Source organism: Pristiophorus japonicus, chromosome 11 (assembly GCF_044704955.1).
Source record: "Pristiophorus japonicus isolate sPriJap1 chromosome 11, sPriJap1.hap1, whole genome shotgun sequence".
NCBI classification, from domain to species: Eukaryota; Metazoa; Chordata; class Chondrichthyes; family Pristiophoridae; genus Pristiophorus; species Pristiophorus japonicus.
The window spans coordinates 70364619-70436707 of record NC_091987.1 but is presented as its reverse complement, the minus strand read 5'-3'; the positions used below and the strand labels follow the sequence as shown (position 1 = coordinate 70436707).

Genomic DNA, 72089 nt, shown 5'->3' with positions numbered 1-72089 from the left:
CCCATTTCATGTCAATACTTGATATGTTTGGTGCTGACATCTGTGGGCTTTTGTAAAATCTAAACAACTTCAGAATGTGCATGAAGGTATACTCAGGCAAAATTGAAGTGAACTGATCTGTAACTGGGGGAAAAAAAAGCCTCTTGTGTACTCAGTTTCTACCTAAGCAATTGAAGTGAACTTTCTGCAAAATTGAGGTCAACAGTTATCTAGCACTCCAAATTCAATCCAGTAAAGCAAACCTCCATATACCACTCTTCCTCACTGGGAATTCTTGTTTATGCTGCAGGTGAGACACCCAGCAGTACTGGAATTATTTTGCCTTTGTTGAAAAGCATACTCCAAAGGCACTTATTTGGCTTTGAGAAACTTATTAATGCATTGGGTAAATTCAACACAAGGCTTCAATCAGAAGATCTTCGACACGAGTTATTTTTAGGCAATCCCATTGTTGATGCTGTTATAAAGGTTGTTTCACTAGTAGGAAATTTCATGTTAATGCAGCCCAAAATAATTGATCAGTTGTACAATGGTCTTTCGTGGGTGACTGCCACTGGGATTTTACATCTTGTTGTGGATCATCTTTCCAGTTTGGATTCCTAATTGAAATTGCTTCTATTATATTGCCTTTGCTGAGAGTCTTTCAAGATGATTACTATTGGTTCCATTTAATGGTGACTGGCTTTCAAATCTCTGATTTTAAAGATTGTTGAACTTCAGTTGCAGCTACTGAACAGAAGGGATGACTCTCCATTTAAACACAATGCAGAATTATTTTTGATCACATAATGCCAGTTTAAACCTTTAATACAAAGCATACTTAGCTTAGAAAGGGGAAATTTAGATTGTCTTCAAATATTTTTCTTTTAAGTTGAGTGGCCATAATATGTAATCAAAATATGTTACAGTTATTCTAGTTAAAATGTTTAATGTAATTTTCATGTGTTTAAATAGATGCTCCTTGACAGGTTTGGCTGGTGGGATGAAAGGCCTCTGCCACATTTTATGGGTACTAACTGGCAGGAACTTGCTGCACAAAAATTAATTAGGCACTTGTATTGGTATTCAATTGCTTACTTAAAATCAGAAGAGATGGCTGTTGTGCAAATGTCATACGAGGAGGTTTCTTGAAATTAGGGTTAGGGCACATTGTTTATTTAACTCAACCATGTTTTTATTTGGTTTGGTAGGAGTGTTCCAAAACTAAAAAATAATAGATGGGTTGAACACAAAAAACACTTTGTAAAGAATTTTTTCCCCTTTTTTTTTCCAGTCTTCAGGACGGCTCAATTTATCATCTCCATGTTGTAAATTTTCTTTGTTTACACTATAGCTGCAAATGTGTGTATATAAAGTCAGTGCACCACAATCAATTAAGTACATTTTACTACACCTGATTTTGTTTTTTTATATTGAATATTTTAACTTTAACATTTATTGTAATATAATTTCCATTAGATTCTTATTTTTGGCATGTACATTTTATGAACTTGCTTAAACCTTCAAATAGACAATTGTGGGGCTGAGCAATTTTAATGAAGTAGAGGGTCCTGGTTTGGGGGATGAATTATGTATTTACTGCTTAAGCTTATGACTCATTGCTTTCACCCAAGAGCGAGTGACATATATAAATATTGCTAAGATTTCAAAACCCATGCCAATAGAATATATAGTAGTTTTGCATGTTGGCCATTGTTAGCTTTTCCATCGAGTGAGCTTCCTCTTATCTCTGGCCAAGAGCTAATGAAATGGATCATTGGCTTTGATGTCGAAGAGCACTTGTATTTGAATCTGTAATTGTTGGAGTTGTGATGCCAACATCTCTACAACTATACTTGGCACTTGGCCAAAACCTTGTATCTGCTTGAGAAGTACAAATGTGTCTCAAAATGTGAGCGAGATTCTTGTAAAGTGTTTTTCAAAAATTAAATCCTAGCAGTTCAGGGGATTTAAAGAGGTTCCTTAATCCATTTATTTTAGTTTTCACCATTTTAAAAGGAACCGGGTCTTTCCCAGTAAAAACTTAGGATGCAGACTTTTCTCGGAGTGGAAAAGTCAAGAAAATGGATATTCTTTGTCCCTTTTTACCAGTCTCTCAATGCACAACCTCAGAAAAATGTACTAAACTCAAAATGAATATGTATATAAACAAAATTCTCCCTTGCATCTTTTAGTTCTACATCAGTAGCCAATTTTCACACTAATAGTTCATTGTTGTCTACGTTTGCCCATATTTACAATTTTTTATTTTTGACTCCATTATGGGGTTGTGTCACAGTCAAAATATATCTGAGGATAACACAAGTAGCGTTCTGCCTTACACACCAATGTGAACCAAAACTTTCAGTAATAGGAACCTTGATTTCCAATTGATTGACAAAAGCTTCAAACATCAAAAACGTTGCTATAGAATCACAGATTCTTTGCGGGCGGGGCGGGGTGTTGAGAGGAAACTCCACTGGAAATTGTGTCGTGGGGGGTAATGTCAAATTTTACAATTGCTCAAAGCATAGACTGACATTACTCATTACTGATGTCCTTTCACTCACTGAAAGACTTTAAATGCTATGCAAATTATTTTGAGTGGCAATGCCATCAGCAGTGTAATATGCATTTTGTATAAAAGGCAGAGAATTGTGTGTTTAAACTGCAATCTTCTGTCACAAGTTAAATATAGTTGTAAGTATCTTAAAACATAACTAGCAGCAAAATTGTAAGAATGTTCACTATTATGCAAAATAAGTGCTGCTTAAATTTTAAACTCATCCATTAGGATTCAGCTAGGAAAAACTCCTTTACTGGTCTTAATTTGACCTTTTTGATTTTGATTATTGCTTCGATTTTTCCTCCTATTATACTTGGAAAAATCTTGGTCCCTTCTCCAGCTTTTTTTGGGGGGGGTAGGGAAAGAGAGGGAGGACTATCATGTACGGCAATATAGAAAAGAGCTGTTTCGACTGCTTACACCTAGTGCCAAAAAACTTTGAATCTTCTATCACGATGATGAGCAGCTAACAATAGTGCTGTCTAGTTGTTTATTTTACATAAGCAAAGGTCAATTGCAGTACTGAGAGATTCCTCTTGAACACACAACATTCTCACTTGTATCTTTTACTTAAATGCCATGCTTGTAGCTCATCCTCACACTAATCCAGCTCATGGCTGCCCACATTTGGTCATGTATACAATGTGTTGATTCTGTTGTAATTTGTGTTAAAACTGATTTCACTTTATTTGCATAGTCTTTATTTGGGTACCAATGAGTTTATCCTGAAATCTGTAAGACTGCCCTATTTGTGGCAGGGAAATTTTATTTTGTGTTAATAAAAAGTTACCAATCAAGTGAAACCCTTGCGTACCTTTTTATTTAATCGTTTTAGTTTAGACGTGCTCAATTGCTTAACTTTAGTTACACAATTATACTAAATTGAGTTTGAATACTCTTGCATTTAAAAAAAAAATGCATTCGGATATCTGAATGCAGATTTTTCAGAGCTACAATGCTAAGCTGAATTCAATGTGGATGTTTGGTGAATCAGTAGGAATTCAGTTTTTTTTTTTTACAAGCCCTATCTAGCTGGTAAGTGATGGGGCCGTATGGACCAGTATAAAACATGCATGCTATTTTTCTGGCCAAAATACAATTCAGCCAACCTGCTTTCAGGTCTCTGAACTGGCGCTGTCTAACTGGCTTGGAGAAAATCAGAGTATCACCTGTGTAACTTGCTCTGCTTTTTGTGTTTCTTTTCCCTGCCTCTCAATCTTTAAAGAAAATGTATATTCTCATACTTGCTATCCTTTTTAAGCACTGGTCACTCTTAAATCAGACCAGATTTGCACTTAAACCTACAAGCAAAGCACAATGGAACGATAAGCAAAATACCTCTTCAGTTTGGGTAGACACAAGTTTTTAGACTGCATTTAGTTCCTAGCACAGGTCTTAAATGTTTTGAGGAAGAGCTAAGGAAGTTGCACGATTTATCTTTTTTTAAAAAGACTGAGGTGACTTAAAGCAAGTATTCAAAATTATGAAGAGGATTGATGAAGCTGATCTAGACATTTTCAGAGAATTAAACAGCATAATTTTCAGAAAATTTGGAGGGAAGGAATTCAGACAGCTTTTACAGAGAATAAAACACAGGGAATAGGTTGCTTGGGAAACCTTTTTTTTTCATTCGTTCCTGGGATGTGGGTGTCACTGGCAAGGCCAGTATTTATTGCCCATCCCTAATTACCCTTGAGAAGGAGGTGGTGAGCCACTTTGAACCGCTGCAGTCTACGTGGTGAAGGTCCTCCCATAGTGCTGTTCGGGAGGGAGTTTCAGGATTTTGACCCAGTGACTATGAATGAATGGCAACATATTTCCAAGTCGGGATGGTGTGTAACTGAGGGGAACTTGCAGGTGAAGTGGCAAGTGCAACTTGCACCTGCTGTCCTTGTCCTTTTTTAGGTAGTAGAGGTCGTGGGTTTGGGAGGTGCTGTCGAAGAAGCTTTGGCAAGCTGCTGCAGTGCATCTTGTAGATGGTACACACAGCAGCCATGGTGCGCTGGTGGTGGAGTGAATGAATGTTTAAGGTGGACAATCAAGCAGGCTGCTTTGTCCTGGAAGGTGTTGAGCTTCTTGTGTTGTTGGAGCTGCACTCAACCAGGCAAGTAGAGATATTCCATCACACTACTGACTTGTGCCTTGTAGATGGCAGAAAGGCTTTGGGGAGTCAGGAGGTGAGATGCTTGCCACAGAATATCCAGCCTCTGACCTCCTGTAGCCACAGTATTTATGTGGCTGATCCAGTTAAGTTTCTGGTCAATGGTGATTCTCCAGGATGTTGATGCTGGTGGATTTGGCGATGGTAATGCCGTTGAATGTCAAGGGGCAGTGGTTAGATTCTCACTTGTTGGAACTAGTCATTGTCTAGCAGTTGTGTGGCATGGATGTTACTTGCCACTTATCAGCCCAAGCCTGAATGCCGTCCAGATCTTGCTGCATGCAAGCATGGACTGTTTCATTATCTGAGGAGTTGCGAATAGAACTGAACACTACAATCATCAGCGAACATATCCACGTCTGACCTTATGATGGAGGGAAGGTCATTGATGAAGCAGCTGAAAATGGTTGGGCCTCGGACACTGTCCTGAGGAGCTCCTGCAGCGATGTCCTGGGGCTGAGATGATTGACCTCCAACAAACACAACCATCTTCCTTTGGTCTAGATATGACTCCAGCCAGTGGAGAGATTTCCCTCCCCTGATTCCCATTGACTTCAATTTTACTAGGGTTCCTTGATGTCGAGGGTGGTTATTCTCACCTTGTCTCTGGAATTCAGCTCTTTTGTCTATGTTTGGACCAAGGTTTTAATGAGGTCTGGAGCCGAGTGGTCCTGGCGGAACCCAAACTGAGCATTGGTAAGTAAATACTGCTTGATAGTACTGTCGTCAACACCTTCCATCACTTTGATGATTCAGAGCAGACTGATGGGGCAGTAATTGGTCAGATTGCATTTGTCCTGCTTTTTATGGGCAGGACATACCTGGGTAGATGCCAGTGTTTTAGCTGTACTGGAACAGCTTGACTAGAGGGCGGCTAATTCTGGAGCACATGTCTTCATGGTAGCCAGGATGTTGTCGAGGCCCATAGCCTTTGCTGTGCGCTCAGCCGTTTCTTGATATGAGGAGTGAATCGAATTGCCTGAAGACTGGCTTCTGTGATGATAGGGGGCTCAGGAGGAGGCCAACATGAAGTGAAGATGGTTGTAAATGCTTCAGCCTTGTCTTTTGCACTCGTGTGCTGGACTCCGCCTTCATGGAGCATGGGGATATTCATGGATCCTCCTCCTCTCGTTAGTTGTTTAATTGTCCACCACCATTTGCGACTGGATGCGACAAGACAGCAGAACTTTGATCTTATCCGTTGATTGTGGGATTGCTTAGCTTTGTCTAACATGCTGCTTCCACTGTTTAGCATGCATCTAGTCCTATGTTGCAGCTTCCCCAGGTTGGCACCTAATTTTTAGGTTTGCCTGGTGCTGCTCCTCATTGAACCAGGGTTGGTCACCTGGCTTGATGGTAATAGTAGAGTGAGTGATATGCCGGGCCATGAGGTCACAGATTGTGGTGGCATACAATTCTGCTGCTGCTGAGGGCCCACAGTACCTCATGGGTGCCCAGTTTTGAACTGCAAAATCTGTTCTGAATCGATCCCATTTAGCATGGTGGTAGTGCCACAACACAATGTGGGATGTGCTCAGTGTGATGATGGGACTTCGCCTCCACAATGTACGGTGGTCGTTGCTACCAATGCTGTTATGGACAGATGCATCTGAGACGGGTAGATTGGCGAGGACAAGGTCAAGTATGTTTTTCTCTCCTGCCACAGGCCCAGTCTGGCAGCTATGTCCTTCAGGATTCGGCCAGCTCAGTCAGTAGTGGTGCTACCATGCCACTCTTGGTGATGGACATTGAAGTCTCCCACCCAGAGTACATTCTGTGTCCTTGTTAGCCTTAGCGCTCCTTCCAAGTGGTTTTCAATATGGAGGAGTACTGATTCATCAGCTGAGGGAGGATGATGGGTGGTAATCAGCAGGAGGATTCCTTGGCCATGCCTGACCTGAAGCCATAAGACTTCATGGTGTCCAGATTCAATGTTGAAGATTCCCAAGGCCACTCCCTCCCGACTGTATGCCACAGTGCCACCATCTCTGGTGGGTCTGTCCTGCCAGCGCGACAGGACATACCCAGGGATGGTGATAGAGAAATCTGGGACATTGAGAGGCTATGATTTTGTGAGAATGATTGTCACGCTGTTGATTGTCTAACTTTCCCACTTTTGGCACAAGTCCCCAGATGTTAGTGAGGAGGATTTTGCAGGGTTGACTGGGCTGGATGTGCCATTATCGTGTCTGAAGCAAGTGCCTAGGTCGATGCAGGGTGGTCCGGCCGGTTTTATTCTTACTGTTTTTCATAGTGCTTCGTTACAATTGAGTGGCTTGTTGGGCCATTTCAGCAGGCAGTTAAGAGTCAACCACATTGCTGTGGGTCTGGAGTCACATATAGGCCAGACCAGGTAAGGATGGCAAATTTCCTTCGCTAAAGGTCATTAGTGAACCAGATTTGTTTAAATGACGACCTGATAGTTTTATGGTCACCTTTACTTATTACTAGCTTTTTATTCCAGATTTATTTAATTAACTGAATTTAAATTCCCCAGCTGCTGTGGTGGGATTTGAACTCCTGTCTCTGGATCATTAGTCCTGGCCTCTGGATTACTTGTCCAGTAACATAACCACTATGCTTCAATTTGAAACCTACTTGATGTGAAAATATAAATGGGTTTAAGAGGCAGCTGGATAGTTCTGGAGAAAGATGGGATTGAGGGATGTGCTGGAAACAGGAAGCTGATGTTGAGATCAATCAGTGATGGGCTTGTTCAGCTAAATAGCCTTTTCCTGTTCCTAAAATTTTCCTGTATAAATCCATGATCTATTACTCACCAGTTCAGTTTTGTTCCAGATAGTATTAACCCATCTTGTCATTCAATTGGGTGATGCAATGTTAAGGTCCCCATTTAAACTTCTTAGCTATTTACTCGATTCCAATCACATCATTGAATCATGACGCCGAATTAATCCCAATTGTTTTTCGAACTCCGCCCTCTTCCAGCACTCCATTCCCCTGACGAGGGTATGCACTGGCTGATCACAGGCATGATGGGCTAAATGGCCTCCTCCTGTGCTGCATGAATTTGAGCCTTGGTTGAAAAAAATGAATCTGTGCAATCATGGAATACAGACATATGTAGTATGAATACATGTGAATGCAAGTTTATTAGTTTTCCACAAGAATTGTATTATAAACCAATCAGACCCATGCATGTTCATGGTCCAGTAATCACCCAATAAATACCTTCATCAGCAAGAAGTTAGCAAAATTTTGGGATTGATTTGGTGGCAAGTTGACTCATGGTGATGAGAGAATCAATTAAATTTGGGTCTAACTTCTGGGTTGCGTCCAAGGAGGAAGCTCCAGGTCAAGAATTTGACAGGATTTGCAAGATGCTTGATCTATCTGCACTGGTGAAAGTTGTTGCTTCTGATTAAGACTCGTGAAACTGCTGCAGTTCCCTGTATTTATATTATTCAAATTTGAATGTGTATTTACACTGTAGTTGCAGTCCAAGGCTGGTTCTTGCTAGGCAGAGCTCTGTTGACATTGCTTGGCTTCTACCAGCCAGGGACTCTTACTGTCTTTTTTAGAGAAAATTCTACATATGCTTGGAGATGCACATTGGCAGAGCTGTCTCAATAAGCTTAGAAATGTAAATGTTTAGAAACAGGGAGGACAGAATCTCCACTCAACTTTTTAAATGAGAGTTGGGTTGTTTTATAGTGCCCAGGGTTTGAGAATTTTCCAAACCACATATGGCACCACCATTACACTCTATCTGGTGGCAACACTTCAAAGAAGTGTGAGGTTATCCCTGTGTCCCATAATGCTTGCTCTGCTTCAATGGAATTGGGGCCCCAGCTCTGGATTTCCATGGCCAGGTTAGAGTCAGTGCAAAGTCGAAATGGTTCATACCTGTGTTACACTTGGAGTGTAAATGTGCCCTAATGTACGATTGGTATAAGGGACTATTTCTTCAAGAAATAGATGTTGTTTTACATATTTGAGCTGAATGGAAAATAGAAATTGTTACGTATTATAGCAAGATAATGACTTGGAAATAATCTAGCAAAGTATAGAAGTCATTATTTAAAAAGGCATTGTCTGATAAGTGTTGAAGCTGTCAGCTTGGACAGTAGGACATTTCATTCAGTAATAGATGTAATATTAACTGGTGTAATATGTACAGTTCCTGGTTTTGTAGCACTTTTTTCCAGAGGGTCCAATTATCTGAATAGTACAGTGTGTCAGAGCAGTATTTTTGAGTAGCAATTATTCTTATTTCATATACTTTTTCTTGGGATGTGGGTGATGCCGGCATGGCTACATTTATTGCCCATCCCTAGTTGCCCTGAGGGCATTAAGAGTCAACCAGGTAGTGTTGGACTAGAGTCACACTTAAGCCAGATCAGGTAGGGGTGGCAAGTTCCTTTCCCTGAAGGACATTTGTGAACCAGTTGTGTTTTTACTACAATCCATGTATTAATCAGGTACAAAAAATAATCCAAATGGCTATTGGGATGTTGGCCTTTACAACCAAAGGTTTAGAATATAAAGGAGAGGACATTTTGCTAAAACTATACAAAACCCTGATTAGACCACATCTGGTATATAATTCTGGGCACCAAACCTTAGAAAGCATATATTGGCCTTGGAAGGACTGCAGTGCAGATTCACTAGAATGTTACCAGGGCTCCAAGGGTTAGGTTATGAGGAGAGATTACATAAACTAGATTTGCATTTCCTGGAATATAGAATGTTAAGGGGTAATTTGATTGTGTTTTTTTAGGATTTTGAAAAGAATTAGTAGGGTAGAATTTTTTTTCCACTGGTGGTGGAGTTAAATCGGAGCCAGGCCATTCAGGAGAGAAGTTATGAACACTCCCACAAAAAGCAGTAGATGCTACTTAATGACTAATTTTAAATCTGAGATTTTTGCTAGACAAGGTATATAAGGATATGGAGCTAAGGAAGGTGGATGGAGTGAAGATGCAGATTAGCCATGATCTCATTGAATGGTAGAATAGGCTCGAGGGTCTGAATGGCCCAATCCTTTGTTCCTAATCTGGAAGTTTTCATGGTTATTTTATCTGGTGCCAGCCTGCAAACCACCAAATGTAATTAATTCAATTTCCGTGTGAATGTTAATGTTTGTAAGTGCTGTATCCTGTGTGCATTACATAATCTCTGGTACAATGTTGTTTCTGTTAAAAAAAATAATTTTCATTCAGAGTCAGTTTTTAATCTTTCAGTATAGCCCACTTTCAAAACATCCATTCCTTTTCAGGAAAATAAGCCAAGTTTGAATAAGTACCACCCTTTACAGAGTTTTGGCAACACTGTATTATAAAGTCACACGAGGCATATACTGTAGACAAGGTCACTCATGACCTGCACCTTTATTCCCAGGACCAAGGAGTGCTGAGCCTGCGTGGAACCTCCCTTTTAAGTACCTGGCTGACCAGGTGAGGAGTGTCTCCCACAAGTTCACCCCCTGTGGTCAAGGTGTGTATTTCACAATTGTATAAAGTGTACAGTTACATATTGGTTACAGTTATGTGAAGGTTACAAACATGACAAGGTCAAATGTTTCAAAATTGATTTACTGATGCCGAAAGAAATGTCCACTCTAATGCAGAGTTTAAAGAGTGAAGAATGGAAGGAAATGATAAAGAACTGAAGAAAATGCGACACAACTAACTTGAACGGGACAACTTTTACAATATGATAATGGGAAACGGAGGAAACCATCGGCTCCAACATAGAAAGGGGCAGAGTGAGGAAACTGATTTTCAAAACTGAATGAATGACAGACACAATCTCTTAGTTATAATTTCCCCTTTCCAGTTCCTATAGGTATGTTGTTTCCAAAAGCCTGTTTGAAGTAACTTGAACTGGAAGTGATAATTCAGATGAAATGCTGGTGTCAGAGTGAGGGGATGGGCAGATGAGGAAGCTTGGGTGTTAAATAGAATATTAAATGAGTGATTGGACTGAATCATTGTTGCTGCCGTGACATTTCGTGCAGGATCTCCTCCGACCCACTTCCTGCTCCCTCCACCTGATTCCCACTAAACTGCTGACCATCAACTTCATTTTCTGGCTCCCATGTTGGCTGATATTGTTAATAGTTCTCTCTCCTACTGTCCCCCTCGCCTTCAAATCTGCTGTCATCACCCTTTCAAAAAAAACAACCCTTGCACTCTCAGTCCTTGCAAACTGCTGCCTCATCTCCAACATCCCTTTTTTTTCCTCCAAAATCCTTGAACGAATTGTCACCTCCCAAATCCGTGCCCATCTTTCCCAGAACTCCATGTTTGAATCTCTTCAATCAGGTTTCTGCCCTGCCACAGTACTGAAAAAGCTCTTATCAAAGTCATAAATGACATCCTATGTGACTGTGATAAAGGTAAACTATCCCTCCCCGTCCTTCTTGACCTGTCTGCAATCTTTGACACGGTTGACTGCACCATCCTCCTCCAACACCTCTCCGCTGTCATCGAGCTGGGTGTGACAGCACTCACTTGGTTCCATTCTTATCTATCTAATCGTAGCCAGATAATCACCTGCAATGCTCCTGCATTGTTACCTCTAGGATCAAGCATTGGCCCCCCTTCTATTTCTCATGTACATGCAGCCCCTTGGCGACATCGTCAAAAAACACAGTCAGTTTCCACATGTATACTGATGACTCCCAGCTCTACCTCACCACCACTTCTATCGACCCCTCCACTGTTTTTAAATTGTCAGACTGCTTGTCTGACATGCAATACTGGATGAGCAGAAATTTCCTTCATTTAAATATTGGGAAGACCAAAGTCATTGTCTTCGGTCCCTGCTACAAACTCTGTTCTATATGCCTCTCCAGCAATTATTTGCGGCTGAAACAGATTGTTCGCAACCTTAGTGTCATATTTGACCCTGAAATTAGCTTCCGACTACATATCTGCACTATCATTAAGAGTGCCTATTTCCACCTCCTGAACATCGCTCGACTCCCACCCTGCCTCAGCTCATCTGTTGCTGAAACCTTCATCCATGCCTTTGTTACCTCTAGACTTGACTATTCCAATGCATTCCTTGCTGGTCTCCCATGTTCTACTCTCCGTAAACTTGAGGTCATCTAAAACTCTGCTTAACTGTCCTAACTCGCACCAAGTCCCGTTCACCCATCACCCCTGTGCTCGCTGACCTAGATTGGTTCCCAGTTAAGCAACACCATGATTTTTAAACTCTCAATCTTGTTTTCAAATCCCACCATGGCCTTGCCCTCCCTGTCTGTAATCTCCTCCAGCCCTACAACTCCTGCCCCCCCTCCCCCCCAGATATCTGCGCTCCTCTAATTCTGGCCTCTTGAGTATTCCTAGATTTTAATCACTTAACTATTGGTGACCGTGCTGAAATTGCCTGCCTAAACCTCTCTGCCTCTCTTTTCTTCTTTAAGAAGCTCCTTAAAAAGCAACCTCTCATCTGCCCTAATATCTCCTTATGTGGCCCGGTGTCAAATTTTGTTTTATAACGCGCCTGTGAAGCCCTTGGGACGTTTTACTGTGTTAAAGGCGCTATATAAATACAAGTTGTTGTTGTTTACTGCCCAGTTGGTGGAGCTGCTGCTGTGTGCTTGCACTGACAGCAGAGGGGAGTGTTGATATTAGCCTCAGATCGTCAGGTTGGCTTCCAGCCCACAGGTCTGACGAAACTGTCTCCATGGCGATAAGTTTACGTACGGCTCAGGGAGAGGATTGGAGCTGAGATCCCATTTATATAGACTGATTCGGAGAGACAGATCACATTTAGGGGTGGGCGAGAAGCGCGCAGACTGAGGAAGATCATCACAAGTTGCTCAACAACGACTTCACGTGGGACTGAATCCAGGACATTTTTAATTTTAAAACAAACATCATGCTTTATTTCACTTACGAAGCTTTGGCTGTGACTTTCTGAACACCAAAACGTCTGGTCAGCAATTCCATTGCATTCTTTGCAGGGGTGAGTAACAGCGCAGAGCTAGTTGTGTGTGTGTGTGTGTGCGCTGTCACATTTAACTGCAGGCAACGCCACCATTAATACGCTGAATCAGCAAATACTATTTTTACACACTGACAGATAAGGACACCAACACCTAATTTATACCTATAGAGACTTGAATCTATATATAATGGATATGCTTAAATAAGGTAACGTTAATTAGCAACTTCCAGTAGAACTGCTAGCTATTGCTTTGCGTTTTGGAAAGCATATGTAGTAGCGCCGTGTATCTCGTTAGACTTGACAGAATAAATTGAAATTGTTCCTAGACTATAGATAAATAAAATTATCTTGTAAGTCATGGCATTCGGAGGGCGAAGAGCAGGTTAGACAGAGCTGTGACTCAGTTGCAGGGCCCTGTTCACTTTCTGTACAATTCTAGTAGATTTTGTGAATGGTGAAGATGATCGGTACAGTATCCACCCAGTCTGGTAAGGACTGTAATCCAACTGACGTTTTTATTTTTCTGCAAGACATGTTTATTAAGCCGAAATATGTAAAGTGGATACCAAGTTCTAAAGCTTTACTTCCGTACGAAGTAGTTTTAAAATTATTTTGTAGAGATGTGAGTCTACACGCTCTTAATATATTTTTGCTTCGAGTTTTTTTTATGTATTCTGTATATTTCAATTATTAGGCGTATACATTACTGGCACAAGAGCGAACGCTGCTGATTAATACTTGAACGCCGCTTTTAAAGATTTATTATGCGCAAACTGATGTCGGTGACAGATTTATTGAAAAGAACACACCGTTCTACAAAATGTTAACAACAAAGTGAAATTAAAGAACATGTCTGGGGTCTGTTCCTGTTACAGCACCTTGGATTGCGAACAAAACGACTCCTAACTTAAAATAGTGCATGATGTGTGTGATATGGGAATGTAACATAAATCTTTCAAAGGAACTTGGAGTTACAGTTTGGTTCTTGCAAGGAAGTGCCGAGGGAACTTGGGCTTGTGTGTGCACGCGCACTTACTTGACCCGTTAAGAACCGAAAGATTTTTCTTCAAAGAGTGTACAATATTAATCGAAGACTCAATATGAAAGGGGGAAATAGCAACTGGTTGGACCTACATATTGATACAGAGCTCGTTGTGAATGCTGCATGGATTCGCGGAACTGTCGTGATTATTGTCTGCGTTCCACACCTAGCCATTAATACTCCATTCAAGCAAAGAATTCGTGAACTCCACATGTATTTACGTCAAAGAGTAAAAACGAGGAAAATTGAAATCTCGAATCACATCAAAAACGCTACTTTGGTAAATCTTTGAAACACACGAGGAATGAAAGTACTTTGGGATCTGTGTGTACAGTATGAAATGTAAAACTATATGAAAAAGGAAAGATCCTTTACAAATCTGATTAGCAAGACAAGAACATTCTGTAACAGCAGAGGGACTTGGACGGCGAAACCAATCTCTTAAAATCGAGAAGGCTGAGTGCAGCCTGCTGGCGACAGAAAGTAATACATGAAATAGCAAATACTTTCTCATTATGTACCGCCAACAGGGGATAAACTGATAGCGCTTTTTACTTAATGCTTCAGCGAGCATATAATTTAAAAGACATTTAACAAATAATTTAAAAACTTACTTGGGAGAACACCCATTGAGAGTAGCTGAGTTGTTTTATAATTGTAAAGACATAAATGTCTCGAGACATGCATATGTTTGAGAAGGCAGAGGAAGCAGCCTTTGTATGCCTTTAGGAAAAAGAAAGACTTGCATTTATATAGCGCCTTTCACGACCACTGGGTGTCTCAAAGTGCTTTACAGCCAATGCAGTACATTTGGAATGTAATTGTTGTAATGTGGGAAACGCGGCAGCCACAAGCTCCAACAAACAGCAATGTGGTAATGACCAGATAATTTGGCCAAAAATTGCAGCCTCGCCGGGTCCGTACAGAGTGCACCTCACCCGGCAAGGCCTGCGAAAAGCCGGTTCTCTGGGAGCGATGCGCATGCGCCGAGAACGGGCTTTTCCGTCTGTCAAGATTTCTTCTGACAGAATCTAGCATCCCCAGGAGAAGGACATCCGTGCGGCAGTGATTGGGCTATCTGCCCATCTCTTGCCCAGCGAATGTCCTTCAAACTTTTACGACTGGTAAAAGCAGGCATATAGTCTACTTTTACCAACGTAACACTTTTAAAACATATAAAAATTAACTTTAATCATTCATTTTTATATTAAAAACCCTGTCCATTAAGGTAAGTTTACTTTTAACCATATTAAAACACATTAAAAACATTTCCAAAAAATATTTTTTCTTTCTAAAACATTTAATTAGATTTAATTTCAATTAATTTTAAATATGTGAGGTGTTTTTTTATTTATTATGCTGTGTTTCTTGTTTTAGGAGAGTTTTCTCATTGATAGTAATGGGAACTCGTAAAAATGGAGTTCCCATTATTATCAATGAGAATACTAGCTAGTGATTGGTGGTCCAGGCCCACGTGACTCCAGCATTTCCGTACGTACGGGAAATTCATCTTCCCGTACGCCACACAGCGAATGGAGGCCTCGCACCGGAATCCTACATTCCTCCGGGACCCCTAGGTATTTTCGTTTAAAAATTTTGGGTCGGAGGCGATCATCCGAAGGAAGCCTCTGACCGCAATTTTCCCTCCAATCTGTTTTTGTTATGTTGATTGAGGGATAAATATTGTCCAGGATACCGGGGATAACACCCCTGCTCTTCTTCGAAATAGTGCCATAGGATTATTTACGTCCATCTGAGGGAGCAGACGGGGCCTCGGTTTAATGTTTCATCTGAAAGACGCACCTCCGACAGTGCAGCACTCCTTCAGTACTGCCCTGGAGTGTCTGCCTAGATTTATGTGCTCAAATCCCTGGAGTGGGACTTGAATCCACAACCTTCTGACTCAGAGGTGAGAGTGCTACCAACTGAGCCACAGCTGACAAGATAATTACCAATAAGGTAGGCCATTTGGCCCATCATAATTCATCAAGAAAGATTCTAATGTTCTCCAATTGTTTCTTATATGGTTTGAGTTTTTGTGTCTATTACTCTTTCTGGATATATAGATCATTCTTTGTGTGAAGAAGAATTTCCTGATATCAAACTTAAAATTACATTTTACTAGTTTGAACCCATGTCCCTTAGTTCTACTACTGTTTAATGTAAAGTGATTTTTTTGGTTAACTTTTTCGATATCCTTAACTATCTTATACCTCTAAATGCCACCTTTAAGATCTCAATTTTAGGCTGAAAAGCCCAAGTTTCACCAATCTATTGGTAGAGCTCAGACTCCTGGCACCAAGGCTCAGACTTGTGGTCCTGCATGCTTGATTACATAGAAACATAGAAAATAGGTGCAGGAGCAGGCCATTCAGCCCTTCGAGCCTGCACCACCATTCAATATGATCATGGCTGATCATGCAGCTTCCGTACCCCACTCCTGCCTTCTCTCCATACCCCCTGATCCCTTTAGCTGTAAGGGCCACATCTAACTCCCTTTTGAATATGTCCAACGAACTGGACTCAACAACTTTCTGTGGTAGAGAATTTCATAGGTTCACAATTCTCTGGGTGAAAAAGTTTCTCCTCAACTCGGTCCTAGGTGGCTTACCCCTTATCCTTAGACTGTGACCCCTGGTTCTGGACTTCCCCAACATCGGGAGCATTCTTCCTGTATCTAACCTGTCCAATCACATCAGAATTTTATATGCTTCTATGAGATCCCCTCTCATTCTTCTAAATTCCAATGAATATAAGCCTAGTCGATCCAGTCTTTCTTCATATGTCAATCTTGCCATCCTGGGAATCAGTCTGGTGAATTAGTCGCTGCACTCCCTCAATAGCAAGAATGTCCTTCCTCAGATTAGGAGACCAAAACTGCACACAATACTCAAGGAATGGTCTCACCAAGGCCCTGTACAACTGCAGTAAGACCTCCCTGTTCCTGTACTCAAATCCTCTCGCTATGAAGGCCAACATGCCATTTGCTTTCTTTACTGCTTGCTGTACCTGCATGCCTACTTTCAATGACTGATGTACCATGACAACCAGGTCTCGTTGCACCTCCCCTTTTACTAATCTGTCACCATTCAGATAATAATCTGCCTTCCTGTTTTGCCATCAAAGTGGATAACCTCACATTTATCCACATTATACTGCATCTGCCATGCATTTGCCCACTCACCTAACCTGTCGAAGTCAGCCTGCAGTCTCTTAGCATCCTCCTCACAGCTCACACTGCCACCCAGCTTAGTGTCATTTGCAAACTTGGAGATATTACATTTAAATTCTTTGTCTAAATCATTAATATATATTGTAAATATCTGGGGTCCCAGCACTGAACCTTGCGGTACCCCATTAGTCACTGCCTGCCATTCTGAAAAGGACCTGTTTATTCCCACTCTTTGCTTCCTGTGTGCCAACCAGTTCTCTATCCATGTCAATACATTATCCCCAATACCACGTGCCTTAATTTTGCACACGAATCTCTTGTGTGGGACCTTGTCAAAAGCCTTTTGAAAGTCCACTGGTTCTCCCTTATCCACACTACTAGTTACATCCTGAAAAAATTCTAGAAGATTTGTCAAGCATGATTTCCCTTCCATAAATCCATGCTGACTTGGACCGATCCTGTCACTGCTTTCCAAATGCGCTGCTTTTACATCTTTAATAATTGATTCCAGCATTTTCCCCACTTCCGATATCAGGCTAACCAGTCTATAATTCCCTGTTTTCTCTCTCCCTCCTTTTTTAAAAAGTGGTGTTACATTAGCTACCCTCCAATCCATAGGAACTGATCCAGAGTCCATGGAATGTTGGAAAATGACCACCAATGCATCCACTATTTCTAGGGCCACTTCCTTAAGTCCTCTGGGATGCAGACTATCAGGCCTTGGGGATTTATCGGCCTTCAATCCCATCAATTTCCTTAACACCATTTCCTGACTAATAAGGATTTCTCTCAGTTCCTTCAGATCCTCCTTCTCGCTAGACCTCGGTCCCCTAGTATTTTCGGGAGTTTATTCGTGTTTTCCTTAGTGAAGACAGAACCAAAGTATTTGTTCAATTGGTCTGCCATTTCCTTGTTCCCTATTATGAGTTCACCTGATTCTGACTGCAAGGCCCTCTCTTGTTCTCAATCAGATATGGATACAGTATTCAAGATGGGTTTTAAATAGAGCATGGCACAGTTTGATCCTTTTACTCATATCCTATAGTATTGGCTATGTTGATTGTTGCCCTGTATTGGTTGGACTTGTTTACTGTGAAGCCTATTAAGACTTCCAAGACTCTTTCAGCTTTATCCTTAGATATTTGGACACCTTTCAAGATGAGAGTATGTGTGTCGTCTAATTTTCATTCCTGTGTGTCCTGTTTTACACTTGTAAGAACATAAGAACTAGGAGCAAGAGTAGGCCATACAGCCCCTCGAGCCTGCTCTGCCATTCAATAAGATCATGGCTGATCTGGTCTTGGCCTCAACTCCACTTTCCTGCCTGTTCCCTATAACCCTTGACTCCCCTATAGTTCAAGAATCTGTCTATCTCAGCTTTGAATACATTCAATGAATCAGCCTCCACAGCTCTCTGGGGTAGAGAATTCCAAAGATTCACAGCCTTCTGAGAGAAGAAATTCCTCCTCATCATTTTAAATGGGCGACCCCTTATTCTGAAACTATGCCTCCTGGTTTTAGATTCCCCCACATGGGGAAGCATCCTCTCAGCATCTACTCTGTCAAGCCCCTTCAGAATCTTACATGTTCCAATAAAATCGCCTCTTATTATTCTCAAATTTCAATGTGTACAGGCCCAACCTGCTCAATCTTTCCTCCATAAGACAACTCCTTCTTCCCAGGAATCAACCTAATGAACCTTCTCTGAACTGTCTCCAATGCAAGTATATCCCTCCTTAAATAAGGGGACCAAAACTGTACAAGGTACTCTAGGTGTGGTCTCACCAATGCCCTGTAAAGTTGCAGCAAGACTTCCCCATTTTTATACTCCATCCCCCTTGCAATAAAGCCAACATTCCATTTGCATTCCTAATTACTTGATGTACCAGCATGAAAACTTCATGTACGAGGACACCCAGATCCCTCTGTAATGCAGCATTCTGTAGGCTCTCTCCATTTAAATAATATTTTGCTTTTCTAGTTTTCCTACCAAAGTGGATAACCACACATTTTTGCATATTAAACTACATCTGCCAAATTTTTGCTCACTCACTTAACCTATCTATATCCCTTTGCAGACTCTTTGTGTCCTCCTCACAACTTGCTTTCCCACCTATCTTTGTATCAACAAATTTGGATACAATACACTTGGTCCCTTCATCCAAGTCATCAATATAGATTGTAAATAGTTGAGCCCCAGCACTGACCCCTGTGGCACCCCACTAGTTAAGGTTTGCCAACCTGAAAATGACCCATTTATCCTGACTCTCTGTTTTCTGTTAGTTAGCCAATCCTCTATCCATGCTAATACATTACCCCCAACACCATGAGCACTTACCTTGTGTAGTAAGCTTTTATGTGGCACCTTATCGAATGCCTTTTGGAAATCCAAATACACTACATTTACTGGTTCCCCTTTATCCACCCTGCTTGTTACATCCTCAAAGAACTCTAATAAATTTGTCAAATACGATTTACCTTTCATAAAATAAAGTTGACTCTGCTTGATAGTATTTTGATTTTCAAACTGTCCTACTATTACTTCCTTAATAATGGATTCCAGCATTTCCAAAAGACAAATGTTAGACGAACTGGTCTATAGGTTCCTGCTTTCTGTCTTCCTCCTTTCTTGAATAGGGGCGTTACATTTGCGATTTCCAATCTGCTAGGACCTTTCCAGAATCTAGAGAATTTTGGAAGATTACAACAAATGCATTCATTATGTCTTTTAAGACCCCAGGGGACTTGTCAGCCTTTAGTCCCATTATTTTGCCTAGTACTTTTTCTCATTACATTCCATCGGTCATTGTTCTTCCCACTTAGGTATCTTGTCAAACTCATTCAAATTCCTATACTACCTGTTCCAATTTCACTGCCCCATCTAGTTGGTGCCATTTGAAAATTTGCATTGCATTTCTGCATTCAGGTTTCTTGTAGTCCTGAAATACTACATTCATGCCCGTCAGCACAGCAGCAATGATGGGGCCGAATCAATTCACTCCCTTGTCGGATCTGAACTAGCCTGGCTGCTTCAGGCACCTGTACCCCTGAAGCACACCACCGAGTACTTCCTGTCACCACACAATGACATAATCAAACTCCGCCAACAAGTACTCCTTGCTTCTTACTCTTCAGCCAGTGTCTGATCCGTTGCCAGGATTTACCCCGAATCCCCACAGCTTTGAGTTTAACTTTTAGCCTAGTTGTGTGGAACTTAGCAAAGCCTTTTGGAAGTCCAGGTCATAGGGCTTACCATGGCCCTCGCGAGTTGTCACTTCCTAAAGTGAAAAAGGCAGGATCTTCCCCTTCCAAATCCATGCTGATTGTTGTCACCTCAATTATTGTTGTACAGAGGATCCTTAAATTCAATCAATTCCATTATTTTACATTTCCAAATGACATTCCGGGATCCAATTTAAAATTAGCAGAATAAATTGAGGGCTCGAGCGGTAGGGGCTATTTCAAAACTGAACTATGTTTTCCTTAAATGACCAAACTGTGATTTGCATTGCAACTGGGTGAGTTGTACACTGAGCCTGACCAATTAAGATACATGAATTTGTTTCTTGGTATTTGGAAACCAAGCTCGCAGTATGTTCTAGTTTTGCCACATTCCTAAGGTCTGATATATAAAGGGGCTGCAAGGGGGGTCAAAACTAAAAATCATGATTTAAAAACTAGTATTAAAACACTCTACCTAAATGCACGCAGCATTCGAAATAAAGTAAATGAGTTGACGGCACAAATCATTACAAATGGGTATGATTTGGTGGCCTTTACAGAAACGTGGTTGCAGGGTGGCCAAGACTGGGAATTAAACATACAGGGGTATCTGACAATTCGGAAAGATAGACAAGAAGGGAAAGGAGGTGGGGTAGCTCTGTTAATGAAGGATGATATCAGGGCAGTTGTGAGAGACGATATTGGCTCCAATGAGCAAAATGTTGAATCATTGTGGGTGGAGATCAGAGATAGTAAGGGGAAAAAGTCACTGGTGGGCGTAGTTTATAGGCCCCCAAATAATAACTTCACGGTGGGGTGGGCAATAATCAAGGGAATAATGGAGGCATGTGAAAAAGGAACGGTAGTAATCATGGGGGATTTTAACCTACATATCGATTGGTCAAATCAAATCGCACAGTGTAGCCTGGAGGAGGAATTCATAGAATGCATACGGGATTGTTTCTTAGAACAGTATGTTACAGAACCTACAAGGGGGCAAGCTATCTTAGATCTGGTCCGTGTAATGAGACAGGAATAATAAACGATCTCCTAGTAAAAGATCCTCTCGGAATGAGTGATCACAATATGGTTGAATTTGTAATACAGATTGAGGGTGAGGAAGTAGTGTCTCAAACGAGCGTACTATGCTTAAACAAAGGGGACTACAGTGGGATGAGGGCAGAGTTGGCTAAAGTAGACTTGAAACACTGATTAAATGGTGGCACACTTGAGGAACAGTGGAGGACTTTTAAGGAGCTCTTTCATAGTGCTCAACAAAAATATATTCCAGTGAAAAAGAAGGGCGGTAAGAGAAGGGATAACCAGTCGTGGATAACCAAAGAAATAAAGGAGAGTATCAAATTAAAAACCAATGTGTATAAGATGGCCAAGGTTAGTGGGAAAATAGAAGATTGGGAAAATTTTAAACAACAGCAAAGAATGACTATGAAAGCAATAAAGAAAGGAAAGATAGATTTCGAAGGTAAACTTGCGCAAAACATAAAAACGGATAGTAAAAGCTTTTACAGATATATAAAACGGAAAAGAGTGACTAAAGTAAATGTTGGTCCCTTAGAAGATGAGAAGGGGGATTTAATAATGGGAAATGTGGAAATGGCTGAGACCTTAAACAATTATTTTGCTTCGGTCTTCACAGTGGAAGACACAAAAACCATGCCAAAAATTGTTGGTCACAGGAATGTGGGAAGGGAGGACCTTGAGACAATCACTATCACTAGGGGGGTAGTGCTGGACAGGCTAATGGGACTCAAGGTAGACAAGTCCCCTGGTCCTGATGAAATGCATCCCAGGGTATTAAAAGAGATGGCGGAAGTTATAGCAGATGCATTCGTTATAATCTACCAAAATTCTCTGGACTCTGGGGAGGTACCAGCGGATTGGAAAGTAGCTAATGTAACGCCTCTGTTTAAAAAAGGGGGCAGACAAAAGGCAGGTAACTATAGGCCGGTTAGTTTAACATCTGTAGTGGGGAAAATGCTTGAAACTATCATTAAGGAAGAAATAGCGGGACATCTAGATAGGAATAGTGCAATCAAGCAGACACAGCATGGATTCATGAAGGGGAAATCATGTTTAACTAATTTACTGGAATTCTTTGAGGATATAACAAACATGGTGGATAGAGGTGTACCGATGGATGTGGTGTATTTAGATTTTCAAAAGGTGCCACATAAAAGGTTACTGCAGAAGATAAAGGTACGCGGAGTCAGAGGAAATGTATTAGCATGAATAGAGAATTGGCTGGCTAACAGAAAGCAGAGGGTCGGGATAAATGGGTCCTTTTCGGGTTGGAAATCGGTGGTTAGTGATGTGCCACAGGGATCGGTGCTGGGACCACAACTGTTTACAATATACATAGATGACCTGGAAGAGGGGACAGAGTATAGTGCAACAAAATTAGCAGATGACACAAAGATTAGTGGGAAAGCGGGTTGTGTAGAGGACACAGAGAGACTGCTAAGAGATTTGGATAGGTTAAGCGAATGGGCTAAGGTTTGGCAGATGGAATACAATGTCAGAAAGTGTGAGGTCATCCACCTTGGGAAAAAAAACAGTAAAAGGGAATATTATTTGAATGGGGAGAAATTATAACATGCTGCAGTGCAGAGGGATCTGGGGGTCCTTGTGCATGAATCCCAAAAAGTTAGTTTGCAGGTGCAGCAGGTAATCAGGAAGGCAAATGGAATGTTGGCCTTCATTGCGAGAGGGATGGAGTACAAAAGCAGGGAGGTCCTTCTGCAACTGTATAGGGTATTGGTGAGGCTGCACCTGGAGTACTGCGTGCAGTTTTGGTCACCTTACTTAAGGAAGGATATACTAGCTTTGGAGGGGGTACAGAGATGATTCACTAGGCTGATTCCGGAGATGAGGGGGTTACCTTATGATGATAGATTGAGTAGACTGGGTCTTTATTCGTTGGAGTTCAGAAGGATGAGGGGTGATCTTATAGAAACATTTAAAATAATGAAAGGGATAGAGGCAGAGAGATTGTTTCCACTGGTCAGGGAGACTAGAACTAGGGGGCACAGCCTCAAAATACGGGGGAGCCAATTTAAAACCGAGTTGAGAAGGAATTTCTTCTCCCAGAGAGTTGTGAATCTGTGGAATTCTCTGCCCAAGGAAGCAGTTGAGGCTAGCTCATTGAATGTATTCAAGTCTCAGATCGATAGATTTTTAAGCAATAAGGGAATTAAGGGTTATGGGGAGCGGGCGGGTAAGTGGAGCTGAGTCCACGGCCAGATCAGCCATGATCTTGTTGAATGGCGGAGCAGTCTCGAGGGGCTAGATGGCCTACTCCTGTTCCTAATTCTTATGTTCTTATGTTCTTATGATACTCACAGCACTGGGGTTCCTGTAGGACCAGATATAATGTTAACTGCAACTTTGGATAAATCTCTCATTTTTGCTTCCTTTTTACACAAACATTGGAGGAGAGAGAACGAAAGGTCGGCCGCACAAGCCCGAGCCATTCCCTGGGCTCCGATTTGCCATTTATTTTCCCTTTCTCTCTACCCTTCGGTTTGTTTTTTGCTTCAGATACTATCCTTTCAATAAGATCTATATGTTATTTTGGAACTAAAGAATTTCAAAAGTACTCTAAACTTTACAAATGTTCTATTGAGTATTAAAACTCATCAATCCTTCAATTTCACTAGCACTATGGGAGGGGAACCTGGATCAAGGTATGAAGTTAAGTGTCAGTTTCTTAATTCGATTTCTTCTCTCTCTATTTCCCCCCTCAAGCTGACAACATGACTTTTTATTACATAGCCTCATAGCCTCACACCTTTGGGCATGTTGTTTAAATGTCTTTTGACGTATCCCTACAGCTTTGGTGCGCAGAGCCTCTCCTAGTCCACGGATATCCGGGCAAATTCATTAAAATACAGGATGAGGGACTTCACACTTAGTATTTTGGATTGTTTTTTATTGTGTTTTCTGGATTGGAACCAAAGTTTCATTGAAGAAAAAAAAACAGCTGTTCTGCTGAAACTGCTCCAATATATTGTAACGTGTAATAAAAACAGTGTCAGGCAGCATCTGTGGAGAGGAAGCAGAGTTAACATTTCAGGTCGACGACCCTTCGTCAGAACTGGAGAGTGTTCGGAAAGAACACATTGTTAACAAGCACTGAAAGGGGGAGGGGAAGAAAGAACAAAAGGGAAGGTCTTTGAAAGGGTGGAAGGCAGGAGAGATTAGAGAGACAAAAGTACTTCTTTCAATTTAGTATACTGTATTCGCTGCTCATGATGTAGTCTCCTCTACATTGGGGAGACCAAACGTAGATTCGGTGACCGCTTTGCGGAGCACTTCCGTTCAGTCCGCAAGTTTGACCCTGAGCTTCCAGTCGCCTGTCACTTTAATTCCCCACTCCACTCTCATTCTGACCTCTCCATCCTCAGTCTCCTAAACTGTTCCAATGAAGCTCAACGCAAGCTCAAGGAACAGCGCCTCATCTTTCGTTTAGGCACTTTACAACCTTCTGGACTCAACATAAGAACATAAGAATTAGGAACAGGAGTAGGCCATCTAGCCTCTCGAGCCTGCTCCGGCATTCAATAAGATCATGGCTGATCTGGTCGTGGATTCAGCTCCACTTACCCGCCCTTTCCCCGTAACCCTTAATTCCCTTATTGGTTAAAAATCTATCTATCTTTGACTTGAAAACATTCAATGAGCTAGCCTCAACTGCTTCCTTGGGCAGAGAATTCCACAGATTCACACCCTCTGGGAGAAGAAATTCTTTCTCAACTCGGTTTTAAAATTGGCTCCTACGTATTTTGAGGCTGTGCCCCCTAGTTCTAGTCTCCTCTACCAATGGAAACAACCTCTCTGCCTCTATCTTGTCTATCCCTTTCATGATTTTAAATGTGTCTATAAGATCACCCCTCATCCTTCTGAACTCCAAGGAGTAAAGACCCAGTCTACTCAATCTATCATCATAAGGTCACCCCCTCATTTCTGGAATCAGCCTAGTGAATCGTCTCTGTACCCCTTCCAAAGCTAGTATATCCTTCCTTAAGTAAGGTGACCAAAACTGCACGCAGTACTCCAGGTGCGGCCTTACCAATACCTTATACAGTTGCAGCAACACCTCCCTGCTTTTGTACTCCATCCCTCTCGCAATGAAGGCCAACATTCCATTTGCCTTCCTGATTACCTGCTGCACCTGCAAACTAACCTTTTGGGATTCATGCACAAGGACCCCTAGGTCCCTCTGCACCACAGCATGTTGTAATTTCTCCCCATTCAAATAATATTCCCTTTTACTGTTTTTTTTCCCAAGGTGGATGACCTCGCACTTTCCGACATTGTATTCCATCTGCCAAACCTTAGCCCATTCGCTTAACCTATCCAAATCTCCTTGCAGCCTCTCTGAGTCCTCTACACAACCCGCTTTCCCACTAATCTTTGTGTCATCTGCTAATTTTGTTGCACTATACTCTGTCCCCTCTTCCAGGTCATCTATGTATATTGTAAACAGTTGTGGTCCCAGCACCGATCCCTGTGGCACATCACTAACCACCGATTTCCAACCCGAAAAGGATCCATTTATCCCGACCCTCTGCTTTCTGTTAGCCAGCCAATTCTCTATTCATGCTAATACATTTCCTCTGACTCCGCGTACCTTTATCTTCTGCAGTAATCTTTTATGTGGCACCTTTTGAAAATCTAAATACACCACATCCATCGGTACACCTCTATCCACCATGTTTGTTATATCCTCAAAGAATTCCAGTAAATTAGTTAAACATGATTTCCCCTTCATGAATCCATGCTGTGTCTGCTTGATTGCACTATTCCTATCTAGATGTCCCGCTATTTCTTCCTTAATGATAGTTTCAAGCATTTTCCCCACTACAGATGTTAAACTAACCGGCCTATAGTTACCTGCCTTTTGTCTGCCCCCTTTTTTAAACAGAGGCGTTACATTAGCTACTTTCCAATCCGCTGGTACCTCCCCAGAGTCCAGAGAATTTTGGTAGATTATAACGAATGCATCTGCTATAACTTCCGCCATCTCTTTTAATACCCTGGGATGCATTTCATCAGGACCAGGGGACTTGTCTACCTTGAGTCCCATTAGCCTGTCGAGTTCAACAATTTCAGAGCGTAACCGCTGCCAATCCTTGGCTCTCTTTCTTCCCCCTACCCGAGCCTGTTTATTTTTTTCTCCTTGTCTCTAATGGCAGCTGGTCATTATTCCGCCATCTTGACTAATGTTTTTCTATCTCCTGGCATTACCATTTCAATTCGGCCCATCATCCCTTTTGTCTCTCTAATCTCTCCTGCCTTCCACCGTATCTCAGATCTTCCTTTTGTTCTTTCTTCCCCTCCCCCTTTCAATGCTTGTTAAGAATGTGTTCTTTCTGAACACTCTCCAGTTCTGATGAGAGAAATGTTAATTCTGCTTTCTCTCCTCAGAAGCTGCCTGACCCGCTGAGATTTCCAGCCTTTTCTGTTTTTATTCCATATTCCAGCATCCACAATATTTTGCTTTTGTATTATAATCTGTAACTGCATAAGGTGAAATACATTTAATGTCATTGGTACATTAAAATTATCAATATCAGAAGAAATAATGTATAGATTTGCATATTTACAAAATATTTTTTCTAATCAATGAAATTCAATGTTTCTCATCCAATTAGTATTTTCACTTAAGTAAATTATTTAATTATAAAACATTACAGGGTGATTATTGTCTCTTTCCACATCTAGGGTTGCCAACACTCCAGCATTCTCCTGGAGTCTCCAGGAATTAAAGATTGTTCACCCGGACACTGCTTGGAGGCACCCTGGGAGAAAAATCATTAAAATAAATTGTGTGTATTTTAATTTTCTTTGAAAACTTTTGTTTATTATAACAATATTGGTGAGTGAAAACAAGGTTGTATGACTGACAGTCAAGAATCATTCAAGTGTCTGTTCACTTTCCAAGACGTGTGGAAAGGTGTGCTGCGAGAATGGACATGTCGGGACACCAATGGTGGGACGATTGGAGGCGAGAGATCATGTGCTGAAACTTCCTGGAATATATCCAAACATTTGGCAACCCTACCACCTCACACACGCACATGCATCAGTACAGAATTGGAAACATTCCTAAACTCCAACAAAACTAAAATGACCTTATAGTTTGTATTATCACTTCAGCCCATTTGCTAGCAAGTATTCGCCAGTGTATCAGAGTTGAGGCAGTCACATTATGGTCTGAAATCATATTTCAAACTTAGGTATTATCATACTTTTGTAAAGATATAAACAACATAAGAATCTAAAGGATAATAGGGTATGCTGTGGCATGCAGTCATGCTGTATCATTATTAGAGACCATTATTAAGGAAGCAGTAGCGGGACATTTGGAAAAACATAATTCAATCAAGCAGAGTCAGCATGGTTTTATGAAAGGGAAATCATGTTTGACAAATTTGCTGGAATTCTTTGAGGATGTAATGAGCAGAGTTGATAAGGGGGAAACGAGTGGATGTGGTGTATTTGGATTTCTAAAAGGCATTCGATAAGGTGGCACATAAAAGATTACTGCACAAGATAAAAGTTCATGGGGTTGCGGGTAATATATTAGCATGGAAAGAGGATTGGCTAACTAGCAGAAAATAGAGTCGGGATAAATTAGTCATTTTCTGGTTGGCAAATAGTAACTAGTGGGGTGCCACAGGGATCAGTGCTGGGTCCTCAACTATTTACAATCTATATTAATGACTTGGATGAAGGGACCGAGTGTAATGTAGCCAAGTTTGTTGATGATACAAAGATGGGTAGGAAAGCAAATTGTGAGGAGGGCACAATTTTTGAGTGATAAGGGAGTAAAGGGTTTTGGGGAACGGGCAGGGAAGTGGAGCTGAGTCCATGATCATATCAGCCATGATGTTATTGAGTGGCGGAGCAGGCTCGAGGGGCCAAATGGTCTAATCCTGCTCCTATTTCTTATGTTCTTATGTTCTTTATCATAAAATAGTGGGATTACTCCAAGGACTCTCCAGATGGCGAGTTCTCAATTATAGTCTTGCTATTAGGGAGAGGGTCTGAGTAGAGGTGAGATAATTCCTACAAGCAGGAAATCAGAAGCTGGCAGTTTACAAGTAGCATTGGTCAGAGGCCTAGGAGAAATTGATTTGTCTGCTTTCCACATTAGCAACTTAACAAGAAACTTTTAAGCCCTCATTTATCAATTTGCTTCTTAACTATATAAATGCAATGTTATTATATATTTCCTATTCAGCAGAAATAATCACTATCTTTCCATTACTTTATTTATTTCTATCATAGTTTTATGAATATTAATCATATCACCTATCAATCTTCATTTTGACATACACAGTAATCCACTTACCTCAGTTTATCCTATATTAAATCTTGAAGTGTTTCGTTGCTTTTTCTTTACTCTTTCAAATGCAACAATTGTGTTTCGTAGGTATTGTGAATGTAATAATCTAAATATATCACAAATCTATTATATTTTAATAAAACAAGAACAAATACAACTATGTCGTGCCTTTAGCATCAAGAAAATGTCGTAAGGCACTTCACAAATAAGCATAAGGAAATGCATGCTGAGCCAAGAGAGATTATGTGGGGTGATCAAAAGCTAGGTCAAAGAAATGCATTTTGAGAATGTTTTTAAAAGTGGAAAAGGAGGTGGACAAATTTAGAAAGTGAGTTCCTGTAGTAGCAAGGTGGCTGAAGGCTCTGCCAAATGTTAGGGCAAAGGGAGTGAGGGGTGCAGAGGGGGTCAGAGAGGATAAGTGGAGTGTTTGCGAAAGGTTATAGGACTGGAGTAAATTGCAGAAACATTGAAGGATTTACAGATAAGTACAAGGAATTGAAATGTAATGTATTGTGGGATAGGAAGCCATTGTATCGGTGATGATGTGATGGGTAAATGGGACTTAGTGTGAGACATGTGTCAGAATTTTGAATAAGCTGGAGTTTATGGTGGGTAGAGGATGAACATAAGAACATAAGAAATAAAAGCAGGAGTAAGCCATATGGCAACTCAAGCCTGCTCCACTATTCAATAAGATCATGGCTGATCTTCTACCTCAACTCCACCTCCCTTCCCTATCCCCATAGCCATTGATTCCCTTGAAAGGCTGGTATGGAGAGTATTAGAATAGTTAAGTCTACAATAAAAAAAATTATGTATAAGGATGTCAGCAGCATTAGAGTATATAAGATGGAAGGTTGCAGATGTGGAAGTAAGTGGTCTTTATGATGGAAAAGATGTGCGATTTAAAGCTCAGTTCAGGGTCAAACAGAATACCAATGATGTGAATGATCTGGTTCAGCCTGACAGAGTGGCTAGGGTAGGGATAGAATCAGTGGCAATCCTGGGACTGAGATACTGCTTCTGGCCACTATTCAATCTAGAAATCAGAAACGTGTAGTACAGGTACAACATCCCGAATCTGGAATTCCGAAAACCGGACATTTTTGAGGCGGCCAAGATGGCGAGGGACGAGGACACCGGTAAAAAATGCAGCACCGGGGGGCCGCGGGCGGCGAGAATCGGTGGACGGTGAGGAGCGCCAACAGCAAGGTCCGAAATCAGGCAAAATCTAAAATCCGGCACGGACTCAGATCCGAGTTTGTCGGCTTTCAGATGTTTGTACTTTCAGATATTTGTATCCAATTTCAGGTGCCTAGGACTTGTTTCAAGGAATTAAATTGGAGCAAAACGATGGTATAGCAATAAAATATTGTCTAAAGATATATTTAACCTGATTGGTCCATATGGTTATTATTATGAAGAATTTTAGTAACTGTTGTTGACATCCAAGAGCAAACTATACCAGGTTTTATTTTCCTTAAAGTGATAACCTTAACTCGAATCCTTATGTTCCTTTGTATGGTGTCTAATTGGAAGGTCAACTGCTCTTTCGGTATTTGAAAATATGTTTAGCTCTAATACTGCTTTTGGCATTTACCTTGCTGTTTCTATCGCTAATCAGCATCCTTGTCATAGTGGGTGTTAGCCACAGAATAAAATTACACATCATTTGGTAATATATTTGCAATGCCACTTAGATAGGATGATTGACATGGGAAATTAAAATAATTACATACACGATTCAACGAAGAGCAGGGAGTTCTCCCGTTGACAAGGCTAACATTCTTCCCTCAATCAACACCACCAAAAAAATTATTACCTGGTTAATCATCTTACTTACTGTTTGTGGGGTGTCACATTTGCCTACATAACAGTGACTGCACATCAAAAGCAATTAATTGGTAGTGAAGTGCAGTGGGATGTCCTGAGGACTTGATAAGGCTCTGTATAAAAACAAGCTGCTTCTTTCTTAGCTGCTGAGCTTCTGTAGATTTCCTCTCGATGCAATATTGTTCACCAAGGCTATTTTTTGTCATCAGCTAACCTCGAATTTCTGCTATTAATCCTTTCATTTAGGTCATTTTTGTGGATTGTAGGAAGTGGAGGTCAAAGGATTGATTCTAGATTGAAGAAAAGTGTGAACAGCCACAAGTTATAATCACGCACTCACATAAAGGTATGTGATTGGTCAAATGTATATGTAAGCATCCATCTTTTGGATGGAACATTAAACTGAAGTCCCATCTGCCCTCACGTGGGGATATAAAAATCCCATGGCACTATTTGAAGAAGGGCAGGAGAGTTCTCCTGATGTTCTGGTGTCAGCTGTGGCTCAGTGGGTAGCACACTCGCCTCTGAGTCAGAAGGTTGTGGGTTCAAATTCCACTCCAGGGACTTGAGCACAAAAATCTAGGTTGACACTATAGTACAGTTATAAGGGAGTGCTGCACTGTCGGAGGTGCCATTTTTTGGATGAGACGTTAAACTGAGGTTCCGTCAGCTCTCTCACGTGGACGTAGAAAATCCCATGGCACTATTTCGAAGAAGAGCAGGGGAGTTATCCCCGGTATTCTGGCCAATATTTATCCTTCAATCAATATAACAAAAACAGTTTATCTGGTCGTTATCACATTGCTTTTTGTGGGAGTTGCTGTGCGCAAATTGGCTGCCGCGTTTACCAAATTACAACAGTGACTACACTGCAAAAGTACTTCATTGGCTGTAAAGTGCTTTGAGACATCCGGTGGTCATGAAAGGCGCTATATAAATGTAAATCTTTATTTTTTCTTTCTAACTTTCATCCCTCAACCAATACCCAAAGCAGATGATCTGGTCATTTATTTCATTGCTGTTTGAGGGACCCTGGTGTATGCAAATTGGCTGCTGTATTTCCTACATTGCAACAATGACTACTTAAGTACTTCTTTGGCTTTAACGTGCTTTGGGATGTACTGAGGTTGTGAACAGTGCTATATAAATGCAAGTCTTTCTTTTTTTCTTTTATATTGCTGGTGAGGTCTCAGAAGAGTGACTTAAGTGTATGAGTCTCCATGCAACCTTTGAAACTGGATCCCAGCATGTAGTGCATGCGTCTGCCCACACAATTGATTGCAATTATTAAGTTATTCGTTATGAGCATTTGCATACTGATGTCACAATACTGCATTATGAAACCATTACAAGGAAATGACACTGCAACTGGAACAGTATGTTTACTGGAGCCATGAAGACCAGTAGCAGTAAGGATAACCCACTGAAAATCAGTCTCCTTGATTGCCAGTCTTAACAAATCCAATAGGTTCAGGTTGGAGATGCTTCCAGCTGCAAAAGACCTGTATATTGGGAGCGAGTGGCATGAGCAGTATAAAGACAGCTACAGTCACATCAAAGTTTTTAACTTTCAGTTCATCTACTCACAATATCAATGTGTTACTACTTTTGATAAATAAAGCAAGAAAGTGACAGTTTGTACCAATTGGGAATTCAGTTTAAATCATGTTATTCACATTTTTTTCTTCCAAGTTTTCCCCCTCCCCTCTCCTCCTGAAGGCGTTGTCACCTGGTGGGGTCCCTCACCCAAGGGCCATTATTATTTCTGTGTGAGTTTAGACATAAATAGGCATTTTACATTTGGCGCTTCTATAGTTCAGCTCCTGATAGATCAACCTCCGTGTGCCAACTCCTTACATTTACATGGCCAAGAATGAGCTCTAGTAGAGTGACACTATGCCACAGAGTTGCAGGATCAAATTTGTACCTATGATTCTCCAAAGTTTTAAAATAGGAATCTTAATTGCATTGTCATGTGGAGTGCTGGGGGTTTGGGGGGAGGGGGTGGGGGGATGGGGGTTGGCGTGCTAAGGAAAGGCCAAGCAATTCCCACATGGAAAATGAAAGGATTCATCCTTGACTTTCTCCCAGTTTCATAGACAGGTGCTTTGAGAATACTGTTTGTAGTGGCCAGTGAGCAGATCAATCACTTAACCTCTCATTCAGAATAGTACTTGACCTGAAGAGACTAAAGAAAACCTTTTTTTTTAAAGTTGACTGTTAGATCTCTTCATTCTTAATGAGATTCGGGGTCCGGTGGTAGATTCAGGTGAACTTTATTGCAGCATGTATTCGTTACATCTTCAGATCTCCATTACAAAAATGTGGTTCTTGGTCAGCTTCATTTATGCAGTTTACATTAGTAGCGCACACCCACACCTCCCCCCCCCCACCCCCCGCATACTATTGGTCTGCAAGTCTGTGTTGTCATACTGTGATTGGCCTGCTGGTGCATGTACACAGTTTGACTGCCGACAGTGGTTTTCCCCTGTCACACTCAGCGAGCCATAGTTTGCCTATTCCCCATCAATCCCCCCTTTGATTCTTCCTTAAGTGAATCTGATCTGATAAGCAAACAATACATGCTCTTTCATTAAACATAACAAGCTCCAGTGCAGTGCAAAGAGGGCCTACAGGAATCCTTGAGGCGTCTTAGTTGTGGAGCTGTGGCCATAGTTGCTTGATTGTAGCAGCATCTGATCAACATAAACAAACAATACAACACTACAATAACAACAAAAAATAAAACCAGCCCTTGCATCACGGAGCCCGCTATCGAGCCCAACCATCCAGTTGCCCAATTCCACAAGGTGGGTGTTGGGGGCTGTTTAAGCTTTTCTACCTCCTTTTTAATATGTTCCGCCAAGTTGGTGATATCCTCGGAGCTATCTGGGATGTAGGTACAACATTCGTTTCCGATGAGGGCACAGGTACCACCTTTTTCAGCTAGGATAAAGTCAAGCACCATTCTATTCTGTAGGGCTGTTGGGTGAATGGCTACCATGTTGGCGCTTATTTTAGTTAGCGCGTCAGCAGTATCATTGGCTACCTTTTCCAGGACAGATGCCATATTGATAGACTCCCTTGCCAGTTTGGCAGTTCCATACCATGGGACCAGGATGGCCAAGAATCTCTCAGCCTCCGTGATGGCCCGTTTCACCCGCTGTTGATGAGGTGCCACTGGCAGGGAGGCGAATGACTGATGTAGGGTACAACATAACCCAAATAGCAAGATCCTATCCAAGATTCTGGCAGCCAGGGATAAGCCCTGTGGCTGCAAATAAAGCAGGTACCATTATAGGTGGTATAGCGAGCTACCGCCTCAGGATACCACTCTTGGGTGAAGTTCTTCTCGCCCGTAAGGTTCTAGAATGACAGAAAGCTGGTGTTAGCGCCAGGAGTTACATTGAAATACTGGGAACAATTACTGTACCCCATTTCTTGCCCTCCGGTTTGGTTTCTAATCAGACATACCGGCCCTTGTGGTCTTCCTATCCCTGAGGTGTTGGTGAGGACCAAGAACGGGGGCTTTAGGGTCCAGTTATAATTGGGCTGGTAACTCCCACAAAAGCGGTTTTTATAACCTGCCGAATTAAAGGCTTCACGGGTTTCCCTCATTTTCTTCTTTAATTCCTCCTTATTGGCCACATTATTTGGGAAGCGCCTTCTCTCTAACAGTCCGGAGAGGTACCAGTCCCTTACTTCTGATACATTACAGGGGATAGGTCTCAAGGGGATGCCTCCCTCTGAATGGATGGGTACATGCGCACATATCCAACAACTGGAGACATTGGCTTCCTTACGTAAAGGTGTTCACATGTAATTCCCTTTTCACTAACTTAGGTGTATAGGGTTGGATGGTCGAGGGTAGGCAGATGCCTAACATACATACAGACAGTATCATACTGAATTTAGGCATTTTGTCAAGAGTAAATGTCCTTATTAGATTAAAAGTTTCAGTCACTGGGTGCTTGTTTAGCGTGTGATGCGTGAATCCAAGCCTTCTTCCTTTGGACTTTAACAGCCGACTGGGTAGTCAGTAACACTTGGTAAGGTCCTTCCCACTTGGCACCCAGAGGTTCCTTATGTATTTTCTTCACATAGACTCAGACTCCTGGGACAATGTCATGTCCTCCTTCTGGTGGATCGCCCCAGGCTGTCGATACCTGTTGGGAAACAGAACTAATAACATTTGTTAGGTTTCGGCAGTATTCTAAGAATGTCACTCATCAAATGACAGTCTGCTTTTCGCAAATCAATGTTTCCTGGCAATGACATGGGTCTTCCTGTTATTACTTCAAATGGACTCAGACCTGTAGTTCTATTTGGGGTTGCCCTGACGCTACACAACACTATTGGTAGTGCCTGGGGCTTTGGAGTTCCCTCCTGGTGATATTTGGCAAGTCGTTGTTTCAGAGTTCGATTCATCCGTTCTACTTGCCCGGATGACTGTGGGTGATAAGGACAGTGTAAGTTCCACGTAATGTTCAGTAACCTACAAACTTCTTGGCAAACAGCAATCGTAAAATGGGTTCCTTGGTCGGAGTCAATACTATTCGGAACCCCCCCATCGGGGAATATAATCCTTGCACAGAACCTTGGCAGTGTGGGTAGCCATAGCCCTTCTGGTTGGGATGGCCTCTACCCATCTGGAGAATTGGTCGACGATCACCAGAACGTCGGTATACCCTTGACATGGAGGGAGAGATATATAATTGACCTGCAGGTCCTGGAATGTCCCGGCAGGGGCGGGGGGTCTTAGTTGGGGCATTACCGTCGTGGGTCCGGGATTATTTTTCTGGCAGATCACACAACGATCCGCTACCAGCTGGGCGTGTTTCTTAAACCCCCGACCCCACCAGCTTCTCTGAAACCGCGCCGTCATTTGTTGTGGAGCCAGGTGCCCCCATGAGTGGATCTGTTGAGCTAGAAAAGGCATCAGCGACTGAGGCGCCACCGGCTTATTGGTATCTCTTTGCCTCCACATGCCGTCTTCACATAGCTTCATTCCTGACTCCATCCATGTCCATTTTTCCTCCCGAGAACATTCTCCTTGCATTGTCTGTAGGTCCTGTGTCAGACCACGTACTTCCAATTTACATATTCGTGTCGGTTCTCCTGGGGAAGCGCCTTGGGATGCGGCTTCTTCGGCTGCTTGATCAGCTAGGGCATTCCCCTGTGCCTCCATGGTATTCTCCTTTGTATGGGCTTTACACTTTAAAATGGATACTTCCCGAGGTAATTGCATGGCTTCCAGTAGATCTCTGACCTCTGTTCCGTTCCGTATAGGTGTACCGGTGGTGGTAAGGAATCCTTTTTTCTGCCATAGCTGACCAAAGTCATGAATGACTCCGAAAGCATATCGTGAATCCGTATAGATATTGGCTGTCTGTCCTTCTGCTGTTCGGCATGCTTCCGACAAGGCTCGCAGTTCGGCATGCTAGGCTGATGTTCCCGTGGGCAGGCAGCCTTTCCCTACAATCTCATGTAAAGTTGTAACTGCCCACCCTGCTCTTTTGATGCCCTTCTCAACATAGGTGTAGCCGTCCACGAAGAGGATGATGTCTGGATTGAGCAGAGGTTCCTCCGCCACTAGGGCAGTCTCCTCTGTTTCTCTTAGAATTTCTACGCAGTCATGTTCCTCCCCATACTTTCCTTCCTCAGGCAGCAGGCCCATAGTTGCAGGGTTAACTGGGCTTGCTCGGACAATGTGGAGGTTGGGAGCTTCCAAAGCTGCTGTCCATCAAGTCCATCGAGCTGACGTCACCTGGGATACTCTATTCATAGACAGCAGGGTGTGCATGGTGTGAGGGCATTTGATAGTCCGTTTCTGGTCAAAGACTATGCCCGCCGTGACCATTACGGCTCGACAGGTGGCTTCCTTAGCCTTCAGGCAACTTCCCCATCCGAGGGCTACTGCATCTAATTTTGCCGAATAGTACCCAATAGATCTCAATTGATCCCCATGTTCCTGCGGCAGGATTGCTGTCATATATCCTCCTTTTTCATGGACAAACAGGGTAAATGGCTTCCCATTATTGGGGATCCCCAGAGCCAGTGCCGAACATAATGTGTTTTTGAGACTGGCAAAGGCTTTTTCTTGATCTTCCGTGAGGGTGATGGCTTCTTTTGATGCCCATTTTCCCTTTAAAAGGTCATTTAGCGGCTGGGCAAGCTGTGTGTATGAGTTGACCCAACTTCGGTTAAAGTTACACAAGCCCAAAAATGAACTGAGTTCCTGAATAGTAATGGGTTGTTTGGCGGTTCGAATGGCTTCAGTCCTGTCCTGGGTGAGTTCCCTGCTTCCTTCGGAGATATTTTGTCCCAGGTACACCACCTCTTTTTGATCTATTTGTGCTTTGTTGATGCTAGCCTTATGTCTCTTCTGATGGAGGTGGTGTTGTGTATCTGTAAAGCATGCACTCCCATGTTCCGCCACCAGGGAGCTCATCCCCTGAAGTCCCAAGGGATCCCAGCATCCCTTGGGAGCACTGTATATAAGCCGGCCCCTAAGGCCTGTTCCTCACTCTGGAGTGTCTTATTAAAGACTGAGATCACTGTTACTTTAACCTCCCTGTGTGTAGCCTCATCTGTGTTAGGAACACAATAACTGGCGACGAGAATACGAATCCAACTCAAAGATGCAGCAAACTGTGGGCATCCTGGAGAAGTTCTCAGAGGGTGAGGACTGGGAAGCCTAAGTCGAACGGCTAGACCAGTACTTTGTAGCCAACGAGCTGGACGGAGAAGGAAGCGCTGCAAAAAGGAGAGCGGTCCTCCTCACAGTCTTCGGCGCACCGACCTACAGCCTCATGAAGAATCTTCTGGCTCTGGTGAAATCCACAGATAAGTCATTTGAGGAGCAGTGTACACTGGTTCGGGAGCATCTTATGCCGAGGGAGAGCGTGCTGATGGCGAGGTATCGGTTCAACACATGCCAGCGATCTGAAGGTCAGGAAGTGGCGAGCTACGTCGCCGAGCTAAGGCGACTTGCAGGACAATGTGAGTTTGATGGCTACCTGGAGCAAATGCTCAGAGACTTTGTTGTACTGGGCATTGGCCACGAGACCATCCTCCGAAAACTTTTGACTGTAGAGACACCGACCCTCAGTAAGGCCATTGTGATAGCACAGGCGTTTATGTCCACCAGTGATAACACCAAACAAATCTCTCAGCACACAAGTGCTAGCAATGTTCATAAATTAACTGGAACTGTGTTTGCGAGCAGAAATGTACAGGGCAGAACCCACGAGTCTGCAACTGCCAGCAGGCCTCAGGTGACCCAGATGACTCAGAGTCCCCAACAAAGGATGAATGCAAGGCAATTCACACCTTGTTGGCGTTGTGGAGGCTCCCATTCAGCCTATTCATGCCGCTTCAAAGGGTATGTTTGCAAGAGCTGTGGAACAATGGGGCACCTCCAATGAGCTTGCAAACGAGCTGCAAGCTCTGCAAAACCTGCTAACCACCACGTGGCAGAGGAAGATCAGTCCATGGTGGATCAAAGCAATTTTGAGCCTCAGAGAGAGGAGGCAGATGCTGACGTACAGGGGGTGCACACATTTTCGACGAGATGTCCACCTATAATGCTAAACGTAAAACTGAATGGCTTTCCCTTAGCCATGGAACTGGACACTGGCGCTAGCCAATCCATCATGAGTAAAAAGATGTTTGAGAGACTATGGTGCAACAAGGTACTCAGACCAGCCCTGAGCCCCATCCACACGAAACTAAGAACGTACATCAAAGAACTTATCACTGTCCTGGGCAGCGCCATGGTCAAGGTCACCTACGAGGGCGCGGTGCATGAACTGCCACTCTGGATTGTCCCGGACGATGGCCTCACACTGTTTGGAAGGAGCTGGCTGGACAAAATCCGCTGGAACTGGGATGACATCCCAGCGCTATCACATGTCGATGAGGCATCATGTACCCAGGTTTTTAACAAATTTCCTTACCTTTTTGAGCCAGGCATTGGAAACTTTTCCGGGACGAAGGTGCGGATCCACTTGGTCCCATTGACACGGCTTATTCACCACAAGGCGCGAGCGGTACCTCACATGATGAGGGAGAAAGTGGAAATCGAGCTGGACAGGCTGCAATGCGAGGGCATCATCCCCCCAGTGGAATTCAGCAAGTGAGTCAGCCTGATTGTTCCAGTACTCAAAAGTGATGGCACGGTCAGGATTTGCGGCGACTATAAAGTTACTATTAATCGTTTCTCGCTACAGGACCAATACCCGCTACCTAAGGCAGACGACCTATTTGCGACGCTGGCAGGAGGCAAGATATTCACCAAGCTCGACCTGACTTCGGCCTACATGACACAGGAGTTGGAGGAATCTTCGAAGGGCCTCACCTGCATCAACTCGCACAAGGGATGTTCATCTACAACAGATGCCCGTTTGGAATTCAGTTGGCTGCAGCGATCTTCCAGAGAAACATGGAGCGCGTACTCAAGTCGGTACCACCCATGGTGGTCTTTCAGGACGACATATTGGTCATGGGTCGGAACACCGCCGAGCACTTACAAAACCTGGAGGAGGTCCTCCAGCGACTGGATCGCATAGGGCTGCGGCTGAAGAGGTCGAAATGCGTCTTCATGGCAACAGAAGTGGAGTTTTTGGGGAGAAAGATCGCGGCGGACGGCATTCGGCCTACAGCCGCCAAGACAGAGGCTATCAGGAACGCGCCCAGGCCACAGAACGTCTTGGAGCTGCGGTCGTTCCTGGGACTCCTCAACTATTTTGGTAACTTCCTACCGGGGTTAAGCACCCTTTTAGAGCCCCTGCATGTGTTACTGCGCAAAGGTGAGAACTGGGTATAGGGAAAAAAACAAGTAATTGCTTTTGAGAAAGCCAGAAACATTTTATGCTCCAACAAGCTACTTGTATTGTATAACCCGTGTAAAAGACTTGTGCTAGCATGTGACACGTCGTTGTACAGAGTCGGGTGTGTATTACAACAAGCTAACGTTGCGGGGAAGTTGCAACCTGTTGCCTATGCTTCCAGGAGCTTGTCTAAGGCCGAGAGGGCCTACAGCATGATTGAGAAAGAGGCATTAGTGTGTGTGTTCGGGGTAAAGAAAATGCATCCGTACCTGTTTGGCCTCAAATTTGAGCTGGAAACTGATCACAAGCCCCTCACAACTCTTTTGGTTGGATAACAAAAACAGTTAAGTCAAGTGCCCTCCAATCTGGGGGACACACCAAACATTTTCAAGGCCCTTTTTTTTTTGGGGCACTAAAATCATATTTTTTTTCTCCAAGTGCCCCCTATAAAAGGGGAGGGGGACACTAAAAACACCGGCAATTAAAACAAATTAAATTTTAAAACATAAAATCAAATTAAAATTTGGTTGCCGGGGGTGATGATGCACTCCAGTCCCTCCGGCGCCCACCTCTCGCGGAAGGCCGCGAGCGTCACAAGCCCCTCACATCCCTGTTCGCTGAAAACAAGGGGATAAATACTAATGCCTCAGCCTGCATACAAAGGTGGGCACTCGCGCTATCAGCGTATAACTATACCATCCGCCACAGGCCAGGCATCGAGAACTGTGCGACTGCTCTCAGTCAGCTACCATGGCCACCACGGGGGTGGAAATGGCGCAGCCCGCAAACTTGTTGATGGTGGTACAGCCCGCAGACTTGTTGATGGTCATGGAAGCGTTTGAAAATGATAAATCATCTGTCACGGCCTGCCAGATTAGGACATGGACCAGCCAAGATCCTCTGCTGTCCCTAGTAAAAAACTATGTACTGCATGGGAGCTGGGCTAGCATCCCCATTGAAATGCAAGAGTTAATCAAGCCATTCCAGTATCGAAAGGATGAGCCGACCATTCAGGCAGACTGCCTGTTGTAGGGTAACCGCATAGTGCTACCAAAAAAGGGCAGGGAGACGTTCATCTCGGATCTCCATAGCACACACCCGGGTATAGTAATGAAAGTGATAGCCAGATCCCACGTATGGTGGCCCGGTATCGACTCTGACTTAGAGTCCTGTGTATTGCAATGCAGCGTATGTGCTCAGTTGAGCAACGCGCCCAGAGAGGCACCACTAAGTTTGTGGTCCTGGCCCTCCAGACCATGGTCAAGGATCCATGGCGACTATGCAGGCCCGTTTCCCAGTAAAATGTTCCTGGTGGTGGTGGATGCTTTTTCAAAATGGATTGAATGTGAAATAATGTCGGGAAGCACCGCCACCGCCACCATTGAAAGCCTGAGGGCCATGTTTGCCACCCACGACCTGCCTGACATACTGGTCAGTGACAACGGGCCATGTTTCACCAGTGCCGAATTTAAAGAATTCATGACCCGCAATGGGATCAAACATGTCACATCGGCCCCGTTTAAACTCACCTCCAATGGGCAGGCAGACCGGGCAGTACAAACCATCAAACAGAGCCTTAAATGAGTCACAGAAGGTTCACTCCAAACCCGCCTGTCCCGAATACTGCTCAGCTACCGCACGAGACCCTACTCGCTCACAGGGGTGCCCCCGGCTGAGCTACTCATGATAAAGACACTTAAAACCAGACTCTTGCTGGTTCACCCCAACCTGCATGATCAGGTAGATAGCAGGCGGCAGCAACAAAATGTAAACAATGGTTGTGCCATTGTGTCACGGGAAATTGATCTGGATGACCCTGTGTATGTGCTAAACTATGGACATGGTCCCAAGTGGATCGCGGGCACGGTGATAGCTAAAGAAGGGAATAGGGTGTTTGTAGTCAAACTAGACAATGGACAAATTTGCAGAAAGCACCTGGACCAAACGAGGCTGCGGTTCACAGATTGCCCTGAACAACCCACAGCAGACACCACCTTTTTCGAGCCCACAACACATACCCAAAGGATCAACGACACCACACCGGACCAGGAAATCAAACCCATCACGCCCAACAGCCCAGCAAGGCCCGGCTCACCTAGCAGCCCTGCAGGGCCAACAACACGCCAGCCCAGCGAGGGCACAGCCAACACACCAGCACAGACATTTGTACCGAGGTGGTCCACCAGGGAAAGAAAGGCTCCCAACCGCCTCACCTTGCAAATAGTTTTCACTTTGACTTTGGGGGTGGGGGGGGGTGGAGTGATGTTGTGTAAAGCATGCACTCCCATGTTCCGCCACCAGGGAGCTCATCCCCTGAAGTCCCAAGGGAGCACTGTATATAAGCCGGCCCCTGAGGCCTGTTCCTTGCTCTGGAATGTCTTATTAAAGACTGAGGTCACTGTTACTTTAACCTCCCTGTGTGCAGCCTCATCTGTGTTAAGAAGACAATAGGTCGTCCAGTAGTGTGTGTAGGTCTCGCGCGTGCTGTTCTTCTGTGTTAGAGGCCAACAAAATATCATCGACATACTGGCTTTGCAAGGCCATATGGAATACCTTAGGGCTGTTATGAAAACTCTGCGGTAGCCGAGTCCATGTGTACTGTTGCTGTTGGATGGTGAAGGCAAACCATGATTGGACCTCAGGTGCCAATGGTACTGACTAAAACCCGTTGGCCATATCGATGACCGAGAAGTATTTATGTTCTGGTGTTAGAGCCTGAAAAATGGTGGAGGGGCTCGCCACCAAAAGTGATCGATACACTGGTTGGCCATTCTGTAATCGATGGTTAGACGCCAGGCCTTGTTGGCTTTCTACACAGGCCATACTGGGCTATTGGATGAACTATGTGTCTTGACCAGCGTGCCCTGCTCTTCTAGTTGTTGAATGATGGGTGGGATTCCTACAATGAAGGTGGGACTGATGGGATACTGTTTCTTGCACGGAGGAGAGCTCCCAGTAAATGATGAGGGCTCTATCTGGAGCAGGCCACAGTCGTTTTTATCTTGAGCCCATATTGGGTGTTCCTTCAGTTCCTCTTTCCATAAAGATCTAATAGACCACGTTACCTGATCATCCTCAAAATGCAACGAGGAATCCAATTGAGTCAAGAGATCCATTCCCAAAAGGGCTTGATCCACGGGACCTGTCCAGATCGATGTAGCCAATTCGTGTGGGCCAAGTCCTAGGCACATGAGTCTGGTTTGACTGAGCACCAGATCGTGACCCCCAACCCCATAGGCTGTTTGTACCGTGCCATCCAGTGGTATTAGCTTTTTATAGCGTAGGGGTAAACATGTCAATTCTGCTCCTGTATCCAGGAGAAAGTCTATTTCTTGATCGCCCACCTTCATAGATACATATATCCCATCCCCTTGTTGTTGTATCAGTGCCAAGAGGGATGCTGCGAGAAAGCAGGCTTCTCTAGTTTTTTGTTGCTTTTATCAACTCCTCTTGTTGCTGTGTGGAGAGCTGCTTAAATTTCTCCAAGAAGCTGCTGTTGTCCGAATGTGGACCTTGCCTGTGTCAGGTTATACCCTTGACGTCCATTTCCTTATACTTTTGCTCAGCAGGTTTTGGCCCAGTGACCTTCCTTCCCACAATAGTGGCATTTTCCAGGTAATTTTCCTGACGGTTGTCTGGCAGGATCCTTGGGTTTCCACCCTGCCCTGCATGGTTCGGACTTTAGCTCCCATATCTCTATCCAATTGGTCACACCGATCCACCAGCGCCGCAAAGGTTGTTCCTGGGTGTTCCCAATCAGGTAAGGTCATCTTCAGCATTTTTGATCATTCTGGTTTTATGCCGGCAACGAAGGCAGCTTTCATGGGTCCAGAAGTGCTCTGGTCCATTTCATCAGGTCCGTCGTTGTTCATCCCCGAGTGTTCCAACCACACAATTTTAAATCGTTCTTCATATTCTAACATTTCTTCCGTGGCTTTCTGCTGGCAGGCTGCAATTTTTCCCCAATCCGTCTTTGCAGGACTGAATACCTGCGACCATTGCCTGACCGTCTGCCACCCAGCATTTAATAGTTGTTCATCCTCGCCAAGGGCATTTTCTACTTCCCTATTCAGTCTTCTTGCTGCTCGTCCAGGCACCATTACAGTCAGAACCTGGACCCCGTCCCACGGGTGAAGGTGGTAGATGCCGTTTATACGATCCAGCTGTTCCCACGTCTTTATTTCCCCCTTTTTGGGGTGCGGCAGTTCTTTAGATCACTTATCAATTTTCTGTGGGTCCGCCGGTTGGTGGTAGTAATGCTGGGCGTACTTGGCTTGGCATGTCTTCACACCCTCTGCGTCAGTAGTTTCCTCCGTCTTAATCTTAACCCGTTTTTTCTTCAGCGGGGCAAGCTTCGTCCGAGAGACAATGTCGCTTTCCACGCTGGATTCGCTAGAAGACTCAGTATCTGTTTCCAAGCACGCTTCATGCCTCTGCATCTTCCGTTGGTCCTCTCCTATCTGGCACAGACTTGGATATCGCGGCCAGAACCCGGTGCATTCTGCTTTCGGTTACTTTACTGGTCCGTTACATGACTGATTTTTCAATTTTTCAACTTCCGCCTTAAGCTTCGTAATTTCCGTTCGCGCCTTTTCTAATTCAAGTTTTTTTTTCCAACTGTTCACAAATCACCTTCTTTTGGTCCTTTGCAGTCGTTGAATCGCGGTCATATTGCGACTGTTTTATGGTTTCATTTCACTGTCGGATCTGACCCATAACGACTAGGGACCATTAGATACGATCCTTCTCCTTCAGGCGGGTTGTTTTTCCCCAGACCTTCTTTATTTCGTCCAAGGTCCACTGTCCCTTGGAGGTGCCATACCTTAATTCGACCTCGGTACAGGTTTTGGATAAGTCAAAATGTTGCTCTTTTAGTTGCCGTAGAATTTCGCCGTCTGAGACATTAGGTGGGGCCAGCCCGCCTTTAACGGTGATAGGCAAGTGTTTGTCCTTTTCCTCCGCCATTGTACCGATTTCTTAGAGGTCTCGAGCCGCGGGCTGTTTTAGCCGGGTCGGTGTCTCGTCAGGACACCGCCGATGTGAGAGCTCTCGGGATGGGGTCTCGAGCCGCGGGCTGTTTTAGCCGGGTCGGTGTCTCGGACACCGCCAATGTGAGAGCTCTCGGGATGGGGTCTCGAGCCGCGGGCTGTTTTAGCCGGGTCGGTGTCTCGTCAGGACACCGCCGATGTGAGAGCTCTCGGGATGGGGTCTCGAGCCGCGGGCTGTTTTAGCCGGGTCGGTGTCTCGGACACCGCCGATGTGAGAGCTCTCGGGATGGGGTCTCGAGCCGCGGGCTGTTTTAGCCGGGTCGGTGTCTCGGACACCGCCGATGTGAGAGCTCTCGGGATGGGGTCTCGAGCCGCGGGCTGTTTTAGCCGGGTCGGTGTCTCGGACACCGCCGATGTGAGAGCTCTCGGGATGGGGTCTCGAGCCGACTACCGACCGGAGGTTCTTTTTAGAATCGCGTGAGGGAAAGATAAATCTTAGACAACAACCGAGGACTTTTATAAAGAGGTGTCCTTACCTCCGTGTCGCGACATAGGTCCGATGTCCGGGATTTAGTCTTGTGTTCCTTCCGCGATCCTGTTCGGAATTGTTAGATCTCTTCATTCTTAATGAGATTCGGGGTCCGGTGGTAGATTCAGGTGAACTTTATTGCAGCATGTATTCGTTACATCTTCAGATCTCCATTACAAAAAGTCACACACGTGATTCTTGGCCAGCTTCATTTATACAGTTTACATTAGTAGCGCACACCCACACACACCCCCCTCTCGCATACTATTGGTCTGCAAGTCTGTGTTGTCATATTGTGATTGGCCTGCTGGTGCATGTACACAGTTTGATTGCTGACAGTGGTTTTCCCCTGTCGCACTCAGCGAACCATAGTTTGCCTATTCCACATCTGGTGTTCATATATAATACCAGAGGAAAACAAAAGCTTTAAAAAATATATATGAGTACTGCTTTTAAAAATGTGTTCTCAGGATTTGGGCAATGCTGGAAGAGCAAGGCCACACTAATTGTCCTGAGAAAATGGTGGGCTTTCTACTAGTGATTGTTCGTACAACTGTGTAGCTTAGCTAGGCCGCTTCACTGAGCATTAAGAATCAACCACGTAGTGTGGACCAGAGTCACAGTTAGGGTTGGTAGGGTCCTTTCTCTGATAGACACTAGTGAGACAGTTGTTTTTTTAATAATAATCCAGCAGTTTTTAATGGTCACTTTCTGGTGTTAGCCTACAAATGATCAGAGGTATTGAATGTAATTTCACAAAGTATGGTGGGATTTGAATTTATGCACTCTGAGGGTAATGGTCCAATACCATAACCACTACACTACTGTACCCATGTACTTTGTGTATGCCATATCATACCTGTTTACAGAAGAGAAAATAGTGGTAGGTGACTATATGAAATTTATAATTGAAATTTATAAACCTGAATTGAAAATGTGGGTCAAAACAGATTTTATGTCTAAATATAACTAACTATAATCTACAATGCTTAACATATGTATAACTGTGTAAAACCTGTATTAAAAGAAAAATGAACACACATCTATTTATTTTGGTGGGAGCTTATTCAGTTGAACATAGAAACCATAGAATTTTCAGACAAGGAAACATTTGACCACTAGAGAAGATATATGTTGGATAATAGTGGTTTACCTGAAATAAACCAGAGTCTCACTGATTGCATTGCTCATTGGTGTTACATACGTGTGTGAGTTATAGTGAATGTGATGTGAGTGATTTATGTTTTATAAGTCATTGTTTCCTGATATGTATTCTGGTTGTACGGGACAGCTAGATAATATAATGAAATAAAGCATATGAGAGCCACATAGAGAGAGAGAAATAGACAGTCAGAAACAGTAGACTATGAACAGAAAGGCTAAGCAAGGGAGACAGGAAGAATTGAAGAGATTGTGGCAGAAAGAGGTACAAATTTGTTTTCTTATTTTTCTCATGGGGCAAAGTCACTGAAGATCAAGTAACATAATCCAAAAATGTACTGAATAAGTAAATAATCTCATGGACAGTGTGATTTAACAAATAGCTTCACAAGTGAGACTGACCCATAAATTACAAAGTCATCAATGCATTATGGTCAGCCACATAAGTGGTGAGTATTTTATATTACACTAATGTCTATGGCATATTCCATCTATAGCACTTGCTATCTTATGAAAAGTGGAAAAATATAATCAATGATTTGCAGCCGATGAAATCAGTTGAAACTGGTTTATGATGTCACTGTGATGTCATAGCTGTGGAAATATTTTTATTCCTACTATTAACTTTCTTTCTGAGTGTTATAATCAGGGTAACTTTAATCGTCAAGGGTATGGAGCTCCCATCTTTTTAAGATGTGTGAGAGTTAAGCATTGCCTCAATGGCCCCAATTCTCACTTTTCCAAACAGTAATGTAATCGTTTATTGAAACAGGTCAGTTTGAGATCTATCCTTCCCCAGTAATTGCCAGAGATTAGCCAGTGTAAATGATGCTTTTCAGTACTATTTAAAGTATTCTATTATTATAAATATGGAACAGCATTCTTGGAAATAAATTTGTTGTATTGTTACGGGATGTTTTATATATATCTTTCTGAAAGGTATAGCCAAAGTAATTTATAACATTGTTCATGAGTCTCTTCAGCTGAAGTAGCTGAACCATACTGAAGGGATCCAAGGTTCAATTTCTAGTTTCTACTAAATTGGTTGATCTTCATAGGGGTGAGAATAGGGAAAGCTACAATTGGAAAACTTGCCTGGGTTTCTGCTCCTGATCGCTATCCAAGGACTCCTGCTGAAAATGTCTGTACATTGTTATTGGTTGAGAATATAATTGGCCTTGGCTATGATTCCCTCATGATTGCATAGCCTGTTGGCAGTGTCAAAGACACAGATAAATAAAGCCTTCTTGAGCAAAGTACTGGGGATTGACTAAACAACTGTGAAATCATTCTCCAGCAAAGAGTGAGCATCTTCAGTAGATGAGGAGAAAAATAACCAAAACAATTTATGGTAGTTTAATTTGCTTCTATTTTATATTGCTTTCGTTCCCTCCACAAAAAAAAGGACAGTTTCGTAACATGCCATTTTTTCAGTCAGCACTTGGTCTTCCCTTCACATGGATGAACTTCAACAATTGTACATCCCTGTCTGGACTAAAAAAACGTGGAAGGTGGCTCAACCGTGGCTAACAAGGGAAATTAAGGATAGTGTTAAATCCAAGGCAGAGGCAGATAAATTGGCCAGAAAAAGCAGCAAACCTGAGGACTGGGAGAGTTTTGTAATACAGCAGAGGAGGACAAAGGATTTAATTAGGAGGGGGAAAATAGAGTATAAAAGGAAACTTGCTGGGAACATAAAAACTGACTGCAAAAGCTTCCATAGATATGTGAAGAGAAAAAGATTAGTGAAAACAAACATAGGTCCTTTGCAGTCAGATTCAGGTGAATTTATAATGGGGAACAAAGAAATGGCAGACCAGTTAAACAAATACTTTGGTTCTGTTTTCACGAAGGAAGACACAAATAACCTTCCGGAAATACTAGGGAACCGAGGGTCTAGTGGGAAGGAGGAACTGAACGATATCCTTATAAAGCGGGAAATTATGTTAGGGAAATTGATGGGATTGAAGGCCGATAAATCCCCGGGGCCTGATAGTCTGCATCCCAGAGTACTTAAGGAAGTGGCCATAGAAAAATAGTGGATGCATTGGTGATCATTTTCCAACAGTCTATCGACTCTGGATCAGTTTCTATGGACTGGAGGGTAGCTAATATAACACCACTGTTTAAAAAAGGAAGGAGAGAGAAAACGGGTAATTATAGACTGGTTAGCCTGACATCAGTAGTGGGAAAAATGTTGCAATCAATTATTAAAGATGAAATAGCAGCGCATTTGGAAAGCAGTGACAGGATCGGTCCAAGTCAGCATGGATTTATGAAAGGAAAATCATGCTTGACAAATCTTATGGAATTTTTTGAGGATGTAACTAGTAGAGTGGACAAAGGAGAACCAGTGGATGTGGTGTATTTGAACTTTCAAAAGGCTTTTGACAAGGTCCTACACAAGAGATTGGTGTGCAAAATCAAAGCACATGGTATTGGGGGTAATGTACTGACGTGGATAGAGAACTGGTTGGCAGACAGGAAGCAGAGAGTCGGGATAAACGGGTCCTTTTCAGAATGGCAGGCATTGACTAGTGGAGTGCCGCAGGACTCAGTGCTGGGACCCCAGCTCTTTACAATATACATTAATGATTTAGATGAAGGAATTGAGTGTAATATCTCCAAGTTTGCAGACGACACTAAGCTGGGTGGCGGAGTGAGCTGTGAGGAGGACGCTAAAAGGCTGCAGGGTAATTTGGACAGGTTAGGTGAGTGGGCAAATGCGTGGCAGATGCAGTATAATGTGGATAAATGTGAGTTTGGGGCAAAAACATGAAGGCAGAATATTATCTGAATGGCGGCAGATTAGGAAAGGGGGAGGTGCAATGAGACCTGGGTGTCATGGTTCATCAGTCATTGAAAGTTGGCATGCAGGTACAGCAGGCGTTGAAGAAGGCAAATGGTATGTTGGCCTTCATAGCTAGGGGATTTGAGTATATGAGCATGGAGGTCTTACTGCAGTTGTACAGGGCCTTGGTGAGGCCTCACCTGGAATATTGTGTTCAGTTTTGGTCTCCTAATCTGAGGAAGGACGTTCTTGCTATTGAGGGAGTGCAGCGAAGGTTCACCAGGTTCCAGGGATGGCGGGACTGACATATGAGGAGAGACTGGATCGACTAGGCCTGTATTCACTGGAGTTTAGAAGGATGAGTGGGGATCTCATAGAAACTTACAAGATTCTGACGGGATTGGACAGGTTAGATGCGGGAAGAATGTTCCCGATGATGGGGAAGTCCAGAATCTGGGACACAGTTTAGGATAAAGGGTAGGCCATTTAGGACTGAGATGAGGAGAAACTTCTTCACTCAGAGAGTTGTTAACCTGTGGAATTCCCTACCGCAGAGAGTTGTTGATGCCAGTTCATTGGATATATTCAAGAGGGAGTTAGATATGGCCCTTACGGCTAAAGGGATCAAGGGGTATGGAGAAAAAGCAGGAAAGGGGTACTGAGGGAATGATCAGCCATGATCTTATTGAATGGTGGTGCAGGCTCGAAGGGCCGAATGGCCTACTCCTGCACCTATTTTCTATGTTTCTATGTATGTTTCCTGATTTGTTAAGTGTTAGCTTGCCTCAGTGGCAGCACTACCACTTTTGAATCACAAAGTCATGGGTTCAAGCCTCACTTCAGGTACTTGAACACAGTGTCACCTGTGCCTCTGAGTCAGAAGGTTGTGGATTCAAGTCCTACTCCAGAGACTTGAGCACAGAAATCTAGGCTGCAGTACTGAGAGAGTGCTACGTTGTCAGAGATGCTGTTTTTCAGATGAGATGTTAAACTGAGGTTCTGTCTGCTCTCTCAGGTGGATATAAACGATCCCATGGCACGATTTTGAAGAAGAGCAGGGGAGTTCTCTCAACCAACATCACTTAAAAAAAATATTATATGGTTATGTATCTGTTTATGGAACCTTGCTGTGCACAACTTTGCTGCTGCATTTCCCTACATTACAACAGTGACTACACTTCAAAAATCTTCATTGGCTATAAAACAGTTTGGGACATTCTTAGGTCGTGAAAGATGTTGTAAAAATGCAAGTCCTTTCTTTTATAATGAGTTAGTGGAATGTGTCTCATAGATCAATGAAAATTGATGTGACTAGTAAAAGTACTTAATCTCTGTCTGGCCACTATGCAATGTACATCAACTGAATCGCTGATATGCTGCAAGTTATTGCCAGAGAGAATCCCATAGTGACTGCACTCTGGTACACACTTGGCAACGCAAATCCTGTTGAATTACACATTCTGATCTCATACTGGCTGGAATTGCAAACGTTTAGGGGTATATTTTGCAGAACACAATTTGTGCGGGTTGATATCAGGCAGAGGAGCCATGATTTGAACTGGTGGTTAAGTGTGGGAAAAAGGAAAATTCCTCTCAAACATCAAAACGATTTAAATTACATTTAATTGGACACTAGGCTCTCTGTCTCCTATTATCTTTGAAATACTAGTCGACTATAGATAAACTTTAGACCAGGACCCCCAAGTTGCATAGCAGAGAACATGCCAGATAATATGTGTTTGTAACCTGCCAGGACATGTGTTATTTCACATAACGAGTGACTCTCCAGCCAAGCTTCATATGTTTTGTAGTAGGTAAATTAATTCATGTTTCTTGTTTGTCATGGGGAAAGTAGTATTTATTAAAGGGCCCCAAAGTCTGTTCTATCAGAAATAGTAGTCATAAAAGGTAGCAATTAATTTAAATTTTGCAACAACATGATTAAAATGAGTGATAACGAGGAAGGGGTTCAGTATTTTATTGGCAAAATAGAATGATAAAATATTTCTGTTCAAACCTAAGTGGCAGCACAATGTCTGGAATGGTGAGTAATTTGTACTCATGATGGTGGTGTGACCTCAATTGGAGCCTGCAAGCAGAGATCAACCATTTCTCCAAAAGGGGGAGCTGTTCCCCAAATAGGGGTTGCTGCTCACCTCAGTCTGTTTTAGCTACTTCGAGTGGGATTAATGGTGAGCAGGTGGCTGTTCTATCCCCTCGGGCAGGCAACGGTATACCTTTTTATAAAGTCCGACAAGGAAACACTGGATTGCCTGAATACCATTTCTTTAAAAAATGTGCCCCATTTTTAAGGGGTACAACTAATAAAAGAACATAACTATAAAATAATGAACAAAGGAAACTTATAAAACAAAATTATAATATTGCTCCCATTGTCCACTAAACACTCCAGTCCTTGTGGTGCCCACCAGTCATGGGAGGTCTCAAGTGTAATGATGGACATCGCATGCTCCCTCGCTAAGGTCACTCAGGTGCGGACAAGACCGCGAAGAAGATGCAGGCAGCCAGAGCGACCACCTCCCTGCCCCGACTTGGTCCACCGACTTGTCCCCCTGTCCCCCGCATTGGGTGATCAGCAGCGTTGGACTGAGGTGGAGCCAGAAGTTGAGGAGCAGCCCCCTCAAATAATTGAACAGAGGCTGCATCCTCTCACATTCAACACAAATACAAAATATGGGCTCATCCAGGCCACAACATTACAAGCAGGGCAATGGTATATGGTTTCGCACACGAAGATTAAATGTAAGGGAAAAAAACCTTTGCAGAAATATATTAAAATGAATGAATTTTTTAAAAATGAAAACATAATTAAAAAATACATATACTTTGGCAAACTTATTTTTGATTAATGAGGAAGATTGAACCTCATAATATTTTTGTTGATTGGCATGTGCAAATCATTTGATGAAGCATTTCAATGCAATTTATATTTTTCAAATCCCTCCATGGCCTTGCTTCTCTCTATCTCTGTAATCTCCTGCAGCCCCACAACCCCCCAAGATATCTGCGCTCCTATAATAAGAACATAAGAATATAAGAAATAGGAGCAGGAGTAGGCCATTCGGCCCCTCAAGCCTACTCTGCCATTCAATAAGATTATCGCTGATCTTCTACCTCAACTCCACTTTCCTGCACTATCCCCATATTCCTTGATTCCCTTAATAGCCAAAAATCTATCGCTCTCTGTCTTGAATATACTCATCGACTGAGCCTCCACAGCCCTCTGGGGTAGAGAATTCCAAAGATTCCACCCTCTGAGTGAAGAAATTTCTCCTCATCTTAGTCCTAAATGGCCAATCCTTTATTCTGAGACTGTGACTCCCTGGTTCTAGACTCCCCAACCAAGGGAAGCATCCTCCCTGCATCCACCCTGTCAAGCCCTGTAGGAATTTTGTACATTTCAATGAGATCATCTCTCATTCTTCTAAACTCTAGAGAATATAGGCCTAGTCTACTCAATAATACCCTCTTGAGCATCCCTGATTATCATCGCTCAACCATTGGTGGCCGAGCCTTCTGTTGCCTCGGCCCTAAGCTCTGGAATTCTCTCCCTAAACCTCTTCGCCTCGCTACCTCTCTTTCCTCCTTTAAAACATGTCTTAAAACCTACCTCTTTAACCTAGCTTTTGGACATCTGCCCTAATTTCTCCTTATATGGCTCGGTGTAAAATTGTTTGTCTTCTAATACTTCTGTGAAGCGCCTTGGGATGTTTTACTATGTTAAAGGCGCTTATATAATTACAGGTTTTTGTTGTTATTGGTAACCAAAGTTTTTAGCAAACACTGTTTCACAATGAACAAAGTGCTTCTTTAAATATCACTGTTGATGTGAAGTCACCATAACGAGTTGAAGTTGTATAATAATTCCTTAGATAACAGTGTAATAATAGCTCAAAACCAAAGGCTTCCAGTTACCAACCCACCTCTATCATTTAAACATCGTCCAACAACACGTGAACTGGCAGCCAATCAGGAGGGCGGCTCGGATTAATCCCGTTCAGTTGGATCCTTTGCAACGAAATAGTTCGAGGAAAGAACTAAGTGCGTGCTGGGTGTTTATTCCAGGATACAAAGAAGTGCAGTTTACTAAAAGCGGAGCGACTTTCCGTTGAAGTCGGGTTTCGTTCTTGCTAATATGTGTTGCAGGTGTGTTTGTGCGGTGGAAAGGTTCAGGAATGGTTGCCTGTGAAGCGGTCTGAAGTCTATAAATTGCAGCAGGGACGGCAGTGGGGTACTCGCTGCACTGTAGCGTTTGTTCTGTGTGCACGGAAATGTGGGTGCTACTACAATTCCGCTTGTGCTTTTCTGTCATTCCGGTTAAGTAGAATGTTGTAAGATGTAACTGAAAGCGTATTGCTTCCTCACGTTCTACTCCAGCAAATTGTTCTGTTTATGCAGGAAAGGCGTTTAGTTATTTCGTCTTGTTATTTGCCAAGTGTTACTTTACAATCTAATTGGTAATAAGGTAAACCAGTTGTTCACTTAAAGAAACTAAAACGAATAGTTTTGTTTTACCCAGTTTAATCCCTTGGTGTTTGCATTATATGGTTCAAATAACTGAAGAACTTCGCAGTTACCTAAGTGTGCGTGGGTGTAGGCTTTTAGTAATGTAGGCAGTCTAGCTAAATAGCTTGGCTAAATTTTAAGTTTGAAATTAAGATTTAAAGTTTTTTGGAGGTTTAAAATATTTATTTATGCTTCATGTTAGTGAGTTTGAATATATTTGCAGCTGAAAATAACTAACTAATATCAATGCCATTATTTTTTACTTTAATTTTCAAGGGAATTCAAGATAGATATATTTTTTTAAATCAAGATTGAAATGTTTTCATTACTTTTGGTGAGCATATTTTTCAAATGTATGGTTAATTCAATTCTAAGAGCCCTTTTAATAGTGCTGTGTGTGGTTATACTTTCTCATAACCACATTATAAATGTTACTTTTTAGTTACTATGCACTCCATCTTTCTGGGGAATACCAGATATCTAAGTGACCCTGTAAGAGTGTGTGGTTTTAGTAATGTAGGCAGAATAGCTAAATAGCTTCACTAAATTTAGTAATACTAGCAATTGTGAGTTTTTGAATTGGATGTCCATGAGCTTTATGGCTTCCAAGATCATCTTTGGTGTTTTTAAGTACTTTTTGGTCCCTTTCTTAACTACTTCAACATTGGAACAAATATTTAGGGAGGAACTGAGGATATTAATCAATAAGACAATGTATGTGAATCATTTGGCTTGTATGTGAATCATTTGGCTTGGATGTGTCCCATCATGGCGTTGAGTCCATGATCAGATCAGCCATGATCTTATTGAATGGCGGAGCTGGCTTGAGGGGCCATATGGCCTACTCCTGCTCCTATTTCTTGTTATATAACATGGCTTCAGAAAGACTTGCTTATCATTGCCACTAATTCTTGTTGAAACAAGAATGTGAAAAAGTTAACTGTTTAGATTAGAAGAATTGACATTAATTTAATTTTATTTGTATTATCTCTAAGCGAAAGTATTTATGTAGAGGCATGTGAAGGATTAAGTGTATTTATGCAAATATCAGGTTGCAAAACTGTGTAGTTATTGCAGGGGATTAATTCAACCCAGTAGAGTGTTGTAAAATCTTGTTTGTTTTATTAATCCTCCTTCAGATATGCAAATTGTGGCATGAACTGGATGGTTGCCAACATAACACCTCTGTTCAAGACTGGTTGAACAAATCTGTTGTGGGCAAATTCTTAAAATCCATAATTCAAGATCAAGTTAGTAAGCATTTAGATATGCATGGGACATTCAAAGACAGCTAAAACAGATTGTTAAAGGCAAGTACTGTTTGACAGATTTGAGTATTTGACCAGTCACTGGATAGGTAAAGTGATGGAGTGGATATGAATGTTCAGAAGGTGATCAATAACTTTTCCCAAGTGACTTGTTAGAAATATTCAGATGCATGGTATGAGGAAATGAAGTTGTCTGGATAGTAAAGTGGGCAACAGACAGGAAGCAAAAGGTTTGTGTTAATGGATGTTCAGATTGGAGAAGGATTACAATTGTTGTCTCATAGAATTGGGTTCCATAATGGGTCCACTTTTTGTTGCAGGACTGTATATAGATGACATGGACATATGGAGCACAATCTCAATTTGCTAAGAATACATAAGTAGGGGATTTGATAAGTAGTGAAAATGGTTGTAAAAGACTTCCAGAAGGACAAAGACAAGGTGATAGATGCAATTTAATATGGATAGGCTTGAGGTAATTCATTTTTGGAGGAAAATGAGGAATGGGAGTAGACTTTCAATGGTAAGATGTAGATGAACAGAATGACCCAAGAGTTTGCATAAATCCCTGAAATTGGGAGTGCATGTCGATCAGGCTATTAATTTTTAAAATGCCAACCACATTTTGGATCTTATAAATAAGGGTGCAAGAGAACAATAGTAAAGAAGTAATACATTTATTCAAAGCTTTGGTTAGGCAACAGTTGGAGCACATTGTACCATTTTGAGAATACTATTATAAAGAGGGTACAATGTCTGCTCACTGTGTAGGATGATGCCAGGGATTAAAAACTGTCATGAGGAGGGCCTTGTGGTACTTGAACTTTTTTTCCCCCCTGACCAGAGCGGAGAAAGCACAGAGGAGTCTTGGAATTTAAAAAAAATGATTGTGTTTTGGCAGGATGTTGGGAAGTCACTGAGGAGGAATCACTAATTAATTTAAAATTCCTGATGGAGTGGGATTAGGAAAAATATTTTTACTCGAGCACTGTTGGAACATTAACTATTTTGAGCAGTGAATGATGCAAGGGTCACTGCATCTTTTAAGAGAACTGAATAAATATATGAAGCAGAGAAAGATATATGGGCTGCAAGAAGAGAGCAGCAGTGTGATTAGTCTCTGAATGCTCCAACGAGCACTAATCTTTAAAGCATTTATCAACGAGCATTTAACATTCTGTCGGGTTCAGTTTCTTTTTTTAAAAATATCCCCAATTTCTGTGAAAAAAGAATTGGATCCTACAATAAATAGAAATGCAAAATCTGCATTGTAGCTTTATGCTAGGAGCATTGAGAGGCCATTTGACTCATTGTGTCAGTGTTGGTTCTTTGCTAGAGCAATCCAAAACTAATTCAGCTGCACTCAGTTCAGTATAAGTTTATAATCATGAAATGGGTTTCTACAAAGGTTTAACCTCTCTAATTTGATGTCATTCAGGAGATCCAAGTTTCATTCAGTCAAAGTGCTCTTGCCTCTGTTGGTGATTTCTGGTCATTATCTCATTGCTGCTTGTGGGAGCTTGCTTTGTTTAATTTGGTTGCTGCATTTCCTACATTACAGAAGTGACTACTCTTCAAAAAGTATTAATTGTCTGTAAAATACTTTGGGATGTCCTGAGGTTGTGGAAGTTGCTATATAAATGCAAGTCTTAACTTTTTGAAAATTCAACCCTTCTAATTGCAAATTGATTCATTGTGTAACCCTGCAAATTACTGTATATTTTGTCTTGCTGTAAAACCTTGTTTGATGCCCTCAGTGATAAGGTTGTTTGGAGTCTGTTCAACAAAATGATAATTTCAGATATGCCATTTCATTTTTGAAGTCTAGAATAATGGTTGCAGCAATTGATTAGGTTTCTTTGACGTATGGGTCTAAAAGAACAATTGTCAAGGTGCCCTGACATGAGCTTGAATGACCTTGCTGGTTATTTGCTGTGTTCATACTGCACTATGTAACAAATTAACTTTAGTTTGTAAACAAAGGAAAATCAGCTGGGTTGGAAGCTGCTAAATATACTGGCTCCAGTTGCTGCTACTCATTTGATCTTGGTAATTGAACTTGTTGAAAATCAAATATATATTATTAGTCATAATGGATTATTATACTGTTGTAATATGCCAAAACAGAAGTTTCCATCTGTCCTTGCTTAATGCAATGCAAGAAGATCTGTTATAAATGGGCAGTAAATACAAAAGTGAACTTTAATATGGGATGAAAACTTCCAACCCCTTTCTAACCTGCAATTTCAGACTTGATGCAGAACAAGCAGCCTAGCAATTTTAGTGGCCCCTTTTTTTATTCTTGAGACTTTTATCTTTGGTGTATTTATTACTGTTTTAGTCACAATCTTTCAAAAGGTGTGCTATTTTATGTGTAAAATAGGTGTGATGTAATGTATATATTTTTTTCTTTCCAGCTGATTGAAGCCCAAAGACTCAATATGGCAGAAAGTAAAGCCACTAGTGTGCTGAGCTGGGATCAAGTGAGCAGTCTGAATGATGTCCTTACTGAGGTGGTCCTTATTCATGGCCGTGGAAATTTTCCAACATTAGAGGTCAGACTCAAAGATGTGGTTAAGACTGTAAGGACCAGGCTCTTTGAAAGTGGAATTCTAGTACGGGATATCCGTCTTAATGGGTCAGCAGCCAGCCATGTCCTTGTAAAGGATAATGGCTTAAACTACAAAGATTTGGACTTAATTTTTGGGGTTGATCTACCAGGGGAAACTGAATTCCAGCTGGTAAAAGATGTGGTGTTGGGTTGTCTGTTGGAGTTTCTTCCAGAAGGAGTCAACAAGGAACGCATCACACCACTTACACTCAAGGAGGTCTATGTGAAAAAAATGGTGAAAGTTTGCACGGATACAGACCGCTGGAGCTTGATCTCCCTCTCCAACAATAATGGCAAGAACGTGGAGCTGAAATTTGTGGACTCCCTCCGTCGACAGTTTGAGTTCAGCGTTGATTCCTTCCAGATCATCTTGGATTCTCTCTTATTTTATTATGATTACTCTGAGAACCCAATGAGTGAGCACTTTCACCCAACAGTGATTGGGGAAAGTGTATATGGGGACTTCGAGGAAGCATTAGGCCACCTCAGGAATACTCTAATTGCAACCAAAACTCCAGAGGAAATCAGAGGAGGAGGACTGCTGAAATATTGCAATCTTCTAGTCCGAGAATTCAAGCCAGCCAGTGAAGAAGTAATCAAATGCTTAGAGCGGTACATGTGTTCCCGTTTCTTTATTGATTTCCCAGACATTACTGAACAACAGAGAAAACTGGAAATCTACCTCCAGAACCACTTCATTGGAGAGGAGAAAAGCAAATACGATTACCTGATGATCTTGAGGAATGTTGTGAATGAGAGCACCGTTTGTCTGATGGGACATGAAAGACGCCAAACTCTCAACCTAATCAGCCTCTTGGCCCTCAGGGTGCTGGCAGAGCAGAACATCATCCCCAATGTCACCAATGTCACTTGTTATTACCAGCCTGCTCCATATGTCAGTGATGCAAACTTTAGCAACTACTATGTAGCGCACACTGCCACCTCATACCAACAATCGTATCCTACCTGGCTTCCCTGCAACTAATAAGTAATGCTATGTTCACAGTTGACTTGTGTGCAGATTGACGTAGCTCAGTTCACCTTAATGGCTTCTTCATTCACATTAGCTGAGAAGGGAGCACACCCTATGGCTGTTGTACAAGTTGCATGTATTAAACTGCAATGAGAATACAAGCTTCATATGCACACATTAATTTTTGCTATAGGGAAGATCCAAAAAAAAGAAATGGCACTATGTTGGGTGGAGCACAAATTTAGGAAGGGAGACTCAACACCAGCAAGAGTCCTGATAGTACACTGTGTCATAGTGTTCTGGAATTGTAACTTTCACTTTCTATAAAAGGAATCCAAAATGGATATCTATCTTCCTTGCACTGTGTACCAGTAATTAATGTGTTAATTTTTTAGAGCAAAATTGCTAATAAGCAGTTCACAAAATAATTCAACATTAAAGAGAAACAAACTGGTCTAATGGTGACAATTACAAAAGTAAATATAGGGGATGCACAATGGTGAGCAGTGGTTCCTCAATAAGTTGTTTGGAATCAAGACCACAAACCTAGGAATTTGTAGTTTATAGCTCACATTTCAGGCAAAATGGTAAGTAGTTCCTGTAGTGACTCATGGGGTGGATGGGAAGAGGAAAGTGAATTGGTGTGCCTGTGGTATAAGCCTGCAAAGCTCCAATGCACAACTGCAAACCAAATTGTATAGATAGGCAATTATTTTGATTGGCTCATTATTTACATCTTACCAGTATGGGCCATTTGTATTACTGAGGAGTGAGTAATGAGAATTTCTACCTCCTGTATAAATTATAACATTACTTGACATCATTTGAAAAGTTTGAGGATAAATAAAACTTGATGAAAGTTCTTTGTTGCAAAAAATATTTTAGAAGGAAAAATTTCATGTTCCCTTTATTTTGTACAAGCTCCAAACCTATTCTGAGAATTGAGCTCGAGAGTTTGAAGATTAGTTATATTCTCCCAGTTTAGTTCATGTTAATGAATTCAGTGCAGCCTCCGCTAGAGTGAGCTACAATGTTGAATTATTTTGGTGCAGAAAATTATGTTAATGCTTTTTTTTTGTTGCTTTGGCACCATAATGAGTATGAATAGTTTTTTTTTTGGCTGCTTACATCAGCCTTTTAATCTAAACCACATTCCCAAGCAATGGAAGTTTCAGTATACTGAAATCATTGTTCTCTTCAGTCCAGTAAGGCTGGGTTCAAAATGTATGAGGTCTATAAAAGTGTCAATTCTTAATCTGTATCCTTACTCCAGTATACTCTCTGGTGTGGATAAAGAATAAAGAGAAATGTAATTTGAACTTTATGGATTCTAAGTTGGCCAGTGTGTGGCACACTGGCTGTCAAAAAGTTTGGTTCATGGTGTAAAAGAAATGTGGAGTTTGCTGAGGCCTAGGTGGAGAAACACTCTCAGCATTTTTACAGCAATGCCAAGCTATTGTCTAAATTTAATGAATTGCTGAGCAGCAAATTATCTTTTTTTGTGATAGATTTGGATAACTTCAGATATTAATATACACACGAAGGTAGAGTATAGCTTGATGAAATTTAATTCACATTTTGCTCTGGACCAGATTTGTGTTCCTTTTCAGTTTGCTTTTGAATGTAACTTGTGGATTTTTTGTTCTCAACCATTGGATCAGAATGAAGAACATTTCCTGATGCCTCTCCTATGCCAGTGTGCTTGAGCCTGAAGCTGACTCCTTAATATCCCATTTGGTTTAAATACTGCAGGAGAGCAAAGGTTAGAAAGAAGGGCATCAATTGAGCATGTTCACTAAAATTAATGAAATTCACCAAATAACTAAATTGTCTCCACTCGGCATGTTTAGAATGAGTTAACACCAGAAAGACTAATTATGCAGTATTTCTACTCTACTTAAAAATGTAAAAAACACAGTGTACTATTGGTGAGGCCTTGTCTTTTGAGACTTCATTACACTTTTATGCATTCATAAATGCAGCCAGTGCAGGATGAGTACTGGTCCAGCGCACATTCCAGACTCAGTGTGAACATAGTATTGCTGTACTTTAAAGTGCAGGGGACAAATGTTGTTGACAATTTATAACTTTTTAATAAAAATTGTATGCTCAATTTCAAAACACCAGCTCTGAAATACATGGAACTGAAAATAGCAGACTAGAATTTTGCAAATGTAAAGGGTTTGCATATATTTTTGATGACATTTATTATTGGCACTTGTTGAGTATAATTTCATCAAAGAATACTGGTGAAGATGTGAGGAGTTGAACTTGGTTATTTTTTTTAAATGCTAGCTAATATGGGCAGTTCAGTTAAGAGCTCTAGGTTAAATTGTAAAATTATTTGAAGTGCATTGTACAATATCTTCATATTGCACATGTCACCAGATTCATCAGATGAGCTCAGCAGTGAATCCTTATTAGAATTGTGTGCATGAAAGGAAACCTGCTGCCCAGTATGGCCAGAACCTGTTTTGTGCAAGGGAAATGGAGCAATCCAAGTTCTAAGTTACACATTCGATCCTTTCTATTGCACTGGGAACTATGTTGCAGTGTGATTCTACAGGTAGTGGCAGCCTTCTGATATCTTGCACACTTCAGTGAGATTGTTTATAGTCTGAATGGTGTTCATGAACTGTTCAACAATGGGATAGGGCATCACAGCTGCACCTGGTCTTGTCTTCACAGATACTCAAATATGCACTTTCTGGGAGCGTCATTAGGGTAGTAACCTGAAATGGCAATGATGCTGCCTTTCCCAACGAGGGGAAAACATTTGAGGCCAGCTAATGAGGTGCTAACACAGCACATACAGCCAATCAAACTTGGGACATCCCTGGTCTGTATGGTTTGTTGCTATACCACATGGTGGATTTACCCACTGAACCAACGGGGAAGTCGAGAGGGTATTTTTATATGGTTCTTTTTTTCCCCCAGGGATCTGCAAGTGTGCTCAGTCTTGCGGGAACTTGCTACTGCATATTAAAATTGCAAAACGTGTAGCTAACTCGGATACCCAGCTGGTAATGTCTAGTTCAGGATTGTGTAAATACTGGGTGAGTGTGAGATGCATTGTTGTGCGTTTTTGTACCCTGAAACCAGTTATTTTCCTGTTAACTAGGGGTAGGAGGAAAAAGAATAAATTACTACTAACCTTGACTTTTTTGTGTTTTTTTTGGGGGTGAGGCAGTAATTTTGAAGATAATTGGGACTGAGACTTGCTCCTGCAAGAATTAAAACTATTTTTATTTCCAGAGTTACTCTACGAGCTGTTACTGGCAGTGTGTTTGTATATTAAAAACAAATTTGTTTCCAGATTTTGTGCTGCTGTACATGCTTTGTACAAACCCAGAGAACCTGTAGACCTTTGGTCCCGATTTGACAATAAAGACTACCCAATGAAAGGTCAACTCAACTGAATTTGTTTTATTTTTAAACTAATTTTCTGAATGATATCCTACAAACAATTGAGAAACTTCTGATGTCTTGTGGTTTGCAGTTATTATGGAGCAAAGGAACAAACTGGATGTGCCAGATCATACAAGGTCTGGATTGTGCAGAAAAGTTGCTGCACAAGTCTGATTATAATTCTGTATATGACATGCTGAGTAATGTATCTTAAGCAGTAATTTTATTTTATTCCCACAGCTTCATGATTTGTGTGAAGGCTACTGTGAACTTTTAACTATCTAAATTATTTGCCTTCAGCCATCTAGCCCTCAAGCTCTGGAATTCCCTCTCCACCTCTTTACACCCACCTCTCCTTAAAACCTACCTTTTTGATCACCTATCCTAATGTCTCCTCCTTTGGCTCTTTTTTTTTGGTCTGACTATGCTTCCGTGAAGCGCATTGAGATATTTTACTACATTAATGGCATTTTATATAGATGCAAGTTGTAGCAGTCTGATACATTTGTTGGTAGGAAATTTGAAATAGTGAGTCCTGTGTTTTTTTTTTGGAGACTATTATGAATTTTATTTATAGTTTGATGCTGTTAATTATTTAAATTGAGTGGCAGTATAATATTCATTCACTCAAGTGTTGCAGTCTGTGACTAGGTCATTATAGAGGTAAATCTAAGGTTCAATAATATCCAGTTCAATAACCTATCTCCAGCAATATCAGGTTGGCCTTTAGAGGAATGTATTCAATTGACCAGTCACATGAAAAATAATCTCGAAACTAGACCTTTACCTTAAAAACGTTGGTTCAGAGGAGCCAAAATTTTAATGTAGTGCACTTCATTAGTGTTTTTTGGGTAAATAAAGGGATTCCCCCTTCTGTGATTGCATAAAAGACCTAGAACTAACTTGTATTGAGGGATGCAGTGGGTTAAGATATTGTCCTTTCAATAACCCTCAGACTTTGGTTTGAATACAGTCTACACTGCCATCAAATATCCCATGTAAAATTTGTTTGTTGTGTACAGGCCCACAGCACAAAGCAGCTCTTAACTCCACCTTAAATTTCAGTGTTGGGCTAAAAGAATCTCATTAGAAAATTCACCTTGGTATAATGAAAGAACACTGGAGTTTGGTATCCTGGTAAATGTGAAGAAACCAGACTAATACTTAACCCCTTCACCTTAACTCATCCCTAAGGAACCAGCTGGGTTTACTGCCCAGTTTGGGTCTAGGAATGCATGATGCACAAGTTTGGCTTGCCAATCTGTTCATTCAATTTGGTGTAAGTTTGAATTCACCTCAAACCCTCAGTTAGGATAGCTGCAAGCTACTGAGTGAATTAACCCTTCTTGCTGAATAATTTGAAGCAGTGGATCATGCACCAACAACTATTTATTGACTAAACTACAATTATCACTAAATTGTTTGCAGCCCATATCCTAACTTGCACCATGGCTGGTTCACCCATTACCCCTGTGCTCACTGACCTATATTGGCCCCTAGTCCCGCAATGCCTTGATTTTAAAATTCTTATCCTTGTTTTCAAAACCTTCCATAACCTTGCCCCTCCCTATCTCTAACTTCCTACAACCCTCTGATCTCTGCACTCCTTCAATTCTGGCCTCTTGTGCATCCCTGATTTTTTAATTGCTCCACAGTTGGCCACTATGGCTTCAGCTGCCTAGGCTCTAAGCTCTGAACTTCCCTCCCTAAACTTCTCTATCTCTAGTTTTTCTCCTTTTTAAGACACACAAAATCTACCTCTGACACTCTTTTTGGTTACATGTCCTAATCTTGTGTAGCTCAGTGTTCAAAATATGTTCATGCTCCTGTGAAGTGCCTTGGGGCACTTGAAACTAGACCTTTACCTTAAAAACATTAAATGCAAATTGCTGTTGCATACTCAATGCTTAAATTTAAAAGACATAAATAATTGTAGAATCATCTAGCAATTCAATAGCATTATACTTAACAAAATGAATAGCAAGAGGTTGTAGCAATTGGGCCCTGGTCCCCAGCAGTCAAGTGTCCGTGATGGGATCCTTGAACGAATAGTCAAGGCATCTATACGAATACACTCAGCAGGTGCTGTGCAAGGTCCCAGCAACAGTTTGACGGCTGCTGCCTTCCGTCCTGTTTTGCAGTAACTCTCCACCCCTCGTCTGGTAAAGCACGCTCATGGATGCAGAGGAAAATATGGTTGAGGTCAAGGGGGGTATTTCTGGGGTGTGTGGAGGTCGCACCCTGCCCGAGATGCACCCCAGCAAACAATCCAGGCCCAGATATCGAACTCTCATGGTAAGCATATCCTCTTTATATATTCTCCAATTAAAACTAGTAAGGAATTAAAAAAAAAAATACATGGGTAAATATGAGGTCAAAAAGCCACTCCTAGTTTTCACAATAGTGGAGAGTTGTGGAATTCAGCCCTCGAGTTCCAGGTTTTTTTTAAATACCATGTAATAAAAGTTGAGCTGATTCCAACCCCTACATAGCATAAACACCTTTTATAAAATATTAGCTCTTCTGATGTGTGAGCAATGCCTTGGGTGATCTAGTAATGTTATATATTTAGAGAAGACAACCTTCCACCTAACTGAATAAATTAAGATCAAGTACCTTTTTAAAAAAAAAAAAAAAAAAAATTTCCAGAAATTTATTACCACTGTATAATAAATCAGAACTTGGAAATTGAAGCTAATTTTGCAATTTTTTCTTTCAGAAGTATAACATGAATTGGTTCCTTGAGAGTTTTAAACAATAGCTGGTAGTTCTTGGATTTTGAATATTATGGGCAACATAATTTTCAGGAGGGGAGTTTGAGCCATGTAGTGAAGTAATCCTACCACTCTGTAAACGATTGGTGTCGCCACACTTGGAATACTGGTCGCTGCAGTGCGAAAAGGATATTGTAGCTAATGTAGGGACACGAGAGAACAATCAGACTGACTGAGGGGATGGAGGGATTGGATTGAAATTATGTACATTTAGCATGTTCTCATTGGGACTGAGAAAGTTGAGCTGATATTGCTGCTTTTTAAGATTCTAAAAGGACTAAATAATGTAGACCATGACTAGCTCTTTTATCTTGTCCAGAACAGCAACAGCCAGGTTGACTGGAGTGGGGATATATATTTTTTTAAAGATTTTTTTTCTGTAGTGTCCCTGGTGACCTTTCACTTGAAGAGGGAAACCTCATTTGTATGGCTGGACAGATCAGGGGCAATATCCTCAGGCAAAGCTTCTCCTGAATGCTACCCATACGTCCCTGAAACTTAACATAACCTCCTCACCATCCCCTTCTATTCAAATTCTTCTTGTCAACATTACTTCTTATTAAAGAATGTAATAGATCTTTTAAATTCTTTTTGCACATGCTACCACAACCAAGCCTTTAACAATGAAGCCAGGATAGCAACATGCAACATGCAACAGGCTTGGCATGCAAAAGTGTGTACATCCTGCCATCAAACCTTATAGGTGGAAATTCACAGAATCATGTGTGATACTATGCTAAGTTTGCAAGGATACGTGAAGGGCAGGGCTGGATTAAGGGTCTGATGGGCCTGGGGCAAACTGATCCAAATGGGCCTATAGTTATGTTTGTTCATATTCAGTACATTACATTTCTGATTCTGTGTATTGAATATGCTGGCCTATGTTTTCATAATGAAAGCATATATTCTGTATCATGTAGGTATATATTCTAGTTGTAGTAGCATTGCAAATTTCTCTCAAAGTGAAATAAAATGGGCTAGTACCTGTTCTGTATATAGGTACGTTAGTGTATATAGGTCTTGTTTTTCCTCATATTCTGAATAGAATAGACAATGTGGGTGGCCTTATATTTTTTCCTACATTTATTTTCGTACCTATATTTGGTGTGCTTGGGGCTGCCATAGTTAATCCACCTCTGGTGAAAGGGGTGGTGTGCCCCAAGGCTTAATGTGGTACTGCAGAGGCTTTGAGGAAGCTACAAGTGAGCCCTCTTTAGCTTGAGTTCATTTGTATATTTTTCTGTTACATTACAGTAGGTAGAGTGCTGGAGGTGCAGCAACAGTCAAAACCACCTGCTTTTATCTGAATGCTGACAGTACTCAGGATGGCTGTCTTCCTGTAGAATCAGAAAGCCTTTCCCTCCTTTTTCTTTCTTGCAGAAGCAACTCCAGTTCACCCTCAAATTAAATGTGTTGATCCTTGCCCTGAGTGTATTCAGACACCTGCCCCTTTAACCTGCTGCAGGACTTTAAATCTTGCAGGGCATTTGCTGCCCCTCCCCTGACACTGCCAATTAGGGGTACAAAAGCAGCAGGAACTACCTCAAAATATTTAAATACGCTGACCCTGGAAATTACAATGGGACTGGTGCCACAACGAGTGAGCGGCTGGACATACCTGCCCACCTTCCTTCCACCAGTGCAGTACCACATTGGGGGGAAAAAAAAAAACAGGACAGAATTTCATCCATGTTGTGCAGAGCTACCTGCTGATGACCATACAGGAGTCTAAAGAGGCTTGGGTTTACTAGGGATGGCAGTGACCAAGCTCTGCCATCTCCTACATGAGAATCTCCACATGATATGTCACATCTATGTGCCATTGTCAATGGCTGTCATGATTAGAGTGGTCCTCAATTTCCATAGGTTGGGCTCCTGCTAGCCATACACTGGGGATATCAACAGGGTCGGGCAGTTTGCTGTTGACAGGTGCATTGAAGTCACGGCTGCATTATTCAGCTGGGCCATAAAAATGTTGTCCCTTTTATCACTGACTATTAGCAACAACATATGGGGGCAATAAGTAGGATAGTGGTTATGTTACTGGAATAGTACTCCAGAGGTCTGGACTAATGAGCTGGAAATGTGAGATCAAATCCCACCATGTCAGTTACTTAAATAAATCTGAAATTAAAAAAAGCTAGAGTCAGTAACGGTGACCAGGAAACTTCGGGATTGTCAAAAAATCCATCTGGTTCACTTATATCCTTTAGGGAAGGAAATCAGCTGTCCTTACCCAGTCTGGCTTCTGGAATGGCCGAGCAAGCCATTCAGTAACAAACCGCAATGAAAAGTACTAAAACCAGACGGACCACCCGGCATCTACCTCGGCACCGGCTACAGACATGACAACGGCACACCCAACCCAGTCGGCCCTGCAAAATTCTCCTCACTAAAATATGGGGACTTGTGCCACAATTGAAGAGCTGTCCTACAGAATCATACCTTTCAGTCAATGTCCCAGGCTCTTTCATCACTATCCCTGGGTATGCCCTGTCTCAGAAGCAGGGCAAACCCACCACAGATGGCAGTACAATATTATACAGTCAGGAGGGAGTGGCCCTGGAAGTCCTCAACATTGGCTCTGGACCCCACGAAGTCTCATGACATCAGTTCAAGCATAGGCAAGGAATCCTGCTAATTACCACCTCCACCCTCCGTCAGCGAATGAATCAGTACTCCTCCATGTTGAACACCACTTGGAAGTAGCAAGGGCACAGAATGTACTCTGGATGGGGGACTTCAGTGGCTCGGTAGCACCATTACTGATCAAGCTGACCGAGTCCTGAAGGCCACAGCTGCCAGACTGGGCCTGCGGCAGATGGTGAGAGAACCAATATGAGGGAAAAAGATACTTGACCTCATTCTCACCAATCTACCTGTCGCAGATGCATCTGTCCATAACAGCGTTGGTAATAGTGATAGCCGCACAGTCATTGTGGAGACCAAGTCCCGTCTTTACACCGAGGACACCTGCCATTGCCTTATGTGGCACTACCACTGTGCTAAATGGAATAGATTTGGAACAGATCTAGCAGCTCAAAACTGGGCATCCATGAGGCACTGTGGGCCATCAGCAGCAGCAGAATTGTATTTCCACCACAAGTGTGATCTCATGGCCTGGTATATCCCTCACTACTATTACCATCAAGCCAGGGGACTAACCCTGGTTCAATGAGGAGCACTGAAAGCATGCCAGGAGCAGCACCAGGCATACCTCAAAATGAGGTGCCAACCTGGGGAAGCTACAACACAGGACTACATGCAACAGTGGAAGCAGCATGCTATAAACAGAGCTAAGCGATCCCACAATCAACGGATCAGATCAAAGCTCTGCAATCCGACCACATCCAGATGTGAATGGTGGTGGACAATTAACCAACTAACGGGAGGAGGAGACTCCGTGAATATTCCCATCCTCAATGATGGCAGAGCACAGCACTTGAGTGCAACAAACAAGCATTTGCAATCATCTTCAGACAGAAGTGCCGAGCCGATGATCCATACTGGCTTCCCCCTGAGGTCCCCACCATCACAGAAGCCAGTCTTCAGCCAATTCGATTCACTCCACGTGATATCACGAAACGGCTGAGTGCACTGGATGCAGCAAAAACTATGGGACCCGGCACCATCCTGGCTGTCGTGCTGAAGAGTTGTGGTCCAGAACTAGCTGTGCCTCTAGCCAAGTTGTTCCAGTACAGCTACAAAATTGCCATCTACCCGACAATATGGAAAACTGCCCAGGTATGTCCTGGCTATAAAAAGCAGGACAAATCCAATCCAGCCAATTACCATCCCATCAGTCTACTCTCAGTTATTAACAAAGTGATAGAAGGTGTCGTTGACAGTGCTATCAAGCAGCACTTACTCACCAATAACCTGCTCACTGATGCCCTGTTTGAGTTCCGGCAGGAACACTCGGCTCCAAAACTCATTACAGCCTTGGTCCAAACATAAACAAAAGAGCTGAATTCCAGAGGTGAGGTAAGAGTGACTGCCTTTGATGTCAAGGCAGCATTTGACTGAGGGTGGCATCAAGGAGCCCTAGTAAAATAAAAGTCAATGGGAATCAGGGGGTGGGGGGAACTCTCCACTGGTTCCACCTAGCTCAAAGGAAGATGGTTGACCTCCAACAACCATAATCATCGCAGCCTCAGGACATTACTACATGAGTTTCTCAGGGCTGTGTCCTCGGCCCAAACATCTTCAGCTGCTTCATCAATGACCTTCTCTCCATTATGTCAGAAATGGGGATGTTTGCTGATGATTGCACAGTGTTCAGTTCCATTCGCAACTGCTCTGATAATGAAGCAGTCCATGCCCACATGCAATAAGACCTGGTCGACATTCAGGCTTGAGCTGATAAGTGGCACATAACATTCGCGCCATACAAGTGTCAGGCGTAATCACGTTTACTTGCTCTGTTTCCATATTCCTTTATCTTCTTTACTTTCATCCACCTATCCAATCTAATCTTGAATGTTCACAGTAAATGTTGAAAATATCAATCAGAAATTAGCAGTGCTGCCAGCAATGCAATAATGAGGACTAATGTACCAGGCACTAATTTTGTTTGCGTGCCATAAAATAGCACAATAACAAGAGACCAGAGACAAAGGAATGGAGAGTTCTGGCTTAATAATGCTGGAAGAGGATGCAGAGCTAGGGATAGTGAAGCCATGTTTTAAAGGTAAGGACACATTTTTAATTTGAATATTAAGGGACTGGGAGTCAATTTCGGTCAGTGAGGATGGGTAATAGACAAGCTAGACTTAATATCAGATAAGATAAAAGCAGCAGAGTTTTAAACAAATTGGAATTTAGGAGTAAGCAGACTGGGATGCCAGCCAGGAAATTAAATATGGGCACAGGGCTAGAGTTCCTGTGGGAGTGGGGCGGGGGTGTGTGGTTAGCTTTGTGGGGAAAGGGAAGTGGAATCAATAGAAGCAGCTGAATTGATGGTTGTCACCAACTTAGCAAAGAAATATATGAGCTCTTCGCACATGTTAGAGGTGAAGATAGAGTAGGTAGGGGGAGAGGGTTTTAAGGAGATGTTGAGGAGGAGTTGTAGCAATATGATGGTTAATTGAGAGTCAAACACTGGGCAGTTGGGTGTTTGAAAGCATGGTTGCAAATGACATGGGGGGGAGAGCTTTTCTAGGGCGGATGCTACAGGAAGTGGGGTTTAGGGAGTGTTAGGAATTCAAGTCAGCTGCAGGTATCTACTTGGGTTCAACGATATCAGTCATTTCTTTAAGCAGTCTGGTTACCTGCTTTTTTATGGAGGTTGACTCCCATTTCCCTATGTCTGCTAACATAATAGTTGGACCTGAGATTGGAAGAATGAAACGTCCTTGTCATCTGAACTGGATCTCTTTCCAAGAAATTCAAGCACGCCCAAAAGGGGACACGCAGGTGGCGCAGGGAGTGCTCACTGCATCTGAATAGAAAGGCCCAAGGTGCAAGCAATATTGGGCCCCAGGCCTCATGATCGAGCCAGTAAGCTGCAGACACAGGCAGCTCACCAGAGAAGAGGACTTGAAGATCAGGCCGCTACAATGGCGGTGATTGCAGCAGCGATTGGGGGAAAGGGAGTGGTGGCTAACAGCGGCCCGTATGGCTTGAATGTGGAGCCAGGAGAAATATTCCTGCTCCTCCTGGGTCCACATTCAGGTACAGCTATGTATATTTTAAATACTTGCCTTGTTGGATGTGTCCTGCTGTGGTCCGTTTAATAACTGCTTGTTAGGCTGCATGTAGACCTGCCTTTCCTAATGATGAGATTTTAAAGAAGCAGAAGAGGGGAAAGTCCTTGAAGTTGCTTGCTGAGTAGGGGAGAGATCACCAAGTCACATCTTGACAAGGGCTATGCCAGCAGTTTGGGCAAGACAGATTTTGGAAAGCATCGCCAGGTAGAGAGGCTAGGTCAATGGATGATTTCAGCACTCCTATTTATAGATTTTTGTTAGGCAAGGGTATTAAAGGTTACGGAACCAAGGCTGGTAGATGGAGTTAAGATACAGATCAACCATGATCTAATTTTAATGGCGGAATGGGCTCGAGGGGCTGAATGGCCTACTCTTGTTACTATATTCCTATGCTTCAGTAAGGGGGAAGGCGTTGCCAGCTATGAGCCAAGTTTCAGTCAAAGATAGGTTGTTAATATGATCATTTATATTACGATTCTGGGTGGTAAGGGCTTATTTGTGAGTGAGCAAAAAATCTAGAAGGAAAAATGGAGAGGCGCATTGATAATCTGCCAGCAGAGGCCAGGGGCACTGGCGAGTGGGATGGGAAGGAGATTGGAAGGTTTTTCACCCAAAGCGGTGTTAGGTAGGAAAGTCAGTGAGAGTAGAGGATGGGCCCATTAATGAATGCTGAGAGAGGCACGGAAGGTTGCCATGGGCTTATGCAAGAAGGATTCAAGCCTATGAATAAGGAGAGAAGAAAGGCTGTATAGAAGTAATAGGTTGGGTATGAATTAGGGGTAAAATAACTCTGGCATTACACACAAAATATCATAGGCATTATACATAAAAAGTAATATTTTTCTAAGCACTTTCTCTGGATACAGGTGTCGCTGCATTTTCCCATATATTAGTAATAAACTGGCTGGATAATTATATTAGTAATTGGTTTGTCTCATAAAATCCATTATCTTTTTATATTTTGTATTTTGATTGCTTCATTCTTTGAACATCTTGCATTTTTGTGGTAACATTTTTATAAAAAAATAACCCAGCCTATTAATATAAATTTCAACATCTCCGTTCACTGATTATGTAACTATTTTGATTTATTGGTCAATTGCAACTGTTAACCATAAGCAGTAACTTTTTATTGTTAATATGCATTAAAGAAATGCAGTACACTATATAAATTTCCTCGAGACAGTGTAATATCAATTGCCTGCTTTTTGATAATTTCTTCACTCATGAGCCAGGATGGCATCAAAAGTGCATGAATGCTTCCTCCTCATTGATTGGTAAATCTTAGCAGAAGAGAAATCCTTGTGTGTTATGCCCTAATCAATGATAATCAATGTTATGGATTTTGGGAATTTTCAATCTGGGACGATAAATCTTGTTGACTGGCTCACAGAAATTTGAGAACACTAAGTTTAAGAATATAGTGAGACTTTACTGTATTAAATTTGGTTATCAACAATTGTTTTGCAATATTAAAAATGAATTTTCAGTACAACTAAATTACAGCCCTTTAAAGTGAAAACTGAAGCACAAATCTTTCCTTATTTAGCTATCTAGAGCACTGGAATGCACCACAGGGATGAAAGGAATTTCCTCCAGTCATGAATTGTTTAATCTGTCTGTGTACTGACTGAATTTAACTGTGCCTTTTTAAAAAAAAGAGTTCCAGTTCAGCTACAGGAAACACTCAGAAGGATCGTCTTATTTAGAAACAGAAACATAGAAAATAGGTGCAGTAGTAGGCCATTCAGCTCTTCGAGCCTGCACCACCATTCAATTTGATCATGGCTGACCATGCACTTCAGTACCCCATTCCTGCTTTCTCTCCATACCCCTTGATCCCTTTAGCCATAAGGGCCACATTTAACTCCCTTTTGAGGTTTGCAGTCAGTTTCACATCAGACTTGCATTATTAAATTATGGAAATATTAGTTCAACTACAGTTCATGGTACAGTATAGAGGAGAGTTTTTTTTGTGAATATGTGGATATATGTATTCAATTTTCTGATAACAAAAACTAGTAACACTCGATCAGTCACCACCTGGAGAGTGGTTGAGGTAAACCTTTAAACTACACCACCTCTCTACCTCTCTTTCCTCCTTCAAGATGTTCCTCAAAATATACTTCATTGACTAAGCTGTTGGTCACCTGCGCTAATTTCTATTTATGTGGCTTGGTGTCAAATTTTTTAATTTCATAATACTCCTGTGAAGCACCTTGGGATGTTTCACTACATTAAAGGTGCTATA

The 72089-nt window shown here is 42.2% G+C and overlaps 2 protein-coding genes across 9 annotated transcripts in view; both read left to right on the top strand.

Annotated features, from left to right (window-relative positions):
• Positions 1 to 3348, top strand: part of gdap2 (ganglioside induced differentiation associated protein 2) — a 59547-nt gene extending 56199 nt beyond the window's left edge. Inside the window, exon 13 of the mRNA XM_070893513.1 lies at positions 1 to 3348. This exon is cut by the window's left edge and continues 602 nt beyond it. The gene's annotated coding sequence lies outside the window, so the exon portion shown is untranslated.
• Positions 3349 to 12406: 9058 nt separating this feature from the next.
• On the top strand, positions 12407 to 61363 carry tent5c (terminal nucleotidyltransferase 5C). 8 transcript variants are annotated; one of them, XM_070893502.1, is made up of 4 exons: positions 12408 to 12647; positions 26810 to 26913; positions 30516 to 30615; positions 56782 to 61363. In XM_070893502.1, exon 4 carries the CDS (start codon positions 56806 to 56808, stop codon positions 57958 to 57960), a length of 1155 nt encoding a protein of 384 aa, XP_070749603.1. In that variant the 5' UTR covers positions 12408 to 12647; positions 26810 to 26913; positions 30516 to 30615; positions 56782 to 56805; the 3' UTR covers positions 57961 to 61363. The 8 variants fall into 8 exon arrangements, with proteins under 8 accessions (XP_070749609.1, XP_070749603.1, XP_070749601.1 ...); XM_070893501.1 differs by lacking the exon at positions 12408 to 12647 and adding an exon at positions 12859 to 13117; XM_070893500.1 differs by lacking the exon at positions 26810 to 26913.
• The last annotated feature ends 10726 nt before the right edge of the window (positions 61364 to 72089 follow it).

Coding starts and splice junctions, on each gene's coding strand:
- tent5c (XM_070893508.1), top strand. CDS start 56,806: ATGGCAGAAAGTAAAGCCACTAGTGTGCTGAGCTGGGATCAAGTGAGC.